This window comes from Amborella trichopoda, chromosome 5 (genome assembly GCF_054954075.1).
Source record: "Amborella trichopoda isolate Santa Cruz 75 chromosome 5, AtrichopodaSantaCruz75HAP2 v2.0, whole genome shotgun sequence".
Classification (NCBI taxonomy): domain Eukaryota; kingdom Viridiplantae; phylum Streptophyta; class Magnoliopsida; order Amborellales; family Amborellaceae; genus Amborella; species Amborella trichopoda.
This window is the reverse complement of record NC_142340.1, coordinates 23,714,448-23,786,536: the sequence shown is the minus strand read 5'-3', so window position 1 is coordinate 23,786,536 and position 72,089 is coordinate 23,714,448. Positions and strand designations below refer to the sequence as shown.

General features: G+C 34.4%; 1 protein-coding gene and 1 pseudogene across 6 annotated transcripts; one reads left to right on the top strand and one right to left on the bottom strand.

Annotated features, from left to right (window-relative positions):
• Positions 1 to 35,301: 35,301 nt before the first annotated feature.
• On the bottom strand, positions 35,302 to 45,375 carry LOC18444770 (DNA-binding protein S1FA). Of its 6 annotated transcripts, none has more exons than XR_016055274.1 (3): positions 45,316 to 45,375; positions 40,226 to 40,293; positions 35,302 to 35,873 (listed from the first exon to the last, which is right to left on the bottom strand). XR_016055274.1 is itself a non-coding variant. In XM_020673907.2 (3 exons), exon 3 carries the CDS (start codon positions 35,679 to 35,681, stop codon positions 35,481 to 35,483), a length of 201 nt encoding a protein of 66 aa, XP_020529566.1. In that variant the 5' UTR covers positions 35,682 to 35,687; positions 40,226 to 40,293; positions 45,266 to 45,375; the 3' UTR covers positions 35,302 to 35,480. The 6 variants fall into 6 exon arrangements, 4 of the variants coding, with proteins under 4 accessions (XP_020529566.1, XP_088722504.1, XP_088722503.1 ...); XM_020673907.2 differs by having other exon boundaries at positions 35,302 to 35,687; positions 45,266 to 45,375; XM_088866378.1 differs by having other exon boundaries at positions 35,302 to 35,687; positions 45,287 to 45,375.
• Positions 45,376 to 49,662: 4,287 nt separating this feature from the next.
• On the top strand, positions 49,663 to 51,196 carry LOC110008160 (dicarboxylate transporter 1, chloroplastic pseudogene; annotated as a pseudogene).
• Positions 51,197 to 72,089: the final 20,893 nt, after the last annotated feature.

Below are 72,089 nucleotides of genomic sequence, written 5' to 3'. Positions count from 1 at the left end.
ATATTTCTTGATTTTCTTAATTCTATTGTTTAATATCAATTGAACCTTGTTATTTTGTTTCTTGTTTTTTTTTTCTGGGGAGGCGTTTGTTGGATGAAAGAGGACATTTTTCATGTTGTTTTCATCTAACCAACTCTTCTGACCCTCTTTCAAGCCGTCCCCTCCTCTTCTAATACCCTGTCTCTTTGTTGGTTTATTACCTCAAATCTTGAAAATTTGTTTCTCTCTCCAGATATGACTCCTTTGGTTGAAATACTCACTCTAGATACATCTAGATACAAACTCCCTTGATTTACAGACAGACTTTAAAATTTTAGGTAAAATATTAACTGCTTCACTTATATGTGAAAAGTACAAAGGTCGGTCAACCATCTTTTTTTTATTTTTTCAAAAATTGCCTTTCAGTCAAATTGATTTTTTATTTTTTAATTATTTTTTTTAGTTTTTCCCTTAGTAGGGCAGTGCCATGAAGTTTGTGGCTCTGTCCTAGTAACGAAAAACTAAAAAAAATAAAAAATTAAATATCGGGTTGACCAAAGGGTAATCTTGAAAAAAAGAAAACAAGGGTTGATCGACCTTCTTTGTAATTTTTACCTATAAGTGGAGCATTTCGTATTTTACGTAAAATTTTAAGGTCCGTACATAAATAACTTTAAAATAAATATAAAACTTCTTGCTCAAAAAGATCAGGAATCCCAACTTGTTTATATATACTCACCTTAAGAAGGAGGACTCTTACATACCCTTGATCATCTCTTACTTGACGAGGACTCTTACGTACCCTTGATCATCTCTTACGTGACGAGGACTCTTACATACCCTTAATTTCTTTCTCTCTACAAATTATTATCAAAACCACCAAATCTCCTTTCTTAATACAAGAAACAAAAAACCATCAAAATCCCCTCTCTAACTTTCTAACATCCCCTACGTTCTTTGGTTATAATTCTGACGATAAAATAAGATAACACTAATAATTTATGATTGTAATAAAAGAAAAGAAAAGAAAATAAAAGGTTTAAAAAGAAGATAAAAGGCTCTGATTGAAAAAAAAAGGCCAAAAGATAAGGTTAAAAAAAAAGAGAAGATAATTTCATTTCCAATTTCAACCCCAAATCCACTTCGTATAACTCCCATTCCATTTCACCTGTATACACACCAATTATCCTATAAATTCGAGATAAAAGAACGAAGCACGATTTTATTTTTTTTGACAAATAGAACGAATCACGATTTTATCCCCATAATACACTGTAATTAATGCGGAACAATTTGGACGGAGGTTCGAAGCCTGCAAACCTTTCCGAAACACTATTGTCCGATTTGAATCTTCTAAAATCCACCACCATCGATAAACAACACAAAAAAAGAACAAAATAGTAGAGAAAATATCGAAATTGTCAATATTCTTGATGCCGATGTGGCATCACGTTATTGGACCCACCCATACGAACGTATAAAATATTCGGGTCCTTTATCCCCAATTCAATTGGATTCTTTCTCTCAATCTCAACCTTCTCTCTATATCGCTAAACTCTCTCTCTCTCTCTAAACAGTATATTTTTCTTTAAGTCGACAGATGAACTATTTAATAATTTACCCATATATTTTGATTTAAGTTTGAAATACTCATCAAAAGAAACATGATCATGAATTAGAATTGTTGCAAATGTATAAAATGCTAAATTGCATATCTCTCATGTGTAATTTACTAAATTTTTACTCTTTTTATAACATTAATTTTTTAAAACATTATATAAACCACAAGGATTGTTTGACCATTTTGATTTTTCCTATACTTTCAAACATTTTTCACAAAAAATAAAAGAAAAACAAAAAAACAAAAACAAAAACAAAAAGGCATACACACTTTGCTCTTGATTATCCATGGAAACCCATATATTCTCGTGAACAAAAAGCCAAATTTCTTCACAAAAAGAATCTACATCATAACAATTGGAAGTCCAAAGTACTCCAAAAGAAAAGAAAAAGAGGCTCGGGGCAGGCGTTTCAGTCCGGGCAAATAGTAGAAAAGATGAGCAGGCGCTTCAGCCATAGCAGGGAAAGGGCAGCCATGGTCTAAAACTTTTGTCCTAAGGCAATAGTGAAGGGCCTCTGCTTTCGTTAAAGAAAATGAGGCTGCGGCCTGCTTCGAAGTCTCAATGTCAAAGGCGCCCCCCTCTCTGTTGATGCTCGCATTCAAGGCCTCCTTGGCCCTCAAGAAATTATCTGCCCTCTCCCTCTCTATCATCACTATCAAATTATTGGCATAAGGATGATGAGGAGGAGAGAGAATGGTGGTGGAGTGGTATGTTGATGGTGAGGCAAAAGAATAAGGAGGAGGAGGGGAGAGAGTGGTGGTGGGGTTTGAGTTGGGGTGGTATGTTGATGGTGAGGCGTAATAATGAGGTGGAGGAGGAGAGAGAATGGTGGTAGGGTTTAAGTTGGGGTGGTATGTTGATGGTGAGGCGCATTCATAGCCGCCATCGATGCTATCGGCTGCACTGTCGTCTTTGGCACGGCCAAGCATCAAAGTGGCGCCGTTAGCCTGTTGGTGAAAGTAAGATTTGAGGGCCAAGGGTACAGGATCCTGGCACTTTCATACATGCTTGCACGGACCCAAACTGCATGAGCTGCTGCACATCTGCAAGGGCGAGAATTAATGACAAGTCTTGCACCAGAGTTAATAACAAGTGTTGCATTTTGTGGCGTTTTATGCGAAGGAGATTTTATGAGAGAGAGAGAGATTAAGGTCCACAAACAAGTTTCTGTGCTTTGACATAAGGAAAGAATTAAAGGATTATGCTTTTTCTTCTGTGTACATGACATCAATGTGATTGGAACGAAGAATAAGTTGCAAGAAATCCTCGGGGGAGAAGAAAACCCATAATTCCAAAATAAAGTTCAATGTCCGAAATTCATAATTGACTAGAAATTTGAAGCTAAAATCCTCCGAAATAACCTTTCCATAGTCTGATCTCATGCTGAACGCATGTCATCCCTCAAAGCCATAGATAGAGAGAGAAAGAGAGATGGTTATGCGATCGATGATGAATTCTAAAATCTCAATATATACTAACACAACCCCTACGATACGATGTAGGAGGATCCCATTAAGACTCCAACTCTTTTGGGGACTTCTAATTGGTAAAGAATTTTAGCCACATCGAGAGATTTAAGTAAAAATCTGAAATGGGTTTCTAATTTGAAACAGTAGTTTGAACGGCCCAGATTTCGGTAGGACGTTCGTGTAAGAGAACTCACCATCTTTGCATATCTTCATACTAAGATAATGTTGTTCCAAATCAGGGGCGAAAATTTAGGCAGAGCCAACGAGTTTTCAGAGGGAATAACTAGAAAACCTATCATATTCATTGTGTAATTAAGATATATAATTTGATTTCGCACTGAAAGGGCGTGGGAAAGCGAGAGAGAGATTCCAATAATTTCGCACTGAAAAAGCGTGGGAAAACTTATCATATTCATTAGTGACCAACAAGCCTCCTTTATATAGAATTTTATGATATAGAAGTTAAAATTATTTTTTCAACAATATCTCGTGTTTTAAAAATATTTTATCATCCAAATTTCATATCACAAATTTTAAAATGCCTCACAAAAATTATACCAGTTTTTTACAAAAAAACCAATTTCCAAATTTCTCATAGCAATTTCTTTTGGTAATGGCTTTTTTTACAAAGTATATGAAAAATGAGAGTATTGTTTCATGGTTGCTTATTACTTAGAAAATTTTGAATTTTTGGATGAATTATTATGCTTTTAAAAATTAGTTGAAATAAAATTCTAAATTTTTAAATATACAAATTATCTTGATCAAATCTTAATTTTAAATGGAGGAACGAAATAAATAGAGATGAAATGCAAATTTAAAGATGGATCCTTATGGTACTGAGATTTTCTTGATTATTTATGAGATTGCTGCTTACAACTTTTAAAATCTTTATTACATATGATTTTCATACATATCCTATCTTATCAATTCTATCTGAAAATATCAAACAAATAAATCCAACTCCTCCCTCTCTTTCTCATATTTCAAATTAAAAGTCACGTGGTATCAAGAAAGCACGGAAATACCCGTAGGATCAAGAATATGAGAGAGATCGAAATACGCTGCGATTAATAGGCAGAGAGAAATCCAAATTGTCCAATATTCTTGATGCTGATGTGTCATCACATTATTCGACCTACCCTTATAAAATCTTTAGGTTCTTTCTCTCCAATTCAACAGGATTCTTTCTCTAAATCTCCATCTCTCTTTCAAAACTTAGAGTCCTTGGGTCCTCTTCTCCGTGTCCAAAGTTTAATGGTCTTCTTGTTGGCTTCATAGACTTTTGTTCAAGGTAAGTTTGCTTTCTTCCTCTTCTCCTTATTTCTTTGGGTTTTTATTTGTTGCAATTTGTTTTTGTACTTTGGGGTTTTAAGGAGCAACTTGCAAGGGCTTTTGTATTTTAAAAGCTATTTAAACAAAAAATGAATCGAAAACACACAAAACAAAAACCAAAATCTAGGCCTTTTTTTTTTTTTTTTTTTGGCTTTTTACTTTTATTTTTCAATTTTGATTTAAAAAGAGAAAAGAAAAACAGAGATTCCAAAAAAAGAAAAAACAGAGAAAAAATAAAAAAAGGAAGAAGAAGAAACATAGAATAAATTTTCTGCTTTGTGAATTTTCTATTTTTTCAATTGTTTGAATAAATTGTGGTGGTTTACTTGTTTTCTCCCTAATTATGATTATGTTCATGAAGAGCATTTTAATTTTATATTATGAGATTTTTGTTACAAATTTTGAGTTATTGTATTGCCAATGATTATTTCGTTATTTTTTCATATTTTCCTCAAAATTTAAATGTTTTATATTTTTGTAGGATTATCTATTCTCCCTTTTTCTTTATTTAATAATTTTCTTAGTTATTTTATTAATTATTTAGGTTCTCTTGTTTTTCTCTCCCTGGTTTTTTGTGGGTCCTTCGATAGAAGTGAATGTTCTCACTATATGAATATTAATCTCTTTGACTATTTCCCATTTGGTGTTTTTCATATATATTTTTAACTTTCTTGCTCCGTATTCATGTCTAATTGTTGTTCTTCATTGATAATTCTTAAGTTTCTTGCTCCGTATTCATGTCTAACTCTCCCTTTCTTTGCGTAGGTCGCAGTGAGATAACTAAGAGCCAACTATTCTGCAATCCACTCATGGAAGTACGACGCGATGCCCTAAAGTTAAAAAGAAGTAGGGAACCTAAAAGAAGTAGGGAGCTTTCTTAAAAAGAAGAAAAGATACAAAACATGGTAGTAAAGATTTTTATAGCTCCATGAAATCGTTACTTCCCTCCAGTAATGATATGAGACAATTTGAGTAGGATGCGGTCACGAAAGAGTTCCTAAGCACTATAAGCTCTTTTCTTCTAGGCCAAGAAGAACGTGAATCGCGACTGAGCACAGATAAGTTAGAATTGACCACAGATGACTTAGAATGGCTTGTTACTTCCTTCCCAAATCCAGATGAACTTACAAGGGAAGTGGAGGAGATGCAACAAAGTGTAGGAAGCCTCTTCGAGAAGATTACTCCTATTGAATGCAATCACTCCCCCTCGAAGAAGCTCTCTATCCATACTCAGTGAAACCCGCGGCCAAATTCTCTTAATGGAGATTTAGAGTTACAAGCATTGACAACCATTGATATGCAATGGAATGAGTAACCCCAGACCTTTTCCTTGAAGACATTGGAATGCGGGATGATGTGATTGGGCGTCGAAGAAAATTGCTTTAGTATTCGGTTTTTATGAATTCATGTAGAAATGAGTCCCTTTCAAAAATCTATTTTTAAGATTGATTTTTTTATTTAATTTTTAAAGACGTAATTTCTAATATGGATATCTTGAATATGAAAATAAATAAATTTAAAAAATTAAAATTGATAATTTTATAAAGAAAACATGTAGACTGTTAGTTTCTACTATTTTCAGACGGACTGCCCATTTGCATCCATTTTTAAAATGGATGCTTTATACCTCAAGGGACATAAATGTAGAAATGCATCCCTGACTCATGAAAAAAATTTCCATTGCCCTTATGATATACATTCCTCTTATTATAATAAGACATCTGTCTGCTAGATGATGTGATTGGGCTGCAAAGGCAATTGCTCTTACGATATACATTCTTTTTATTATAATAAAATTACGTACTAATACAAGAGTAATTTGGGAATTTATACAATGAGACTATTACTTTTGATATAAGGAGGTCACAATTACTATAATTATCCGATATGAAATCTGATAGCTTAAGTGTGTCACAAAATTTGAGAAAACTTCTTTTAAACTTTGAGTTTGATCAATAGATACCCAAGTTCACATTCAATGGTCAAGATTAATCGTAACCACTTTTACCAAGGTAAATGGACTCATTGTATACTCTCCTAAGTAATAATTAGTAAACAGATATATAATTCGTTTGTGGGAGTATAAAACACATGCCGGCCAAATAGCTACATGGCGCATTTACTTAATCAAAATTTTAGCCCTGTTGGGGGTTCAAATTGCATTAGAGGATATCCGTCACTTGTTTTTACTTACCTTAAAAAACAACAAACGATCGACCTAAAAATCACCGGTCGATTTTTTCAATAAGAAAAGGTTTTGAGTTAAAAAGAACTTATATATCACCGATGTTTTTCCTACAATCTTGAAACATTATTTTTTCAGGCATACAATGAGTACGATTTGAATTTTCTTCTTTTCCTTTTGCATTTATTTTGTTTTGAAGCAAGTCACTACGTCTTGAAGTCGTCTAACGTACATTTTCACGGTATGTTTAAATTATATACAATCATGTGCCTACGACGTGTCTGTCTATGTTATCATGTTGAACAATCGACACATGTTGACAAATGATACTTAACCCCTTGTGGAGTGTTAAGGTTACACCGCAAGAAGGTTGATGCCTTAAACAAACAAAGCAATGTGTAGATTCAAATGGTGTAAAAAGGATGTTGTTTCCATGCTGGGCTGAGTTGGGCTCCCGAATCCAAAAAGTTTTAAAATTTTAAAAAATACAAATAATTTTTAAAAACTAGAAAGAATATGTCTACAAAAAAATAAAACTAAATGCGTCTAAATGAGGTGAAAAAAGTAGTTAAAAAGTGGACTTTCAAAAAATAAATCAGTGACGGGGGATTTTAAAAAAATTCTAAAACGAAGGAAATAAGCACAAATTAGAATTCATGGGCTTAAACACTTTACAATCGTTGTCAAAATGATTAAAAATATACAAAAACATTTTAAAAATAAATTTCCTATTTTTAAATTTTTTATACCTTTTCTTAAATTTTTTTAAGGCCCCCAAATTGGACCACCCGACTCAAGAATACTCAGACATGCCATGATGGCGAGTCCGAGTTGGCTCACCCGAGTAATCAAACACTGCTCTATAACTCTTATTTTGATTTTGAAATGATGAGCATCTAAGGTTCATTACACACTTGTCCTTTTTTTTCCTCACCAATTCATGCATTATTAAATATTTTTTCCCTAATCCCTTGTATGATTACTCCATATGCAATAAAACTTAAAAGTGAATTACATAGGCACCCAAAATCTTTACCTAGCAAAAGAAATGGGGTAATTTTGGTTGAAAATTATGCAGAAGGTCGGATCACTTGCATTTTTTTTCACAATTGCCCCTCGGTCTAAAGATGCCATCTTCATACCGCATTTTTTTTTTTTTTTTTAAGTTTTTTTATTAATATGGTAGTGCTCCAAACTTTAGGGGGAGTGCCCAAGCGATCCGAGTAATCAAGCACTGCTTCATCTCTCTGATTTTGAAATGATCAATTAGAGGGGTTTTCAATTTTAAATCGACCTTTTCCGATTGATTTTTTGTTGCATCTGTGATTCTACATTTTAAGGATATATATATATATATATAGAAAATGGTTTGTTAGGTATGAAGCCCCATCAAAATAAGTAAAAGCCTCACATAATGACTCATTGAAATACGGTTCAGCTTGCATGAAATACTGTTCAGCCCGTATTTCTGCATTATGCGGTCCCAAGGTATAAAGCATCATTCTTAAAGATGGATGCAAATAGGTGGTCCATCTAGAAACAATTGAAACTAATGGTCCAAATGTTTTCTAATTTTAAAATAAATTTTTCATATTCATGATCTCCATGTTAGAGATTAGATGTCCTTAAAACTTAAGTCCAAAAATCTATCTCAAAAATAGAATTTTAAGAGGCGACTCATTTCTGTATGGACTCGTTTTTAAGAGGCGACTTATTTATATAAACAAATAAGGCCTAGCCTCTATGAAAACCAAATAAAGCCTCACTTAAATCATCGTCTAGAAAGTACTTTCGATCATGAAAATCTCGATGATGTCTCTAAAATCAATTTCCAACACCAACAATAAATTTCAAAACTCAAAGAATCATATAGATCTTTTGGATCTTTGAACACTTATTTTTACGGTGAAATGGACGGTCTAGATAATTTATTGCAATATAAACTAGTTTTAAGAGTTTGAAATCCTAACTTTTTAACAGCCATAATGTTCTAGTTGAGATGATCGATGTAAAGGTTTTCCAGTGCTTGAACTACAATTTTCTATGAGTCATTAGGTGAGGCTTTACTTATTTTGATGGGGCTTCATCCCTATCAAACCATTTTCCATATATATATATATATATATATATATATATATATATATATATATATATATATAACAATCAAATTAGAGCCCACCTCTAAAATTTCACTAGAAGTTGTTATTTTGATGCCCAAATATCGTCAAATTGATCATCTTGACATCAAGAAGCATGGACATGACAAAAAAATGGATTTCAAGTTTTAGAAATAGCGCATCTTATATCACATTTTTGGACTATCAATTTTCAAGATCCAAAAATCTTCTTCGATTTCCTCAATCTACACTATTTTTTAAGCTTTTAAATTTGATAATTAAAGATGTTAAGGCTATCCTAAAGATTTTCAGTATTGAAACCACATTTATCGACATTATATAAGGTTTCAAGCTTAAAATGTATAATTACAGATGCACCTCAAAATTCCATCGGAAAAGGTAGTTTTAAAATTGAAAAACCCTCTAATTGATCATTTCGACAATGAAATGTATAAATATGAAAAAGAAAAAAAATGTTTGAGTCCATGTTTAGATGTGTAAAGTCGACAATGAGATATATATATTTTAAGTCCATGTTTAGATGTATAAACACTATCAGACATCTATGACCGTATGATAAACTTTGAACAGTGATAAAGCTATAGGTGAAGTACTGTTGAACTTCACCTATAGGCGTTTTGTAGTGTTTTCCTATATATATATATATATATATATATTCAAGATTGCAATATATAAAAACTTATTATGAACTATTTCAAGCATGTTTAGTCAATGTTTAGTTAAATGACACCTAGTAGTTATATTCTACATACGATGTGGAGTTTTATGCTATTAATTCAAACCTTGAGGCATTGGTGCCATTAATGTTTAATTAAATAACACCTGCCAATTATATTCAACATATGATGTGGAGTTTTATGCTATTAATTCCGACCATGAGGCATTGGTGCCATTATCATATCAAAGGGAGTTTATTTTTTTTCTCAGATCATGAAGAACTGAATTGCATTAATATTAAATATAAAATAAATCAGTGACAAGCTCAATAGGTAGCAGGAGTTCACCTTTGTGGTAGATGATGTCGATTCAAGGAGATATGAGCTTAGTGTTGCAATTGAGCTTGTAGGCATTTGCTTATTTAAGATGGAGTTCTCTACAAAGGAAATTGTCTTTGTATACCTGCAAGTTCTCTTAGTGAGACCCTTATCGCAAAGCTTCATAGAGGTGGTTGGTCGAGAAAAAAACAATCGTATTGGTGGACTCTAAGTATATTTTTCCAAATTTAAAGAGGGATGTTACACAGTTTGTTGATAGGTGACAAACTTGTTAGCTGGCTAAGGGGCAACGTTGGAATACTGGTTTTATGCTCCACTCCCTATTTCTAATGCACATTGGGACGATGTTAGCATCGATTTTGTGATCTGCCTTCTGTGGAATCAATGAGTTATGGATTCCATATTATTTGTGGTAGTGGAAAAATTTTCCAAGTTGGTTCATTTTATAACTTGCAAAAACCTTGGATGCCACACATGTTAATATGTACTTTCAAGAAGTGGTGAGGTTGCATAATGTTCTGAAGACAATAACTTCATAGCAGAATACCAAAGTTTCTCATCCATTTTTCTGGGATCTTTGTAGAAGAAATTTGACAATCAATTACAATTCAGTAGTGCTTATTACCCCCATCCAAATGGGCAAACTAGAATGGTAAATCATATTTTTGGCAATCTTCTCAGTAAGTATTGTAAGGGAAAAGAAGAAACAGTGGAATCCAGTATTTCCTTAAGTTTGCCTACAGCAGTGCTCATAGTAGATCAACTAGTAAGAATCCGTTCGACGTGGTATATGCGAATAACCCTACCCAGGCATTTGGCTTGGGTCCTATGCAAACTAATGGGGAGGGTCATGCTAGTGTTAAGGAGTTGGTTAAGAAAATGAAAGGAGTGCATGAGTAGGTATATGCTAATCTAGAAACTAATACAACCAAATATAGAAGTATAGAAGTTTTTTGCGATAGGGGAAGCATACAAAGCTTGCCCTTAGGTTTCAGTATCATAAATCTATGTGATGACGTTTATTTTTGTCTCTTAACATAAAATTTAAAGATTAAAAAATAGTGCAAATTGAGCAGTTTTATGAACACTTGAAAATCCTGAAAACTGATGGTTTAGATAACATTATAGGACGAACAATTTTCAAGACTTGAAATCTAGTTTTTCTCTTGTCCATATATATCGAGGTCGATATGATCGAATTGAGGGTTTTTTAGCATTGAAACAACCTAGTCTAACCAATTTTTTACGTGCACCTGAATTTGATTTTTTAAGGTCTCACCCTTATATAAAATTTTTACATTCATTAACGAAAAAAGTTCATACATTCATAAATGGAAAATATTTATAGAGCAACCGTAAACTGTAGAATTAAGCGCACTTCAAAAATTCGTAATAAAAAAAACCTGTTTTGATATTGAAAAACCTTTTGATAGATCATATCGACATCAAGATATAAGAATATGAGAAAGGAAAAAAATTTGAGTTTGAAAAATAGTGCATCTTGCAAAAAAATTATTTGGACCATCCATTTTCAAGATTTTTATTTGTTTATAGATCTACTTGATATGAACCATATTTGGACTTCAAAACATTACAATTATAGATGAAAATTGATCCTCGGGCCTTCCAAAGAAATTTTTACATCAAAATTACATACTCCGATAAAATTTGGGGTTGCACCTTGTCTCGATTTTTAAGGTTGCAACCTTATGCAAACCACACCCTTTATAAATAGTCTAGTACTAGTTTTAACTTTTTTATTTTTAAATTACTAAACAATTCATTTTTCAAATAATATGTTCATTATGTTTTCCATTTCAAATATTTTTGTGCTTTAGTTTCCAACTTAACAATATTTTGTCCATTCTTTTTTCCTTTTCCTATGTTTAGACTTTTTTTTCCTATTATAATCTTTAAAAGAACATTGATTCATTGTTTTTCCTTCTTCTTTTTTTTTTTTTTAAAAAAAAATGATTTTACTAGGTTTTTATTTCATTAGTGACTACCTAACCTATTTTCTATAGAGTTTTATTATATATAAGATAAAAGCAACTACATGACAGGAACTTAATATCGTAAAAAGCAAAGCTTTCTTTTTTGGGGTTTCGCAAGACATTAATTCTTTGATTTTGAAGGTACTTGGCTTTGGTGAAGGGTCTTTTCTAGTCCGTTACCTAGGGTTACCATTGTTTCATAGACATTTGAAGTACAATCAATATCACGCTTTGGTTGGTAAAGTTATTACAGAGGCGCTTCCTATGGGCAGGCGTGGCAGAAAAGAAGAAAATTCATCTTTTTAAATTGAATACCATTTCCCTACCTCAGGCAGAAGGGGGACTAGGAGTCCGTGATATAGGGGATTTTAATAATGCTGTGATGATGAAATTATCATGGAGAATATCGGCAAATCCTTCATCTTTATATGCTCGATTCTTTAAGCATCGTTATTTCAATAACTCTTCCATATGAGAGACTGAATACAAAAGATACTCATCTTATGCTTGGAAGGGTATTCGGATTGGACTAACTCATCTGAAAGATAATGTCAGATGGGTTAATGGACATGGTCGGCCAATAGATTTTTGGGAAGACCTGTGGTTATCAAGAAAGTCGATAAGGGAATCTTATGGTTTGACTGCTCATCTGAACCTTGAGATTGCTATGCCAAAGGTTTTTTATCATATTGGTGATGTTCATCGATCTTGGGTATTACCCTTGTCGGTATCAAGTTATTTGACACAGATATGGAAGGAGGTTGAAACTATTATTCTTCCACTACAACAACACAAAGATTTTCTTGTGTCAATTCATTCTGCGAGCATTTTGTTCTCAATTAAAGGAGCTTGGGAATTTAGTCGTAACAAGAGAACCACCCAAATGTTTTTCAAATCCCTGTGGTCAGCAAAATGTCATCCCCAAGCTAAATGGTTTTTATAATTGGCCCTTCATCATCGGTTACCTTCTATTTCTCTCTTGCAGCAGCGTGGGATTGCTATAGCTTCTCCTGTATGTCCCTTTTGCAAAAATAGTGATGACAATCCATGTCATCTTTTATTTCTTTGTGATTTCTCGCATGCTATATGAAAGCAAGTTGCATGGTGGTATGGTAAGTGCTTCATCTTAAGCACTTTTATTCCTACTATGTCGAGAAACTGGGTAGCATTCAGATTCAAATCATATAGATTCTTCAATATTTGGACTTCTTTATTCTTTACAACTATACAGTTCTTATGGGTGGAATGCAATCGAAGAGTTTCCAAGATAGGTTGAATAGATGGGAGCACTTGGTCACACAGATCATTACTCATGTTAGGGAGTTAGTTGATGTTAAATCCTGGACTTTTCCTTTATCAGAAAAGGCAATAATTGATAACTTAAAGTTCAAATGGCTTCTACTGAAGGATAAAACTATTATTTCAGTGACATGGACGTTTCCTAGCGCTAATCATTTCAAGCTAAACGATGATGGGGCTTCATTACATAACTCAGACCAAGCAGCGAGAGTCGGGTTATTTGGAATTCTGATGGTATTTTTATTGTAGCATTTGCCAGACCCTTTGGAATCGCTTCTAATAATTATGCGGAATTCTTCGCTCTTGAAGAAGTTTTGATCCTAATTGGTAAGCTTCAGTGCTACCCTATTTAGATTGAGAGTGACTCAACATTGCTCATTAATGTTATGTATGAATGCTCCCGACCACCATGGGGGTTATATACAGTTGTAGTAAATTGTCGACAACGCCTTTCTAATTGGGGGTAGTCCGTCTGCCACATTTTTTTATGAGGCTAATATGGTGGCTTATATTCTTGCAGAGAGGGCTACATCTCGTCTAGCAGCTACTGTTTGGCATTCTCGTCCGCTAGATTTTATTTGCCTTGCTTTAACTCATGATTTAGCACAGGTACCCCTTTCTATAGTTGTAAAGTAATGAGCTGTAAACTTTTTATTTTTTATTTATCAAAGAAAAACGGGTAGGGGACCTTCTCTCCCCACTAACTTACCCAAAACCAAAAAAAACAAGAGAGATAAACTTATTTTTTTTAAAATATTTCATGTTTTAAAAATATTCTATCGTCCAAATTTCTTGTCATAAATTACTTCAAAAAAATTATACCATTTTTTTTTTACAGAAAACCAATTCACAAACTTTTCATAATAATTTTATTTTTTTATTTCAAAATATATGATTTCTTATTATAATATTTAAAAGAGTTTTTTTTTTTTTTGCTAATTTACTGTTTTTTAATATTTTATCATCCAAATTTCTTGTCATACATTTTTAAAAACTTCAGAAAACATTATACCAACTTTTTTACTACAGAAACCCAATTTCCAAACATTTCAAAACAATTTCATTTTGTGAATCATCTTCAAATGAAATTTTTTTTTTTTTGCTCTTTTACAGCTTTTTTTAAATATTTTATCATCCAAATTTCTTGTCATAAATTTATAAATACTTCAAAAAACATTGTACCAATTATGTTTTTCTTACATAAACTCATTTTCCAAACTTTTCATAAAAATATGATTTTGTGAATAATCTTTAAGAGAACCTTTTTTTTTTTTTTTGGCTATTTTACTTCTTTTTAAAATATTTTTCATCCAAATTTCTTGTCATTAATTTTTAAATACTTCAAAAAAATATTATACCATTTTTTATTTTATTTTTATTTTTTTACAGAAAACCAATTTCCAAAATTTTCATAAAAATTTATTTTTTTGTTTTACAAAACATATAAATCATGAGAGTATAGTTTTTTTTGTTTTTTTCATTATTAATTGAATAATTTTGTATTGTTTAATGAATTTTCATGCTTCTATCAATCAGCTGTAATAAAATCGGATATATTTTTATATAAAAATTATTGATTATGATTTATCAAATATTAATTTAATGCGAAGAATATTAGAAATAGAGATGCAGTAGGATGTTCGTTACTGTTCCGTGATCGTTTGTTTTGAAATCTTAATTCTTTATCTTATAGATTTCTTCTTACAACTTCTAAAATCTTTATTACAAGATTTTTGTATATATCGTATCCTATAAATCCTCTCTCTTGGGAAAAATAATTACAAGAATAAATCGTCAAAAAAAACCCTAAAAAGATCTATCTATAACTCTCTCTCTAGATACTCTCTCTCTTAATACTCTCTCTCATTGGAAATATAAGGAAAAGTACACACAAATACGTGTATATAATGACCCTGCCACGTCAATCCATCATATTGCTAAAAACATAGAGAGAAGAGGAGAGAGAGTGGAAATCCATTGCTCCAAAGGATGTTTTATAGGTATGTTTAGTTTGTTAAAGACTTAAAAATAATATCAGTTTTTTTCTTTGTATGTTTTTTTCATGCGTGTATGTCTCTTTCTCTTTGTGTTTTTTTTTTGCTTTTACCATTAACGCATTAAGAAGTTCTTGTATTCTCTCTCTCCGCTCCCCCACCACCTCCTCTATCTTTCCTCTTCTTCTTGAATTTATTTGTGTGTATCATATTTTATTGATTTATTTCTCTATTTCTTTTTTATTCACTATCAATTAAACCTTGTTATTTTGCTCTTTTTTTGAGTAATTTTATTGGAAGAACGAGAACATTTTTCATGGTGATTCCATCTCAGCTTTATTTTATTTTATGGAGTTAGTTGAGCATTCTTATTATGGATATCATAATTTGTGTTTCTTGTTTAAAAAAATAAGTGGAAAGAAAATATCTCTCGCTTTTTGCTTTCATTTCAGTTCTTGAGAGAGAGAAAGGCCTCTAAGGAGGGGTAATCCTATCCCATCCCTGTCAAAACCCTCAGCTTCTCAACCTTGAAAAATAATCAAAAAATAGGAAAATAAGAGAGAAAGTACCAAAAAATTGGACATTGTGTTTTGCCTAAAGGACCAAATTCACAATTGGGTCCTGCATGAGTAGCCAATAAGCGTTAATCTCCCATTCACCTGAGATACAGGATTTCCTACTGAAGCTCTGTCTCTTCAGATTCTCTCTCATTTCAAATAAAAACACACGTAGCATCAACAAACGCTACAAATACGAATATTGAATTACAAAGACAGTAGGATCAAGAAACCAAGACACGTAGCATAAAAAACGTATAAATACGGATATTGAATTATAACGCTAGTAGGATCAAGAAACCATAGAAATGGTATTTTTTTATCGTTAGAAGTTAAGATAGCTTATATAAATACAGGTTATTACCCTGCATTTCACTAAAAAAATCATCCGTTGTTTAAAATTTGGTTAAAGAAAGATAGAAAGAAGATACAAAGAGAGAGGAACTCGATTGCTCCAAATAATTCTTTTATAGGTTTATTTAGATTTTCAAGTATATTTCATTTTTCTTCTTCTTTTTGTATGTTTCCTTCATACTTTCATTGTATATGAGAGAGCTATCTTCTTCTCCTCTTTGTTTTCTTTTTTTCTTTTAATTTCTATGTAATGTGTGTGTTACATTTCTTGATTTTCTTAATTCTTGAAAATTTTGTTTCTCTATTCAGATACGACTCCCTTGGTTGAAATACTCACTCTAGATACATCTAGATACAACTCAGTTGATTGACGGACATACTTTAAAATTTTAGGTAAAATATGAAATGCTTCACTTATATGTGAAAATTACAAAGGTCGGTCAACCATCTTTTTTTTTTTTTTTTCAAAAATTGCCCCTCGGTCAAACTGATTTTTTATTTTAGTTTTTTCATTAGTAGGGCAGAGTGCCTTGAAGTATGGGAAAAAACTAAAAAAAAAAATTAAAAATCCAATTGACCAAAGGGCAATTTTGGAAAAAAATAAGAAAACAAGGGTTGAACGACCTTCTTTGTAATCTTTTCATATAAGTGGAGCATTTCCTATTTTACATAAAATTTTAAGGTCCGTACATAAGTAACTCTAAGGTAAATATAAAACTTCCTGCTCAAAAAGATCAGGAATCCCAACTTGTCTATATGTACTCACGTTAAGAAGGAGGAGACCTATAGCTGTATACATTCACATTAGGATTCCTACATACCCTTGATCATCTCTTTCTAGATGAGAACTCTTACATACCCTTGAGCATTTCTTTCTCTCTACAAATTATTATCAAAACCAACAAATCTCCTATCTTAATACAAGAAAAAAAAAACCATCAAAATCCCCTCTCTAACTCTTTAACATCCCCTAGGTTTAAATTTTTAAGATAAGATACAATAACACTAATCATATCCCAAGAAGTTATGATTGTAAAAATAGAAAATAAAAGGAAATAAAAGGTTTAAAAAAAAAATAAGAGGCCCTAATTGAAAAAAAAGAAAAGAAAAAGATAAGGTTAAAAAAAAAGAGAAGATAATTTCATTTCCAATTTCAACCTAAAATCCACTTCCTATAACTCCAATTCCATTTCACTTGTATACACACTAATTATCGTATAAATTCGAGATAAAAGAACCCATCACAATTTTATCCCCATAATACACTATAATTAATGCGGAAGGATTTGGACGGAGGTTCGAAGCCACCTTGCAAACCTTTCTGAAACCCTATTGTCCGATCTGAATCTTCTAAAATCCACCACCATCGATAAACAACACAAAAAAGAGATCGAAATAGCAGAGAAAAAATCAAAATTGTCAATATTCTTGATACTGATATGGCATCACGTTATTGGGACCCACCCATAAGAACGTATAAAATCTTGGGGTTCTTTCTCCCTAATTCAAAAGGATTCTTTCTCTGAATCTCTACCTTTTCTATATCGCTAAACTATCTCTCTCTCTCACTAAACTTATAAGATCTCTACCTTCTCTCTGTCTTTCAAAACTTGGTTAGAGAAAGATAGGAGACGGGAGAGAGAGAGAGAGAAGAGGTCCATTGCTCCAAGGAGTGTTTTACAGGTGTGTTTAGATTGTGAAACATATTTCGCTCTTTTTGCTTTGTATTTTTCATCAGGGTTTTTTGTCATTTTATCTATTTATTTATATGTAACCAACCATTGGATTAGAACACAAAAAATGTTCAATTAGGACACAGGAGCAGTATATATAATTAGACACGCTCTTTCTCATAGACCCATCGCTTTGTTTCATTTTAATTTTATCAACATCTTCCAAAACAGAGCTTAAATATTTTTATCTTTTTTTTTAGTTTTTTTCTTTTTTTTTAGTTTTTTTCTTTTTCTCAAATTTCAACAAGATTGCAGAGCCGTCATGTGACCCTATCTACTCTTTTCCCATTTATTTTATTAATTCTTCTTTATATTCTTTAAAATTTATTTTTCTTATTCTCAGGGACCAAAATTCATCAGCCCTTCCTATAATTAATTGTTAATATGAGAAAAACTAGTTCATTGTTTTTCATTCTCTGTTTGTGTATTCCTGTTTCCCATCCATTTTTGTTGGTTTATCTTTTGATGAGAGAGAGAAAGAGATAATTTAGTGTTTTTTATCATGCAGTTTCTTGTTTTTATGTTATCTTACCGTTCGCAGTTTGGCGCACTGCTCTACTAACGAAAAACTTAAAGAAAATTAAAATGTGGTTCAAGGATGGAATTCTCGGATTGAGAGGTAATTTTGACAAAAAAAAAACAAATGGATTGACCGACTTTCCTTGTAATTTCCACCTATAATCAAATCATTAAGTATTTTAGGTAATTATTTTGGGTCTGTACATAATTTACTCTATTTTATTTTCCAACTTAACAATATTTTGCTCGTTCTTTTTTTGTTCTCTAATTTTTTTAATATTTTCTTACTGTAGTTTTCGTAAGAACATCGAATTTTTTTTGTTTGTGATTTTTGTTGCCTTTTTATTTCATTAGTGACCAACTAGCCTATTTTATATAAAATTTTATGATATAGAAGTTGAAATTATTTTTTCAACAATATCTTATGTTTTAAAAATATTTTATCATCAATTTTTAAATGCTTCACAATTATACCGATTTTTTACAAAACCAATTTCCAAATTTCTCATAGCAATTTCCTTTTGTAATGGCTTTTTTTACAAAGTATATGAAGAATAAGAATATCGTTTCTTGGTTGCTTATTACTTAGATAACTTTGAATTTTTTGATGAATTATTATGCTTCTAAAAATTAGTTGTAATAAAATTCTAAATTTTTAAATATACAAATTATATTTGATCAAATCTTAATTTTAAAGGAAGGAAGGAAAGTCACATTTTGGTGAAATGGAAATTTAAAGATAATCCTTATGGTGCTGAGATTTACATGATTATTTATGAGTTAGATTGCTGCTTAAAACTTTTAAAATCTTTATTACATATGATTTTCATACTTATCCTTTCTTATCAATTCTATCTGAAAATATCGCACAAATAACCCCAACTCTTCCTCCCTCAAGAACTTCGTTCTCTCTCTCTCAGACACACACATTTCAAATTAAAAGTCACGTGGCATCAAAAAAGCACGGAATACACTGCGATCAATAGGCAGAGAGAAATCCAATATTCTTGATGCTGTTGTGGCATCACATTATTGAACCCACCCTTCGGAACGTATAAAATCTTTATGTTTTTTCTCTCCAATTCAACAGGATTGTTTCTCTCAATCTCTACCTTCTCTCTCTTTCGAAACTTAGAGTCCTCGGGTCCTCTTCTCTGTGTCCAAAAGTTCAAGGTTCATCGTCTTCTTGTTGGCTTCAAAAGCATTTTGTTCAAGGTAAGTTTGCTTTCTTCCTCTTCTCCTTAGTTCTTAGGTTTTTTATTTGTTGCAATTTGTTTTTATACTCTAGGTTTTAAGGCGCAACTTGCAAGGGCTTTCGTATTTTAAAAGCTATTAAAACAAAAAAATGAATCGAAAACACACAAAACAAAAAACAAAATCTAGACCTTTTTTTTATGGCTCTTTTACTTTTATTTTTCAATGATTTAAAAAAAGAAGAGAAAAAAAAAAAAAAAAAAAAAAAAAGAGAAAGGAAAAGGAAGAAGAAGAAACATAGAATAGATTTTCTGCTTTGTGAATTTTCTATTCTTTCAATTGTTTGTATAAATTATGGTGGTTTACTTATTTTCTCCCTAGTTATGATTGTGGTTCATGAGTAGTGGTTTAATTTTATATTATGAGATTTTTGTTTTGTATTTTCTTTACAAATTTTGAGTTATTGTATTGCCAATGATTATTTCGTTATTTTTTCATATTTTCCAAAAAAAATTATATTTTTTTATATTTTTGAAGGATTTTCTATTCATCCTTTTTCTTTATTTAATAATTTTCTTAGTTATTTTATAAATTATTTAGATTCTCTGGTTTTTCTCCACTACTTTTTGTGGGTTATTCGAAAGAAGTGAATGTTTTCACAATATGAATATCAATCTCTTTGATTTATTTCCCATTTGGTGTTTTTCATATATATTTTTTAACTTTCTTGCTCCGTATTCATGTCTAATTGCTATTTTTCATTGATAATTCTTAAGTTTAAACATTTGGATAGCTCGATGAAATCATTACTTCCCTCCAGTATTGATGTGAAACAATTTGAGTCTGATGCGGCCACGAAAGAGTTCCTAAGCACTGTAAGCTCCTTTCTTCTCGGTCAAGAAGACCGTGAATCGCGACCGAATGCAGATGAATTAGAATTGACTACAGATGACTTAGAATGGCTTGCTACATGCTTGCCAAATCCAGATGAACTCATAAATGAAGTGGAGGAGTTCAAACCAAGTGTAGGAATCCTCTTCAAGCGGATTACTCCAATTGGATGCAATCGCTCCCCTTCGAAGAAGCTCTCTATCCTTATTCGGTAAAGCCCTTGGCCAAATTCTCTTAATGGATATCGTCCTCTCTCCCCTCAACCACAATCTCGATGGCTATCTCCATGATTCTCTTAGTCAATTTCTAGAGTGGGATACAACTGACGTCTGTGATCCCATCAACGAAGTTCTACTATTGTATATATTTTGTTGATGGATAATCTTGATCCTAGCCACCACATATTTTGCTGATGGACGATCTTGATCCTGAGCTCGATTATTTTCTGAACTCCTGTACTTAGCCTTTGCTTTTGCTTTAAGTTTATTGTATCCAACAACATTCAATTAATTTAATTTAATTATCAGAGTGCTGCGCAATTTTTTTTAAATGGATGTTCTCTATGATTTCCTAATCGTTGAAGGCACTTTTTCAAATAATACTGAGCGCAGTGAAATTTTGGATCAAAGATTCTTGAATGGTTAAATTATTTTACTACGCTGGCTCTTTTGATTCGGATTTTCAGGCTCCTTCAGCGATGAGAAATTGTGTGGAAATTGGATGTGTGTTTGTATATAGAGATAGTTTTTTGTATATAGAGATAGTTTTTTGTGCTTTCCATTTCATATCTAACAGAGGCTACTTTTATTTATCATATCTATTTGTATCTTATGGGAAAGAGCTTGTAGGGTTTGATACTTGTGCTTGTTTCATAGTTTGGTGTTTTTAGGCCAGTTTCGGTTTGTTATTTAGGACAGATTTAGTGTAGATTAGGGTCTTACTTGTGCTTGTGTCCCAGTGTTTTTGTTTCTTTTTTTTGCTTTTTGTTGATTGTAATACATTAAACACCTTAACATATTTTTTGTTCTGGTAAAAATGAGTTTGTTGTTCTTTTGTGCGTCTCTCTCTCCTATTTCTTTAAGTTGAGGCTGCTATTGTCTCTCTCCATTAAATCATCAATGATGTATGTGCAGGATCTTTCAATATGAATGTGCTCTCTCTCTCAATCTCTCTCTCCATGAGTTCTAAATTCTTCGGTAATTGAACCAAAATGTTTTATTCTCTCTCTGAGGGAAAAGTTTTGATGGGCTGAAACCCAGCCTCACCAAATTTGCACTTCCGTCACTCCATTTTTTAAAAATTGTGTATATTGTAACACATTATCTAAATCGTTCATTTTTTCAAAAAAAAATAAACATTTATGGATCTACAAGATTTGTGACTTTTTTTAGCTTCAAATTTTACCATCGGTGTTGGAAATTGATTTTAGAGCCATCATAGAGATTATCGATGTCTAAAGTGCTGTTCGGTGAGTATTCGCGGTAAGGTTTTACTTTAATTTTATAGCAATACTTACGCCACATCTTGTATACATGTGAAAATAAGGGGCAATTTGGAATCTCGCTCAAGGCATGAGTTAAAATTGAGCCCTATTTTCAAATAATAGGAGGTGTGATTTCGACTTATGCTCTTGATGAATCAGTTAGCCATTAAGACACTTGTCACTATTTTAAGATTTCATGAACACTTGTTGAAACCTTGGGGGTCCATTTTTTACGTGCGTCTATGGGGCGCAACTTGAAATACTGCCATGTTTTTCACCGCATTTTTCAATAGCACTGTTCTAAAACTCTATAAATAGCCCCCTCATGGATTTTACCTACCTTGTGGAGACTATGTGTATTGTAGCCAAAGCTTCAAGAGTTTTGTTTTTATCAATTTATTTACTTAAAAAAAAAAAGAACATCAAAGCTTCAAGAAAAACTGGATACATGTGTGCTGTAGTCAAACCTTCAAGACTTGCTCCCTCTTGTTGACTTGGGGCTAAATAAATTTTAGTAATTCAATTTTCGTATATGAAAAGGGGACTCAAAACCAGCAAAGGGAAAAAGCCACTTGTATGACATGACAGTTTTAAAAATATGAGTCAATTGCAGGAAAAGAAAGAAGAAGTGATTTTCAGTTCTCCATTGGTTTAGATTCAATCTTGATCTCCATTGGTTTAGATTCAATCTTGATCAGAATTGTGATTTGAGGCATTGATTCACCTTCAAAATCAATTTTTTGTTTCTTTTTCCTTTTTAAATAATGTCAAAATTAAACAACGGTGATATGAGAGTTCAAGCTCCCACAAACCCCCTTTGATCATGTGTTTAACCCTAGGCACCATGAAAATTTCCCATATATTAAATTGTAAAAAGAGTACACATATACTCCCATGGGTCTATGCTTATGCACCCTCACTCAAAATACCTATTTGGGAGGATTTATTTTTTTTGACTTTGGTAACCACCTAAGAATCACAATATCACTATTTTCAAAAGAAGGAAACTGAATTTTAAGGTGTTCCATACTTATATATCGCCTTTAAAAAAAGGAAAAAGTTTATATAAGGATGCTACCTTATAATGTAGAACTATGGATGCCCTTAAAAATCCATCGGATGTATGACTATGAAAAATAATGTTGAAAAATAATGAAAAATAGTTTTAATGTTGAAAAACTCTTAGATTGATCATCTCGAGATCGGGATGTATGACTATAAAAAATAAAAAGATTTTAAGTCTCAGAAATAGTGTATTTTACAACATACTATCTACACCGTCCACTTTCAAGATTTCCATATGTTTATAGATCTAGTTGATTTTAACCATTTTTTAAATTTAAAATTTTAGAATTAGATATAAAAATATATTTTGAGATAATCCTAAGAACATTTTACATCAAAATTATATACCATGATAAAATTTGAAGATGCACCTTACTTCTACACCTACTTATGCATCCGTATGCAAACTGCACCCTTAAAAAAATTAGATGGTCTTTGTTCAATCTTGAGATGTTATTCCTTTTTAATACATAGAGAGTTCAATTCATAAATTTCTTTTAATGAAATTATTGTATGGGTTGAAGAGGTCGCATCCCAAAAATTTGGGATCTTAAAATTACTCGTAGATTGGGTTTTACATGAGGGAGTAAATAGGTAATATACAGCAACGATAGTATAAAATATTTTGGCTTCCATATCATATGATCATGTTCCTTATAAATCATGACAATTCCTTGACTATACGATATTACCATCTCATCAACATGTAAACCAGGATGGAGGAAAGTGGGACACGCAATACATGCCACCATTGCTTGTCCCCGATTTCCATCACCATCCAATTGATGGATCTGATGGTGATTAGCCATACAATCACAGTTGCTACGGCTCTATGTTTTAGGAAAAGGCATTCGTGAATCACCAATGTGCATCTTTATTTTTGGCAAGGCAATCTTATCAGTAAGTATTGTAAGGGAAAGGAAGAAATAGTGGAATCTAGTATTGCCTCAAGTTTGCCTACAACAATACTCATAGCAGGTCAACTAGTAAGAATCCGTTCAAGGTGGTATATGAGAATAACCCTACCCACGCATTTGGCTTGGCTCCTATCCAGACTAATGGGGAGGGTCATGATAGTGTTAAGGAGTTAAGCAGATGAAAGGAGTGCATGAGTAGGTATATGCTAATCTATAAACTAAAACAACTAAATGTACAAGTATAGAAGTTTATGCAGCAGGGGAAGCATACAAAGCTTGCCCTTATTTGTAATGCTATGCAATTTATATAGGGTGTGATTAGCATAAGGCTGAGGCCCTAACCAATCAAAATAAAGCTCAACTTCAAATAATCTCGAAATATGTTCTTTCAGTATCAGAAATCTATGTGATGACGTTTATTTTTGTATCTTAACAAAAAATTTAAAGATTAAAAAATAGTGCAAATTGAGCAGTTTTATGAACACTTGAAAATCTTGAAAATTGATGGTTAGATAACATTATATGTGGAACTATTTTCAAGACTTGAAATCTAGTTTTTCTCTTGTCCATATATATCGAGGTCGACGTGATCGAATTGAGGGTTTTTTAGCACTGAAACAACCTAGTCTAACCAATTTTTAAGGTTCGCCTGAATTTGATTTTTTAAGGTCTCACCCTTGTATAAATTGTTTACATTCATTAACGAAAAAAGTTTATACATTCATAAATGGAAAATATTTATATAACAACCATAAACTGTAAAATTAAGGCACACTTCAAAAATCCATAATAAAAAAAACCTGTTTTGATATTGGAAAACCTTTTGATTGATCATATCAACATCAAGATATAAGAATATGAGAAAGGAAAAAATTTTGAGTTTGAAAAATAGTGCAACAAATTATTTGGACCATCCATTTTCAAGATTTTTATTTGTTTATAGATCTACTTGATCTGAACCATATTTGGACTTTAAAATGTTACAATTATAGATGAAAATTGATCCTTGGGCCTTCTTAAGAATTTTTTACATCAAAATTACATAATCTGATAAAATTTGGAGTTGCACCTTGGCTTGATTTTTAAGGCTGCAACCTTATGCAAACCACACCCTTCATAAAATAGTCTAGTACTAGTTTTAACTTTTTTTATTTTTAAATTACTAAATACTTCATTTTTCAAATAATATGTTCATTATATTTTCCATTTCAAATATTTTTGTACTTTACTTTCCAGCTTAACAATATTTTGTCCATTCTTTTTTCCTTTCCCACTTTTTTAAACTTTCTATTCTTATTATAATCTTTAAAAGAACATTGATTTGTTTTTCTTTTTTTTTTAATGATATTACAGCTTTTTTATTTCATTAATGGCTAGCTAACCTATTTTCTATAGAGTTTATTAATATATAAGATAAAAGCAACTACATGACAGGAACTTAATATCGCAAAAAGCAAAGCCTTCTTTTTTGGGGTTTCGCAGGGTATTAAATCTCGGTGAAAGGTCTTTTCCAGTCCGTTACTTAAGGTTACCATGACATTTGAAGTACAATCAATATCATGCTTTAGTTAGTAAAGTTATTACAGAGGAGCTTCCTATGGGTAGGCGTGGCGGAAAAGAAGGGAATTCATCATGTTAAATTGAGTACAATTTCCCTACCTCAAGCAAAAGGGGGATTAGGAGTCCGTGACATAGGGGATTTTATTAATGCAATGATGACGAAATTAGCATGGAAAATATTGGCAGAACCTTCATCTTTATATGCTCGATTCTTTAAGCGTCGCTATTTCAGGAACTCTTCCATATGAGAGACTGAATACAAAAGATATTCATCTTATGCTTGGAAGGTTATTCGGACTGGATCATCTGAATGATAATGTCAGATGGGTTATTGGAGACGGTAGGCTAGTAGATTTTTGGACAGACCTATAGTTATCAGAAAAGTCGATATGGGAATCTTATGGTATGATTATTCATCAGAACCTTGAGGTTGCTACGCTGAAGGTTTCTGATCATATTGGCAATGTTCCTCGATCTTGGGTATTACCCTTGCCGGTATCAAGTTCTTTGACACAGATATGGAAGGAGGTTAAAACTATTATTCGTCCACTACAAACACAAGGATTTTCTTGAGTCAATTCATTCTATGAGCGGTTTGTTCTCAATTAAAGGAGCTTGGGAGTTTATTCGTAACAAAGGAACCACCCAAATGTTTTTCAAATCCTTGTGGTCAGCAAAATGTCATCCTCGAGCTAAATGGTTTTCATGGTTGGCCCTTCATCTCGGTTACCTTCTATTTCTTGCTATAGCTCCTCCTATATGTCCCTTTTGCAAAAATAGTGATGACAATCCATGTAATCTTTTATTACTTTGTGATTTCTCGCATGCAATATGAAGGCCGGTTGCATGGAGGTATGGTAAGCACTTCATCTTAGGCACTTCTATTCCTATTATGTTGAGAAACTGGTTAGCATTCGGATTCAAATCAAATAGATTCTTCAATATTTGGACTTCTTTATTTTTCACAACTAATACGGTTCTTATGGGCAGAACGCAATCGAAGAGTTTCTAGGATAGGTTGACTAGAAGGGAACAATTGGTCATACATATCATTTCTCATGTTAGGGAGTTAGCTGATGTTAAATCCTTGACTTTTCCTATGTCGGAAAAGGCGACAATTGATAACTTAAACTTCAAATGGCTTCTGTAGAGGGATAAAACGATTACTCCAGTGGCATGGACATTTCCTAGCCCTAATCATTTCAAGCTAAATATTGATGGAGCTTCATTACATAACTCAGACTAAGTGGGGGGGGGGCGTGGTGTTATTAGGAATTTTGACGGTATTTTTACTGTAGCACTTGCCAAACCCTTTGGAATCGCTTCTAGTAATTATGCGGAATTCTTCGCTCTTGAAGAAGTTTTGATCCTAGTTGGTAAGTTTCAGTGCTACCCTATTCAGATTGAGAGTGACTCAACATTGCTCATTAATGTTGTGTATGAATGCTGCCGACCACCATGGGGTTATATATAGTTGCATTAAATTGTCGACAACGCCTTTCTAATTGTGGGTGATCCGTCTCCCACTTTTTTTCATAAGGCTAATATGGTGGCTGATATTCTTGCAAAGAGGGCTACATCTAGTCTAGAAGCTACTGTTTGGCATTCTCGACTGCCGGATTTTATTTGCCTTGCTCATGATTTGGCACAGGTACCCGTTTCTAGGGTTTGTAAAGTAATGAGCTGCCAACTTTTTATTTTTTATTTATCAATGAAAAATGGATAGGGGGCCTTCTCCCCCACTAACTTATCTAAAACCAAAAAATAAAAAATAAAAAAGAGAGATAAAATTATTTTTTAAAAATATTTCGTGTTTTAAAAATATTCTATCATCCATATTTCTTGTCATAAACTTTTAAATACCTCAAAAAAAATTATACCTTTTTTTTTTTTTTTTTACAAAAAACCAATTTGCAAACTTTTCATAATAATTTCATTTTTTTTATTTACAAAATATATTATTTCTTATTATAATATTTAAAAGCATTTCAAGAAATCTTAAGAAACGGATTTTCAGTTTCAACGTAATGGAATAAGACTCATCAACTATTTATTTCATGCTAATATTATCATTTAGCATTTCTTCAACAAATATTCACCCAAAAACATTTCAAGAAGCCTTAAAAATAAGGATTTTCAATTTCAAGAATCCTAAAAAATAGGTTGTTCAATGGAATGGGACACGGATCTCTAGGTAAGATAAGGCCAATAAGGTGACAGAAAAGAATACAAATGGCCAATTAAGTGGTTCAAAATTTCAATAAGTGCCCCTTAAAAGTTGGACCAATTAATGGACCAATTATTTTTTGACAAATTAAATTAAGGGTGCGATTTGTATAGAGCCTAGTCTCTGTGATAGCTTTAAAATATTTTTTTACCTTTATTTATACAGTTTAAAGCTTGAAAAATAGTGTAGATCGATAGATCTATGAAAACTTGATATCTTGAAAATTGACGGTCCAAAAATATGTTACAAAATACACCAGTTTGAAAACTTGAAATCTATTTTTTTTCTCATGTCCATGCATTTTGATATTGAAATGAACAATTTGAGATCGATAGATCTATGAAAACTTGAAATCTTGAAAATTGACGGTCCAAAAATACGTTACAAAATACACCATTTTGAAAACTTGAAATCAAATTTTTTCTCTTGTCCATGAATCTTGACGTTGAGATGAACAATTTGAGGATATTTGGGTATCAAAACAACCTCTGCTAGTGAAATTTTTGAGGTCGGCTTTAATTTGATGGTTTAGAGCCTTGGCTCTATATAAATTTTTCCCTAAAATTAATCAACTAGTTTGTAATACTTTTCTGGTCCTATTTAGTAATCCGGATCCTATTTTGTGGATGTCATCTTGTTGGTAATACTCCAAATTTTGTGATGTCATTGTTTAACTTAGCTACTAATTCTCAAATAAAAATAAATAAAAATAAAAAAATTTGTATTTTATACAAATTTTTTGTCCGGGACTGATCCCAAGCAAAGGCTCCTCACCTAGCCCAAAGATTATTTGGGCATAGCGCGCGCGACCCGAGGCTGGATCAAAGGCCATAAAATGCTGCTTGAACGCGGTCAAATGCCAGGCACATCGTGGAGGCCCATGGACCATTGTGTAGGCATCAATAGGAAGTAGGGGCACCCCTTTAAGGCCACTTTATTGGCTAGTTCGTTTTTTTATCCGTCAACTCATTAGGTTGTCTTACCCAGATTGCTCTCTATCCATTTTATGCACAGAGTCCCCATTTTTGAGGATTCTTGAAATGTTAAATGAAAATATTACAAAATCTTAAAAATTCATGATAACGTTTTCCTTACTGGAGCTCATTTTAATTTTAGTACTAAAATTAATGCCCATTTTGCATATCAATATTTTTTAAAGATAAATGAACGATTACCTTTGAATGTAGGCAAGAGATAAGTCCATTATTTGAAAGTTTAAAAAATTATAAATTATATTTCAGTTCTAGTATTTTTTATTATTGGAAATTAATTTTTCTTTTCAATTGGCATACCGTATCTTTTTTTAAATTATAGTTAGGGGCAGTTAAATAAATCCAAAACCACTTTAAATATATAATTTTCACTGGAATATGGAAATGTAAAAAAACAATCCACAAAATCAGGTAGTTTACGTAATAATCCTAGGTATCTAATCTCCACCTCCAACTTCACAGGGACTCCTATTGATTAGAGGATAGATATCCCATTAATCAGATAATGGCATATAAATTTTTATTGATTCTTATCTGCTGAAACAAAATCATCATATAAATTGTTGATAAGATTTACTAGCTGAATAGTTCGTTCCGAATATTGTGTCATGATATAAATCTTCTTGTAAGAGGAGGGAGATTCCTGAAACCTTTGGTAGAGAGAAAGAAGACGTTTCAGATTCTGTAGAGAGAAGTAAGCAGCAAGGTATGTCATATTTCTGCTTGTTCTCTTTAATTATTTTCGGCAATTTTTTTTACTGTATTTTTTACTTGTTTCATGTTAAAGATGTCATGAATTTGTTTCCCTATTTCTCAAATTCATATGAGTAGTCTCTGAGATGAATGTTTGTTCCAGAATTTGCTATTTATCCACCACCGTCCATAAACAACACAAAAAAGAGATCAAAATAGCAGAGAAAAAATCCAAATTATCAATGTTCTTGATACTGATGCGGCATCACGTTATTAGGACGCACCCATAGGAAAATATAAAATGTTCGGTTCTTTCTCCCTAATTCAATAGGATTCTTTCTCTCAATCTCTACCTTCTCTCTATATCGTTAAACTCTCTCTCTCACTAAACTTTTTGCTTTGAAAAATCCATAACTAACCAATTTCATATTTATGAGCTCCTAAACCAAACGGGCATAAACCAAACGGGCATAAACAATTTATGAATGGGAAGGAAACGAGAAAAGAAACAGAACAGGGGCTTCTAATAAGAATGGCTAAAATATGTTAGAGGGAGAGGCCCCTGAAAATACCATGTCAAATTCAAATATGGCTATGATGAATGAAGTAAGTTTATATAAGGTTGCAATCTTAAACTGTAGGATTAAGGTGCACTTCAAAACTCTATCGGAAAAGATTATTTTGATGTCGCAAAACCCTCAAATTTATCATCTCGACATCGAGATCTATAATACGAAATAAAAAAGATTTTAAATCCCACCAATAGTGCATCTGGCAATATATTATCTAGACCATCCATTTTCAAGATTTTCATGTGTTCATAGATCTACTTGATTCGAACCATTTTTAAAGTAAAATTTTATGATTAAAAATAAAAATAGAATCTCTAGACATCCTAAGAATTTTTATACTAAATTCCATCTTATGATAAAATTTGAACATACACCTTACTTTTGATTGTTTAAGATTGTAACCTCATGCAAACCATACCCATGATAAATCGCTTTCCTCTCATCACACGAGACGCCCCAAATAAGACATACTAGCTTTAAAGAGAGAGAGAGAGAGAGAGAGAGAGAGAGAGAGAGAGGGTCCCTGCAAGACGTATCTCCTTAAGGTGAGAGATAAAATTCAAATCTTAAAAGGGGTTAGTTTGTATAGAACCTAGGCTCTAAACAATCAAATTAGAGCCTACCTTCAAATAGTATCAAGAAATGTGATTTTAATATTAAAAATCTTTGTGATAGCCTTAAAATATGTGTTCATATTTATTTAGAATGCTTAAAGCTTCAAAAATAGTGTAGATCGACAGATTTATGAAAAGTTGAAAATCTTGAAAATTGACAGTCCAAAAATACGCTATAAAATACACTATTTTCAAAACTTGAAATCCATTTTTTCACATGTCCATGCATCTTAATGTCAAAATGATCAATTTGAAGATATTTGGACATCAAAAGAACCTCTTCTAGTGAAATTTTTGAGGTAGGCTCAAATTTGATTTATTTAAAAATAGAATAGGTGGGATGTACCGCTACCCATTGTTCTCAAATCCGGCAAAATGAGAAAGAACCAAAAGAAAACAAAAAAATGAATATATAGCAAATAATAAATATAAATTGTATTAGATGAGTAGTTTGAATAGTCTAGTTGGCTAGACTTGTTAAGCATAAAGTGAGAGATCAAAAAATTATATATCCAGCTAATACATATATATTATAGGGAAGCTAATACATATATATCACAGGTAGCCCTCCCTGAGGTCAAAATGTATTCATTTATATTATAGGGAAGCTAATACATATATATCACGCGTAGCCCCTCTTTGTGGTCAAAATATATTCATTTATGAGATTTTAGATGTGGCACCAATAGGCAATAAGATGCGAGAAAGCAGACTTAGGTAGGCTGACTATGTGCAGTTGATCCAATAAAATACTTATTAGGAGGTGCGAGTTGCTTCAAGTGAAAGGCTAAAAAATGGCAAGGGATAAGCTCAAAAAGACATAGTTAGAAGTAGTGAAAAAAAATATGGAGACTTATGGTATCACTGAAAGTATGACCCTTAATAGAACATAATGGCATACCAAGATTTATGTAGTCAACTCTAATTAGTTAGGAAAAAGATCTGACAATGATGGGGACTTAGAGCTATAGTAAACGACCGATAGCCTAGATTGAATCTAAGTCGATTTAACGGTCGCGAGTGTATTTTTCCTTTGAATTTTAATCTTCTTTCCACGAATCCAAATTAAATAAAATTTGGAGCGTCCACTTCTTATTAATATGTACCTAATAAAAATATTAAAAAATAATTCATAAAAAATAAAATTGACAAAAATGGCTCTGAAATTTTTAAAATTTTTTTTATTTAGTTATTTTTATGAATTATTTTTAATATTTTATTAAAAAATAAATTATAAAAATAATTATTTTTAATATTTTATTTTATTATAGCCAATCCCAATTAATTGAAAAAATATTAAAATGATGAAGATGAATTTTTTAATATTTTATTAGGTACGCATATTTTTCACTAGTAGACACTTCAAATTTCAAGTGATTTAGATTAGCTAAAAAAAATTAAAATTAAAAAATAAAACACAATTGTGATCATTAAATTAGCTCAATTCATCCAGAGCCATTAGGCTTATACTATTGCATCAGCTAAGACTCACATGACATTTTTCCCATATCATAATAAATAGTTTTATCTTTCAAAAAGTAGGAAGTTCTTGTGGTCAAGACTCGTAGGAAGTCTTAATCGTAATGTAGGAAGTTATTAAAACTTTCAAAAAGTTATGTACATAGTCTATATATGTTATTGACGTTAAAAAATCATGTGTGAATTAGGTAACCAAATAAGCAACATAGTAACTGTAGCTTTAAACAATCAAAGTAAAGTGCACCTTTAAATAATATTACGAAATGTTGTTTGAATACAACAAATTTTTGTGATCACATTAAAATACATTTATCTTTAATTATAAAATTTAAAACTTCAAAAATAGTGTAGATCGCACAGATCTATGAAAACTTGAAAATATTGAAAATTAACGGTCTAAAAATGCAATTTTTCAAAACTTGAAATCCATTTTTTTTTCTCATGTCCGTAGATCTTGATGTCAAGATGATCAATTGGAGGATATTTAAGCATCCTTTTCTAGTGAAATTTTTGAGAGGTGGGCTATAATTTGATTGTTTAGAACCTCGGTTCTATATAAACTTTTTCCTATAAATTGAAAGGGGATTGTGTGTGTGCGCGTGAATGCATACATGCAAGCAGACGTCGAACTTGAACGCGCTAGGAGAGTTCAAATCTCCCACATTTGGCCAGCTACGCTTACGCTATAGCCACCCAAGAGGCTAAAACTAGGTTGTGTTATTGGGGCAACAGAGTAGCTCCTCTCCAGTCCCACGTTGACTACAGTAAAAGGGATAGGGGCAAAGTTCTTAAAAAGGGAATGAATCCGTTTTACTATGTTTGTATTGTAATTGATTTATGTTTGCATTGTATTGTAATCTTAGGTCTAAAAGAATATTGATATATTTTGAAATCACCCGATCTGGATTAAGAAGTGATGCGACCAATTCCCACTATATATCCAGAACCGACCAGTTGCCACTAAGAATGAGATGATTCAATAGGAATGGTGGGACCAGTCTAGTTCCCACTATATATCTAAAACGGATTGGTTGCCACTAAGAATCAGATGATTCACTAGAAAACCAATTGGTAGGCGATGAAGGAAAAAGTTTATATGAGGTTACAACCTTAAAATGTAGAAGTAAAGATGCGCCTAAATCATCTATCAAAAAATGTTGTTTTAATGTTGAAAACCCTCTTAATTGATGATCTCAACATGGAGATATATATATATGGAAAAAAAAAAAAAAAAAATTGAGTTCCAGAGATAGCGTTCATGTTGCAACACATTATCTTGACCGTCCATTTTCAAGATTTTCATATGTTGATAGATCTACTTGATTTTAACCAGTTTTGGAGTTTAAAATTTTATAATGAGAGATGAAAATAGATTTTAAGATAATCCTAAGAACATTTTACATCAAAATTACATGATATGATAAAATTTGGAGTTGTGCATTAATTGGATTGTTTAAGGTTGCAACCTTATAAGAACCACACCCTTTTATAACTTCTATATCTTTTTCTCAATTTTGGAATTTAATAATTTTCTTTTTTTTTTTGGGTCATAATATTTAAATTTTTATTTTTAAAATAATTTTAATTACCAGGGGCCCCACGCATCCACGTGGAGGGGCCCAATCCATTAGGCGCGATGAAGCCTAAAAGGTAAAGTCAAGAGGTGGTTATTTATGGAAGTGGTGCCCTCATTCTTCCCCTATATCCCACGTGGGGGAGAAGATTTAGCCCCTTGTTTATATTATCAGCAATTGAATTCTTTAAACAATGGGAGATATGAGCAATTGAACCATTTATATTTTTTAAAATATTGGCTTATAATATAAATAAAATCTTGTATAAAGTTTATATCATAAACCTTTGTTTAAAGGTATCATAAACCATTCAATCGCTCATTTGCAAATTTATATCGTAAAAGAAATCTTCATAAAGTTTACATCACAAACAGTTCGATCACTCATTGGACCGTCGTTTATATCATAAACCAACGTTTCTGCATTCTCAACAAGATGAGTGGAGAACCATTCATTAAAAACATCAAAAAAAAGAGAGGCATTCACGAAGAGGTGTGGTTTGTATAGAGCCTAGGCTCTAAACCATCAAATTAGAGCCTACCTTCAAATAGTAGCATTCACGAAGAGGTGTGGTTTGTATAGAGCCTAGGCTCTAAACCAGCCTAAGCTCTAAACCATCAAATTAGAGCCTACCTTCAAATAGTGTTAGTTTCAATATTGAAAATCTTTAGGATATCCTTAAAATATATTTTTATATTTATTTATAAAGTTTAAAATCTTCAAAAATAGTGTAGATCAACAGATCTATGAAAACTTGAAAATATTGAAAATTAACGGTCCAAAAATGCATTACAAAATACACTTAAAACTTGAAATGCATTTTTGCTCATATCTATGCATCTTAATGTCGAGATGATTCATTTAAAGATATTTAGGCATCAAAACAACCTCTTCTAGTGAAATTTTTGAGGTAGGCACAAATTTGATTGTTTAGAACCTCGGCTCTATATAAACTTTTCCCTTCACAAAAACCTCATTGCCACAAAAATAGTATAAAAAATTACAATTAGTATCGAAAATAAAAAATCTCTCCCACGTTTCTTCACTAAAAATCATAAAATAAATTAAAATTAGTGTTTCAAAATTATTATAAAAAATCAATATCAAAATTTAATATCAATAGCCACTCAAACAAGAAACGACATCTCAATATTCACGTATTTTCATAATATATTGAAAGTCCATAATGCATTACCCTTTTAAAAAAAAATAAAAAATTGAAAACAAATATTTATAATGATTCTTAACATTTTTTTGAAGCTTTTTTACGATCAGAACAACCCGATCTGACTGATCGAACGATTCAGACCACCTATCAACCGATCCAAACTAGTTTTCGAGATGGTGAGGTTCAAGTTACCGATCCGTCTTTTATTGTAGTGGTTAAGGTGAACCCTACAATTAGAATATAGGGAGCCCACAAATATGGACTGGGAAGGGCTCATGCTAGCCACCCTTGGGCCTTCACCTGGCTCAAAACTAAATAGGATCCTGGGCCCAGCATGCGGGCCTTACACACAGGCACCAAGGCAGGCTTTCAGGCCCACTGGCCATGTCGGCCTCTTGGCAGACCTAGATGCACCTATAAATGCAGTACATCCCTATGCATGTTTTGAACAAACATACCTCCAACAGTAAATATTTAATATGATGCACATAAGAACCACATGATCCAGCACATTGGTCGGGCTATGCACGCTCAGGTATGCATGTGTAAAAGCAATGATTTTGCATGTATCCATACTATGTATTTTGAAAGCTCTTCATGAGAGCATCACCTCTCTTCCCTGTTATGTTCTCAAAATTATCGAAGTAGGGAAGGTAATAACCGGGGTATGTGAGAGAGAGAAAAAGAGGGGTCAAAATCTAACGACAATGCTACATGTATACATAATCATAAGCAGTCAGGTTCACCATCCTGTAAACAGTACTTACATGAACGAAAGATGCATATAATCGTTGCTCATCGTTCTAAACATGCACATTTGACCACAACACACACACACACAGATCCTAATGATTAAATTGAATTATGGTGAACATAACCTACTCTCCGGGTGCAGACACCCCTTGCTTGAGTCTCTCCCTCTTCATCTTCTTCTTAGAAACTGGCTTCTTCTTCTTGTGAGGCAGATTTTTCTGGGCATATATATAGAGCGCATAATTTCCAACGAGGAAAGTGAGAATTAGTCCCACCACAACCACTAAAACAATCACCCCTGGGTTGAGTCCTTTTGAATCACTCATTTTTCCCTATTTTCATCACAACAAATGCGAGCTTCATCATATACATCAAAAAGGCAGCAGCCAACTTTCAGTTCACATTTGAAGACGCGAAAATATAAGGAAAGTAACCCAGCTTAAGGTCCGTATTAGAAACACAAGATATCTGGAGCTAGATTGCGCAAGGTTGATGGACCCACATACCAGGCCATTCTTCTGCTTTGCCCAAAAGAAATTATATTGTAACCAGTGTTAAAAATTACAAACTGGTGGTCAAATCAATCACTTAATGGTCCCAAGTCAAACTGCCATATCAGCAGTCAATTTTTTTATAAAAAAAAAGATGAAATAAAGAGAAAAAAGGGTAAAAAATTACAGAAATAAACATAAAATCAAATATTCAAATAATTAATTCCATATTATAAGGGGTATAAATTGAAGTCAAAATTGAAAAATATAAATAAAAAATACACTTTGGAAGGGCAGCCTTAATAACTCGTGAGGGTCTTTGTAAGTGGTTGGTCGTGCCCTTTGGATTTCCAATGAAACAAGCATATTTATGTTGAACCAAGTGTTACAACCATCCATTGAGAAATTTCCGGTTGCATACTTCGATGATATTCTGATATAGCGTATCAGTCGAAATGATAATTTAGTACACTAGCAAGTACTAGAGATCTTGATGGAGAACAAGTTGTATGTCAACCTTAAGAAGTGTAACTTGACATGAAGTTTGATTAGTCTAGGCTACATTGTGTGGGCAAAAGGGATTAAGGTCAATTCAACTACGGTGGAAACTGTCAAGAGCTGGCCGACCCTGAGTTAAATTGGGGATGTGTGCAGTTTTCAGGGTCTTCATTTTTATTGGAGATTTAACCGAAATTATCTCCCCAATCACTAATTACATAAAAAATGGGCATTTATAAGGACTCCTGCAGCAGAGGAGAGAGCTTCGAACTGTAAAGGCCAAAATGACAAGTGCATCAGTCATCGGATTTTAAGGTCTTTAAGGTGGAGTGTGGTGCGCCCCATGTTAGGATAGGAGCTTTGTTGACTTAGGAGGGGTATCATCTGGCATTCTTTAGTGAAAAATTGAATGATGCTCGACCCTGTTGCAGGACATGAAAGAATTTTATGTGATGATTCAAGCTCTATGGCACTAGAGGCATTATTTGGTTCAAGCTCTATTGTGTTGGAATATGTGAGGTACATTTTGGCCTACAATGAGGTGCAACATGAAGCTATGTCGGGAACATTGTCGAGTTTGTCAAGTTTTCAAAGGTCAGCCTCAAAATAACTGCTTCTACTCTCCACTTCCCATCTCATATGCTCCTTGGAAAGATGTTAGGATGGACTTCGTATTGGGTTTGCCTGGAACCACTAGGAGGTATTATTTCGTGTTATTGTGAACCAATTTTCGAAAATGGACCATTTTATTCCCTATCAAAAGACCTAGAATGCATCTCATGTCGCAGATCTTTTCTTAAAAGAAGTTCGTCTTCATGGTGTACATAAGTTGATCACCTCCGATTGGGATAACAGATTTCTGAGTCATTTATGGAGAACACTGTGATCAAAACAAAAACGAACTCTACAATTCAGCAGTGCATGTCATCATGAAACTGATAACAGACTAAGGTAGTAAAATGCAGTTTGGGAAATTTGTTGAGATGTCCTACGAGTGAGGCTGAACCAATGGGATATAAGTCTTCCTCAGGCAGAATTTGCTTATAATAGCTCGGTTAATTGATTGAGTGAAAAGTCTTCAAGAAGTGTACAGTCACTCCATTCCACACGTATCAGACCGTGTTTCATTACCTTGTGTGGTGGAGGAGTACCAAAGCCGACGACTATGGCTAACACCTCAAGTACAGAAGGAAGTCCTCGACAAGCTAAGAGCCAATTACGCCCCAAGTATCAGTGCTCGAGATCATTAACTGTAGGGGACTTTCTCATGGTACATTTGAGGAGTGAGACGTATCAAATCAGTACCTATCGCAAGTTACTTCAGTGAATGTTTGGGTCATACAGGATTCTCAAGAAATTAGATGATAATGCTTATCGCCTTGTTTCCTAGACGTTCATGAGTACTTCCACATATCATTGATCTTTGATATTGCTGATCTCTACGAGTTTCGAGGTGATCCGCCACTGGTACACTTGGATGCTGGTTCCCTAGAGTAAAAATTGCAGAGCTACCGAGAGGTCCTCAGAACGAGATCGAGGATGTGGTTAATGTTTGGAACACTGATACACCTCGTGGTTCATACAGAAGATACTTAGTTGATTGGTTCCTAGGAAAGATCACCCACTGACTCATTATTTTGTGGATTAGTGAGCATAAGTTATCGAGGAGGTGAGAGGATCTTTATCCGAGTACTCAATAGGTTCAAGTTCCTCCCCACCCAGGGAGAATTGATGAGGGAATCACGGCCTTCTATAGGACCAGTTTAATTTGAATTATATTTAGGTTTTAGTTTTTTATTTGTAATTTAAGAGTGAAACTAGGGTTATTTGGGCTTTATTTTAGTTTTGTTAGGGTATTATGTCTTTTGGGTGTTGTAGAGAATTTAGAGGCAATTTGGTTGTTTTATTATTTCATTTTAGTTAGAGGTCCAGCCCCTAAAGGTGTTCTATTTTGAAAATTTTACAAAACAAAAACCCTAGAAAGGCTTTCTTGAGCCCTCTGATTGAAGGTCATAAAGAAGGCTCGGTAGCACCTCCTAAGGTCCCTCCTTTCCAAGGTACTCTTCAACTTTTTGTTCTCTTCATTCCATATATATCTTTTTCATTTTCTTTTTCTTTCCTTTCCTTCTATGAAGTTCCCTTTCCTGCCTTTCCATTTCTTACTTCTTTTCGTCCCTTTCTTTCTATTCTTACTTTTTTTTCCCCTTTCTTTCCATTCGAACTTTTTTCTTTCCTTTCTTTTTTATCTTACTTCTTTTCTTTCCTTTCTTCCTTCTTTTCATTCCTTGAATCCTTTAGTATTCTTCCTAATTTCTTATTTTTCTCTTTCTCCCTTATTTTTCCCATTTACTTCAATCTTTAAATTTTTGTTTTATCATAACCCTACTAACTAGCAAATAGCCCCAATTAAAAAGAAAAACCACTGAAACCCTAAAATAAACCATAGGTTGTCTCTACAATTAACCCCAGATTAAATCCCTTGAAACCCTAACCTAAATTTTGTGTCAAAAATCAAACACTAATTTCTTACACCTCATTAATTTCAAAACCCTAGAACTAGTTGTGGTGACCTTCTGGAATTGATCCGAAGTACTTCTCCACCCACTTCTTTCAGGCTGTAAGCTAGCTTTAAATTTGATGGAGATCGATTTTTCATTTGGGGTGATTTTGTTTAAGGACAGATTTCAAAAGATTATGGAGTTGAAATCTCATCTCCTAGACTTAAATCAAATTCCTAAAATTGCTTGATTTCATCTCACATTCCTCTATCTCCTTTTATTTGATCTAAGCTGTATTGTTTCTCTTTCTGTGAAACAATAAGGAGACACTATTACATACATTCATCCTGGATGGGTCACATAAAGTGTAGGAAACATCAAACCGGAATGGTATACCAGACATGGTGCCGGAGGCAATTAATGAAAAAATAGATTTTAAAGAACCAATTTGTTCCCAGGGGTATTTTTGAAATTTACCAAAAAAGATGGAAAAATGCCAAACCATTTTCAAATCTTTTCCAAAATGATAAAAAATATTTAAAAATACATTCCAAACAAAATCCCTTATTTTTTGGGATTTTATATAATTTTTTTAAATACCTGGCTGGTTCACCAAAACCAGAACCAACCAGTGGTTGGTTCCGATTTAACCGGGCTCAGCAAGGGGGTTAGAATTTGAACCGCCCAATTTTTCCCACACTGGTCACATAAGAGAAAAAGTTTTGATTTCTACTTTAATTCTCTAGCTTTATTTCGATTTATTTTTTATCCAATATTAAAAGCACTCAGTCCTAGTATAGATAAGGGTATTTTCATCCCTTTAAACAGCTTTTGATTTGATTCCTAATTAGCCCATCAAATCTAATTCACGACAACAAATAGAATATGATGGGGACTAAGAAAGGAAGGATTGTTAATCCTTCCAATAGTCCTTTGATCCTAGTCGCAAGGATTTAAAGACCTAGCAACCTTTGTTTTGATGCTAAGAATTTTGTTTCCTTACTCTCTTTTGTATTAATGAAACAAAGAATTGAAGTTTATTATTGATTTGATCTGGTTGATAAATCAAATAAATCAAATCAACTGAAAATGGTACATTTATGAATAAGTGAATAAACATGTATTATGGATTCGTACCACACTTTAACATACAAATTCGAGCTTGAGTTAACACGTCTCAACTAAAACATGCAACCAAAAGTAAAGTTTCAAAGAAGCGTACCAGTCAATTATATACAGTTGCAACTTGTATATATCAATTATAACGTTGAAGGGCACAATTTCCTTAATTGGTGCATGTGACTCCATTAGAATGTCTATTTTAGAAATGTTGTTCAACAATTATTTATTTAAGATAATTCATGTAAGGAGATAAGTTAGTACCTAACACCCTGATGGGCGTCTTCTTGAGATCCACGTAATCCACCTGCCGCTTTGTGAATGTTTAAGGTCTGTCATAAATGGCAAAACCAAAGTATAATTTGAGATGAGAAAAATAAGAGCCTAGCAAAAACAATATGCAAATTCAGTATTTATTTGTGTAGCCATACAAGGGAGCTAGTCATCTACAAGTGAAATTATGTCTAGACAAGTAGTCATGTGTTAAAATAATGCCTAAAAAATTCTATAGCCGTTAGGCAAAGGCATTGGTCATAAGAGTAGAACGAATATACATTCTTTTGATAAGTAAATTTTTCAAGAAGTATGAGGACAATTCACTCATGCTATTAAAAGAAAAAGAATTATGTACTCAGGACAAAAAAATTGTCCACCGTAATGAGAAACCAAAGAAGAGGAGGTACGAAAAGGGTCCAATTCAAAAAGACTAAAATAATGCAATAAAATCCGAGAGGATTAAAAGCACACAGAACAAATAAAAAATAGAACTGAGGTGGTTGACATTGCAGTTCCAGGTCCTGCTGCCTAACAAGAAATAGCGAGAGGACAAAAGAGACCTCGGTACATGCTAAAGAAAAACAATTACCAATAAGCATGTCAAAATTTGCACCTGCTAGTACAAATGTCCAGAATTACCATAGCATTTTAAAGCGGCATTTGCAAGCAATTGAAATTCAAATGTATTGTTGATCAAACAGTTAAATAGTTTTGAAAGTTATTGTTGATCAAGGCACGTCTTTATGAGTTACCAATGCTACATAAAATGGATATAGCTAATTGTGGTACCAACTACACCCTTAGCTATAATACAAATGACGAGGGACCTGATTTGGGTGCTGGCAGACATGGCTCGCTAGTGGGAGGTGCTAGTGGAGGAGGTGGCTGGCTAGTGGAACAGCCAATTGCATCATTGATTGCAGTAGTTAATGCATCTCATTGATGGCCAGGAGCTAATGTGGGGCAGGCACAGGCCCATTTTTAGTGGGGCCATGATCCTCCTTACATAGGAATTGAAACAGATTTTGGTCAGGGATCAAGGTCGCTCTTAGTTAGGGATCAAGATCCCTTTCAATGGGGGACCAAGCAGGTGTAATTGTTTATAAGTATACCAACATCTACATAGAATTCGTTTGTAAATCTTTCTAATTATACCAATGTCCAAATAGAATTTGATTGTTTCCTTTATAAATTTAGCAATGGAGGTAGCAACTACACTCTCAGCTATAAATGAAAATACTTTACACCCAAATAGCATAATGTGTTTTCTGGGTTGATAATTTACCCAATTGGATTAAGCTAGAAACAATTACAAGTAGTTACAAACTAATATACTTCCTGACAAAGCAATAATTGAAAATAGGTCTCACATATCTCTTGAACCAAGCCAACATTTTGAAGGCATAACACACAAAACTTAGAAAGCCATACAAACTAGTTAAACTTTACAAACAATTATGTACAACCATAACAATCCAATTTGACTACTCTACATATATTCATTTAACCCATGAAATAGATTTTCTTTGCTATGTTTTTTTTTTAAATTGTTAACTGAAAACCTATTTTAAGGTTTGATCCAAAGTTTTTGTTTTCTTTGCCATGTTTGTACCAACATGTCTTCTTTGGGCTTTCATCATAGTGGTATTATATTAATGGGATCACCTTATAATACTAAAGGAGCAATCTACATGCCATAGAAACAAACATTAGGCCCAAAGATTGACTGCCAAAACAAGTGATGATTTGCAATTATCCTCTTGATGAAAGAGCAAATATCTCATTAGTTTCACAATCAAAATGGGGAGATTGCAACTTAGATTCAGTGTCAGACAGTTTTTGCTGTACAAAGACAAAGGTCACCGAGCCACCCTTGGCCATGAGTAGGTAAAAGAAAACCATGCCAAAACCTGCATCACCCAACACTTCGAACTTGAGTTTGATGAGCTTCTGAAGGCAAAATTTCCAGTAAATCCAAGGCTGGATAACAGTATCAATGAGGAGAATAGCCATATACATCAGGCGCTTAGGCTGGAAATCCCCCCTTGGAATCTCAGAGATGGAGCCCAAGCGGACCTCATTGAAATCTCAGAGATGGAGAAGCGGACCTCATTGAAATCTCAGAGATGCAGCCCAAGCGGACCTCATTGAAATCTCAGAGATGGAGCCTAATTGAAAGGGATCTCAATCCTAGCATTATTTAAAAAATTAAAAAAAAAATAAAAATAAAAATAAGAAAAAACAAAAGAATCCCTAACTAAAACGGGTCTCAATCCCTTTGGGAAGGGGGATCATGACCTCACAGCAAATGGACTTATGCAAGTCTCACAATTAGCCCCTGCCATCCATCAGATGCATCAACTCCTATAGGCGACGACACAGCTGCCCCTTCCACTAGCCACCGAATTCACTAGCCCCTCTTCTACTAGCTAGCCACGCCTACCGACACCTCAATCAGGCCCCTTGTCATTTGTGGCACAAAGACTATAAGCTGCTCTATTGCGGTCCATTGGGAAGAGAGATAAATTAAAAAAAATCTGCTCAAGGGATGAGAAAGAAGTAGATAGGCTGCTTGGTTGGGGTCGTCAACTTCTTAGTAGATATATCAAATGTAGCTCCCAAATTGCTCCCTGAGCAGCTCCCAAGGTAGGGAGCTGTGGCAATGAGTTGATCCCAGCCTCCCACTCCCAATAACTATACTATAACCCCAGGAATGTCCACATTCCTAAAAGCCCAAAAAATTCCAACCACCATCCAGATGGTGATAGTAGTCTTGATCGCCTCCTTGAGAGCTAAGGATGCCTTTCACAAAGCCCAAATCATCACAAGAATCCAACGTCCATAAGATATATGCTTTTGTAGGCAATGGAACCACAAAGTTGCATATGCTACTATGTCATTAACCAAACCATGCATAAAGTGTCCCATACTCCCATGTGAAAGACCATACCTCTCTGGCCACCTCATGATGAAGCAAAAAGAAATTCATTATCTTTGTATTGCCCAAATGAAGTACAAAGTGGAGATTTGAAGTACAAGATACTAAATGTGGTTTGCTGTAAGTTGTTTGTTCATAGCCTTCAAATATATCACTCAAGTTTTGTGTAAATGACCGTATATCTTCAAATGCTCTATGAGCATTTCAATTGAAAAATTTTCTAATGATGAAGGATTTCTAGGGCTATATTGATGGCTAAACAGATTAAACCCATTGTAGACAACAAACAGTTGGGTTTGTGGTAGACAATAATGCTAAAAAAATAATGGGGATTGAAGTCAGTAGACATTACTATTGAAACCGAACTTACCCAATTTATGATCTCTAGGGATGTGGGATTGCAGGGATGTACTAGTAAGAGCAAGCTCTTCTCATTTCAATCGCTTTAGGAGGAAAAAGACACAAAATGAAGTAATCCTATGGTATTACTTTGCTTCATGTAAGATGGAGAAATTTTGACATCCTACGGAACTCATATCCAAGGAAGCCATTAATCACCATAGGAAAGTGACAAATAAACAACAAACCTTATCCCCTCCACTTTTTCATGGATTGTGCCCAGAGCATGAACACATTCTGGCAAAGCTCCCCAATTTGGAAGAAACCCTTTAAGAATTTCAAGCATGACTGCATGTATCACCCATACCTAACCTTGAAGCTATGGCACCACAAACCCCTATGATGGCTTGAAAATATTTATCCCCACTAATTATAAAATTTGAAGATCCAAAAATACTGTAAATAATGGAGACATGTGAACAACTGAAAATGAACACTCTGGATAGTGTGAAAATACACTATTTTTAAGGCTCCCAACCTTTCCACGCAAGATTGGAGGCACAGCACCATGCTAACCTTTTTCCATTACTTTTTTATTGAAAATAGTAATTTAAAAGCGAAAACAAAAAAAAATTGATTAAAAAGGACTGTAACTCATTACCATTCACATAAGAGTTTTCCTAACCTTGAAACGGAAAAGAATTAATGAATCAAGAGAGAATGCAAGAGAAGAGATTCATGGAAGTAATTCTAGAATTACTTTAGTGTGTTGCAAGGGTTCTAGGGGGCAAAGAAATCAGTGCAGCATGCATAAAGAGTTACCAGTCAAATATGTATTTATCTTGGTGTTGATCATACCATGTACAAAAAGCATTTTGGTATAACAGCATTCAGGTTTCCTTTCTTCACTGGATACTCTTGTCTTTTACAATCTTTCTTCTTCTTTTTTTGACGTATAACAGATCATAACTAACAACTAAATGTATGGTGCGTACATCATCTTACACTATATCAAAACCCTCCAAACTTGATTAAATACGCAAAGGATTGCTTAAATAACAAAATAAAACAAAACCAAACCAATTGATGATCCAACATTTTTGGTATAACAGCATTCAGGTATTCCTTTCTTCACTGGATACTCTTGTCTTTTACAATCTTTCTTTTTTTAATGTAGAACAGATCTTAACTAACAATGAAATGTAGCTGCATACATCATCTTACATTATATCAAAACCTTCCTAACTGGATTAAAAACGCAAAGGATTCATTAAATAACAAAATAAAAAATAAAAAAAAAAGACCTAAACCAATTAATGATTCACACAAACATGGAACTTAGAAGATGGAAAGTCTAGTGAAACTAAAAAAAAATTAAAGAAAGAATCCAAGATCTAGTCATGCATATTTAGATCTACTAGCAAGTTTATTGCATAAACAATAGAATCCACAAATTATACATAGAGAGATCAGAACAAAATGGAGCGGGAGGATTGCACACGAGGGGAGCTAACAGAGAGAGTACCAAGAAAGATAGAATTAATGTTAGAGGGAAGACACAGACAGAGAATGGGAAAGACCAGGAGAGAGAGACCAGTAAATGAAATACAGAATAAACTAGATCGCTAGGGATAGATAGAGAAACTGAACAATCGAGAAATGATCTAAAGAGAGGTAAGGAATGGGCACAGTGATTGTACTGGGAGAGAAAGAAGATATTATCATGCGTGTGAAGAGAGAACAGAGATTACACAGAGAGAGAAAGAGAGAACCAAGTTTCAGGTAAGGACCGTAGAATCACCTCTGCAATTTTGGTTGTTTTAGGGCACCCAGAAACCTCGTTTAAGAGAAAGATTGAAGCTCATTTGAGAGACAGAGAAGAGAGAGAGGCCGCAATCTCGCTCCTGTATTTTGATGTTGCTCGCCGGTTTTAGATTTGGATGCAGCTTAAATGAGACCTAGGCCTTACGAAAAGGTTTAAGGCTGCATTTGAAAACCCACCCCAAAGTTTTAGTCCGCCGTAAAAAATTGTCGGGGCCGAGTGAATCGGTGTGATCATCGAATTTAAACTTTAAAGTAAGGGTGCCACACATACCCTATATTTAAGGCTTAGTGTGCTTTTCTAATTTCAGATCTACAATTTCATCGAGATATCAATTGGAGCATTTTTTTAGAATTGAAATTTCTAGCTAGCAATACTTACAGGGTGGCTTTGCGTTTTGTACGAGAGCCGGGACTTGTACTAACCCTTTTCTAAAGGAGATTAACGCAAATGTGCTACAATATACCTCATAACTGTGGAAAATATGTAATGAGGAGTGTTGTCATCGACTCATCATCCAATTCATACTTGGACAATGATGATGAGAGGGGGACTTGTTGGAGCAATACCAAAAAGGTGAGGTTTATATAAGGGAAAAGTTTATATAGAGCCTGAGCTCTAAACAATCAAATTAGAGCCTATCTCAAAAATTTCACTAGAAGAGGTTACGTTGATGCCCAAATATCATCAAATTGATCATCTCGACAGCAAGATGCATAGACATGAGAAAAAAATGGATTTCAAGTTTTGAAAATAGTGCATCTTGTAATGCATTTTTTGACCGTCAATTTTCAAGATTTTCAAGTTTTTATAGATCTACTTGATATACATTATTTTTTAAGTTTTAAATTTCATAATTAAAATTGAAAATATATTTGAAGGCTATTACAAAAATTTCCGGTTTTAAAACCGTATTTCTCGATACCATTTGAAAGTGGGCTCCAATTTGATTGTTTTGATCCTCGGCTCTATACAAACTACACCCTTATATAAAAGGTGCCCTCCTTGTTAGTATTTTTTTATTTTATAAAAATATTTGTGCGTATTTCAAAATAACACTAGATTTGTGTGGTTTTCTAAGTTTTTAATTTACAGAGAGAAAGAAGTGGATTTTAGTCCCAATTGAAAAAAAGAGTATGGATTGAGTGGCATTTAGGTTTGGACATTATCATACTTTATGTTTTTATAACAAAGTGAGAGTGATAGTGTATGTGTAGAGCACGAAAAGCGTGCATAGCACATTTTACGCTTGATGGTAGCTTGATAGCTTTTTGCAAGTTGATGGTGGTTTTTTATGGTCCAATAGTTACATTATGTTGTATAACACTATGAAATTGTTTATTTACAGTCACTTAGAACTCTATAAAAAGAGATTGTTTTCCATTCTCTATCTGCCATTTTCAATATAGTGCTCATCCCTCTCTCTCTACATGTTTTTATCTCTTTCTCTCTCTAAAATCTAAAGTTATGGTTCTGTACAATGGGTTTCTGGTTCAGTTGCATGGTTCAATTGCATAAAGCTTTGAAGCATCAAAAGATACCTTCTACTTTCTTGTAACTAGACAATGAATTGTTCTTTCTTATGCACATCTTTTACATTATTGATAGGGGACACATATGGTCTTAAGAAAGAACTTTGTAGGGGCGAAACAATAAGGGATTTCGACTAATTGATTATTATTCTTGCCTCTTTTTCATCAAACCCATTTTGCAGCAATTCAAGACAATATTGTTGGGTTTATGTGGTCATTAAAGGCTTTATGAGAGCTTGTATTAAAATATTTGATATAGTGGAACATCAACTCAATAGAACTATGGTCCTGCTAAACCGAGATTAGGCAAATGTTATTTGCCGATACTCAGACTTGGCTTGATGTGTTTGACCAATCAAATTAGAAAACCTATGTTACATGGGCATGAAATAAAAACCAAAGAGGATTTTATAGGTTATCCCTTGATGACGTCAGAGTTGCCCGAGTGCGTAAGCCAAGGGACTATATGACCCTTGTATGTGATGGTTGACCTTTAGACACCATAAGCAATGCTTCATCACTGAACCATCACACGATATGTGCATATGATAGCCATATCGGAAAAGCAAACAACTACTAAAGGTGAAGCATGCACATGTTTGAGAGATTACCGTTATGCACCATAGAGCAGTGGTTATATTAGGTCTGTGTGATCTTGGACTCGTCTCTAGGGAAGGATATATAATCCATAGACTGGGATAATGTTCTCTTGCCTATTGGCTGATTTTGGTAATTCAATCATAAACTTCTGCAGTGATATATGGGTCATAAGAACTGCTGGGTCTGTTTGATAAAATAAATGTGGATTATAGTTCACAGTAGAAGATGGAGTTCTTAAGCGAAATTATAATTTCTAGACCTAGACAGATCTGATTCCCAACAAAATTATTTAGTTTTAATTATTTTGATATTAATTATTTTTTGATTAATTATTTCAATTTTTATGAGTCTCTAGATATTTTATTTTTATAAAATTGATTTACAAATTACAAAATATTGATTTAGAATATTTAGAGAGAAATAAAGTTCAATTTTATTTTTAAAATCCATCATAGATCTACTTGGGATATGTGTGTAGGGCCCACTTGGAGCCTCATGAGTATCACACCACCCATTGTTCCCATGTCTATTGGCTAACATTGGTAACTCAATCATGAACCTCTGCAGTGATCTGTGGGTTATGGGAATTGTTAGGTCAGTTTGAGAAACACAAATGTGGATTATAGTCCACAATAGATGATGAAGTTCTTCAGTGATATTATAATTTCTAGATCTAGATGGATCTAATTCCCATTTAAATTATTTGGCTTTAATTATTTTGATGTTAATTGATTTTTAGATAAATTATTTGAATTTTTATAAGTTTCTAGATATTTTATTTTTACAAATTAAAAGATATTGATTTAAAATATTCAGAGAAATAAATTTTATTTCCACATTATAAAAATCAATTTCGTTTTTAAAAAAATATTATATTTAATATGGGGGTCCATCATCCACTTGGCATATGCATATGAGGCCCTCTTAGAGCCTCATGAACATCACACCATCCATTGTGGGGATATATTTTATCTATATCTTGGTAATTAAACAAGGTATGTAATATGGAACTTAATAAGTAAGAAGTTTTAGATATTCAACAGATATGCATTATGGAATTTTTAGATACATAAGAAGATTAGATATTTAAAAAGGATATGTATAAATAAAGAGACTTATACAAAAATAATATCTATTTAATATTTTTCATACCTTTAATATTTGATGGAATAATATTTAGAAAACTGAATGATAAGGTTCTAGCACTTTCTTTTGAATCATGATGACTGATCTAAAGAATAAATGGCTCAGATCTCTCACCCCGCATGTCTCTTATGATCAATGGTCTTGATCTAATATACATAAGAATGGTTATCCCTAAGGAAACCCAAACCCCTGGAAGCTCTATAAATAGGGCCTCTCCCATCTCAAATCTCTACACAACTCTCTCTCTTCTCTCTCTCTCTCTCTACCTCTCTCTACAATACATGCTATGCTGGAAATATGGCCTATCAAGTCCTTTTATCTCGAAAATTTATTTTTCAATAATGGTACAAAAGTCATATTGTATAGTATATGTGAAATTCCATGTGGTTGGCATGAGGCACTGCCATATACTAGGGTCCGTTTTGAAGCTTTTACAGGAGGTTGCACTGGAGGGAAATCCCAGTGTCACTGGAGGGAAAACCCAGTGATGTGTTTAGATTCTTTGTAAGAATTATTATTTTTTATATTATAGATAGACAAAATTATTTAATTTATAAATATCTTTTATCAAGTTGTAGGAATTTTTGGATGACATCCTATTATGAGAGTCATTAGTACACTAATGACCGATTTAGCTCATTGTATAGGATTAACAGTTTAGTGACAACTTGTTAATCCTAATTGGTTGTACTGAAGAAAACTAATGCAGGAGTTATACTTGGATCTTAACTCTTATAGACCATGAATGTGAGAGTTATAAAATATAGTTCTCTATAAAAATAGCTTAACCCCTCAAGTAGAGATAGAGAAGAATATAAAAGAGGTGAAGGAGATTCACCAAGAAAACTCTCAAGGTAGCCTGCCACCAGATAGCTTGGTCTATGGGATTTGGTATAGAACCTTAAGTCCCTCGTGTGATTTAAGGACAAATCCGAGTAAGTTGTGTATCGATTTCAATTTTATTTATTTAGTATTTTTTTCATTAGGACTAACAATCGTATCAAAGCAAGGTTTTCCATCACTGGTTGACTTCAACAAAGGCCTATAACGTGGGCTTGCCATCCCATCACGTGTTGGTGTTTCAAGAAATGCATGGCAAATTATCGCTATTGTTCTCGGTACAATTGTCGGCATAATCACGCAGCCATTGCCTTTTGGCATTGTGGCCCTTTTGGAGCTTGAAGCCACTGTTCTCACCAAAAATCTGACTTTCACTACTGCTTTCTTAGCCTTTGGTGATCGAATTCCATGGTTAATTGCTTTGGCTTTCTTCTTTGCCAGAGGATTCATCAAAACGAGGTTGGGAAACATAGTAGCTTACCAATTTGTCTCTCGTTTTTTTTTTTTTTTTAGAAATTCATCTCTAGGATACAGTTTGGTTTTTTAGCGAAACTCTTTTAGCTCCTGCTATCCCCTCTGTCTCAGCTAGAGCAAGTGGTATATTCTTTCTCTGTGTAGCTTATGGTTCCAATGTAGGATATGGAACTGAGAAAAAGCTTAGTTCATGGCTTATGATCACTTGTTTCCAAAACCTCCTGTATTTCTTCCGCTATGTTCTTAACTGCCATGGCTGCTAATCCATTAAGCTTGAAGCTCGCTGGTGCAGTTTTAAGGCAACCAATTAGATGGACTGCTTGGGTAGTGAGTGTCATTGTTCCCGATTTGCTTTCATTGGTTGTCATGCCATTAATACTGCATTTGGTCTATCCACTTGAGGTGAAAAGTAGCCTGATGCATCGAGGCTTGCAAGGGAAAACTTGCAGAAGATGGGGCCCATGAGCAAGAATGAGCTCATTATGAGCGCCACCCTCCTTATTACGATATGAATTTCATTTTTCTTTGTCATGTATTTGGGTTTCAATATTGTGGATATTTTGATTGGGAAAACATGAGAATTCGAGGTTGGTAATACGTAATTTTGTATCATTATTTAATGTTGAAAAAGAAAAAGAAATCCATTATGTCGTCTATAGAGGTCCTTTGGTTATTTCCCTCATGTATGAGTAGTGACGGATGCCGATAATATAAATCAAGTGTCGACACAACAATCCTTCCAGCCTATCATCTTTACATGCCTTCAGAATATTTTATGACCTGGATTTTTGAAGAATATTATGATGATTAATTTACCCAAATTTCAACTATAAAGCATTTGTGGTAAGTTTTTTTTATTGCCTTAAATTAGACTTTGGTAGGTTTCAATTATAAAGCATTTGTGGTAAGTTCTTTATTGCCTTAAATTAAATTTTGGCAGGTTTCAATTATAAAGCATTTGTGGTAAGTTCTTTATTGCCTTAAATTAGAATTTGGCAGTTTCAATTATAAGGCATTTGTGGTAAGTTCTTTATTGCCTACATTAGATTTTGGCAGGTTTCAATTATAAAGCATTTATGGTAAGTTCTTTATTGCCTTAAATTAGAATTTGACAGTTTTTAATTATAAAGCATTTGTGGTAAGTTCTTTATTGCCTTAAATTAAAATTTGGCTGGTTTCAATTGTAAAGCTTTTGTGGTAAGTTCTCTATTGCCTTAAATTAAAAATTTGTAGACATTCTATTTTATCTTAATAGCATGAAATGAATATCAATGTGTAGTCCTATTTTGAAATTTTTAAGTTACTCTTTATCTCTCTCTACCTAAGGATATGCAAGTCTCTATCTCTCACTCTTCATTATTTAAAAAAATTAAAATAAATAAATTATAGAAAAGGGTTGGAAGATATTCCTATTTATTTCCAACACGGCCTCTAGCAATTATTATGATGAGACATATATTGGTTATCAATTTTATTTAAAGAGATACTTGATTTGAAAATTTTCATGGTGATCAATGATTATGAATATTTCAAGTTCAACAATATATGTATATTTGTGCTAGGATTTTTTTTATTTTATTATTATTTTTTTTTACTTTCTACAAACATTAGGAATATTTTGTTGGGATTTTATTATTTTTAACCAAGTTGTGACACACTTTTCGGTATTTTTTTGCTTAGTATTCTTTCGTTTATTTAGAAAACTAAATTTGTACCCATGAGGATGTTATGCTGAGCTATTATTTTTCAATGAGATGTAATTATCATTGACTTATCATATTTTGTGTAGGTCCAAATGACATTAAAATATTTAATGATGTATCATGTTAGATTGAATTATCATATTGGTGATAGTTGTTCATGAGATAGTGGGAGTAAATCATCATTTATCAAATTAGAATTGAATTTGTTAGCTCTATAATTATCAATGCACATTAAGAAAGTGAGAGAAATTATTGATCTAGCATGTTAGACTATGTTGGACTAATTTTAATTTTTATGATGATAACCACATATTGAGAATAGTGAGAGCCATTATTGAATAGTTTGATAACGTCATTGATTTGAAACCTATTGAATATGTCAAAAGGAAATGAAATTATATTTCTTTCTTTTATTATTGTTAAGGTTGAGACGACTTAAAGATTTCTTTATATATATAATAATACCAACAACTTTATCAAATTATTATTGTTTTTTATTATTTTGACCTATGATCTGAATATGACCTTTGAACTTAAAAACCAGTTGTGAACGACATATTTAAGAAACAAGCGAAAGCAATAGGCCTCTTTCTCTTGGCTAAAAGATAGATGTAAAGAAGCTTCAACGTGTTGGTGAATAATTGGTAAGGTATATGAGAAATCCCATGTAGGTAGCATGAGGCGGTTGTAACACTTCAAAGACCCAGTAGTCTTTTTTAGCTGATGATACCCCTTTCCTTTTATATATTTGGATCATGAATCCTCTCACATCTTTTCTTTATTACTATATTTCAGTAAAATATATGTGTCCTTATAGAGAGTAGGATGAAGACTGAAATGGTTTGGAGTAAAGCTTTGGAGGGAAAGAAGGTAGATGGTGTGGGTGGGAGTTTTGATGCTTCTGCGGATCTTTTCTCTTCTGTGGTGGTGGTTGATCGGGTAGCTTGAGAGCAGCCTGATATCAAAACATGGTTCTTTCTATCTGGATCGTTCTCGCCTCCCATTGCCGATTTCTTTGGGCTTTCAGAATGGACCCAGAGGTGCTAGAATTTATCCCACCGGCCTGATGTTAAGATTATTGGCTCTAACAAAGTTGTTTTTAAGCTTCCCTCGAAAGAGGAAGTCGAGAGAGCCCTTTCTCATAGATTTTGTAGAGTCAGATGTAGTCTTCTGTCATTAGACAACTAGAAGGCAGTTGATCATGCTTCCTTTATGTAGACACAATTAGTTTGGGTGATACTATGGGGTCTTATGTTGTCTGCCTGAAATTTGGCTATTATTAAAAAGATAGCAGGTCAGTTTGGGTTGTTTCGGCATCTGGACTGGGACTCCTTTCTGAGCCCCATCTGTCGGTTCATGCGTGTCAAAATCAGCAAATGTTATTGTGTCGCTCTACCTAAGAAAATCCTTCTAAGCATTAAAGAGGAGTTCTTTGAGGTCCTAGTCTCTGATGATACTGTTTTGAGTCCCCTGACGAAGGTTGCGACTATTTCTACAATGGAGGCCAAGACGAATGGGTTGAAGGAGAGGCTTGAGAAGATGATTGAACGTGGTTCGCCATAAGTCGTGATAGAGAAAGTCCGGGAGGTGGAGAAATTTCGGGAGAAATGGAAAATTCCAATTTCAAAATTCACTAACTCCCAAAGTCATTAAACGCTGGATTCTGACTGGTAGATTCCCGGAGTCATAAGAGGGTTTCTCGGAACGTTTTCTTCTTCAGCCGACGGTTTCCACGCTGGGTAGGAGTTTGGGTAAGGAGCAAGCTAAAGCACCCTTTTTGGGTAAATTGCAACAGTGGGTGCAGAACGCCCCAGTTTCTGCTAATTCTAATAATAGTATTTCGGTAGGAGCACCCCATCTTTCTCTTAAAAAAGATGCACAAATCAATGATCTAACAGTGGAAGTGAGTCCCAAAGTGGGTGATATTAATACCATATTTTTTGAGAAAGATTGCCTTGTAAATGTGGCGATAGACTCCCTTTCCTTTGATGGAAATTTTTTTTTACTTAAAGAACTTTTATTCTTTGTCCTGTCTTTGGAAAGAACTGGAGTTGAAAAGGCAGTTGTTGTTTGTTCTGGTAAGCCTGGTTATCTTATTGTGCCGGCTTGCTCAGAAGAAGATCTTGAGGAGGTGTTTTCATCAACGCTTTCATCTCTGTTGTTGGCGATTTGGTGGAAGCTAATGATGCATCCTCTTCCTTTTAGACTAGCGGCAACTAAGGGTGTGGGGAAGAAGTCTAGAGCTCGCTTCGACCCCTTGTTGATTGACCCTCTCGCTATTATGGCTGTAAAAGATGATGAAATTGCTACAAATCTTATGCCCCTTGCAGAAGAACATTCTGTGAGTGATGATTCAATGTATGGGGACATGGTTGTCTCAGAATTTGCGGTGGCTATCCCCCTGAATGTCTTACCTTAGGAATTGAATCAGCCTTTATTCATGAATGTCGAGGAGTCCCCCTTGGTGGAAAAGTTGTTGGATGATATGGGTATGGATGATGAGCCCTTAAGTGTAGTGATGGAAGAGATAAAGGTGCGTCTTCGAGTGAGGATTGCTGTGATCAATGAAAAGGGGGCAGTAAAAAACAATGCTAATGAGGCTAATCTGGACCTGGTTGTTGTTTCTAAGACCCCTGCGAAAGACATTATAAGAGAGAAGAAGAGCATGGTTGTTGTGAAGGGCAGTCTCTCTTCAGCAAGACTTCAAGCCCGAGGTATTATCAAAGGTGGCTCGTCGATGGCTGTGATTGCTTTTCGTGATCCTACTGTAGTGGAGGTGGACTCTTCTTCAAATTCTTCTTCTAGTGATGATGTGCGGGATGTTGCACTGATGATGGAGGATCTATACTTTGGATTTGGTTCTGATAGACCAGGTTCATCCTCTAACCCTCCCCTTTATGCTTTATGATGAATGTGTTATCTTAGAATGTAAGGGGTTTAGGGCACCCTAGCAGCAAAATGAATGTTTTTTTTCCTAGTTTTTAAGTATAAACCAGTGATTTTGGTTTTGCAAGAAACAAAACTCCCTAGCCCTAATGTTTCAAGGGTTCGAGAGATTAGGGGTTCTGGCTCTATTGACTTTTGTGGTATTGATGCGTGTGGTGCTTCTGGTAGATTATGGGGGTCCTCTGGGATCCTGTGGTTCTCCAAAATTTTGAAACTGTTAAAAGGGATAACTTTTTATTGTTGGGCTTTTGTGGTCCAAAAGTAGGTTTTCAGTAGGGTTTCGTGAATGTGTATGGACCCTCGGTCTTGAATTTAAAAGAAGCTTTTCTCTCTGATTTGAACTCTGTCATTCAATCTTTTTTTTTTCCTATGGTGTGTTGTGGGGATTTTAACTTCATTCGCGAGCTAGATGAATGCTTAGTTGATACGCCTATTAACAACTCTATGAGACTATTTAATAGGTTTATTGAGAACAATTCCTTTGTGGAACCCCCTATTACTGGTTCAAAATTTACTTGGTCTAACAACAATGTCAATAATTTGTCTATGTCCAAATTAGATCGATTCCTATTATCGTTGGAGTGGCTAGAAGAATTCATTTATCTATTGTTAAGGCTCTGCCCAGATTGTCATCTGATCATTGTCCTATACGTGTTTGTTAAAAGGGAGGCCAAAACCTTTCAGGTTAGATGTAGGACGGTTGGAGGAATATGAGGTAGCCGATTTGAGTATAGGGACATGGGTAAACACTGTAGTGGAAGGAACTTTGGATTTTCAATTGTACAGTAAGCTGCTAAATATCAAACACAAACTGATTGCATGGAAGCGAGACAATAAATTTGACAGTAAGGCCAACATTGATGGGATATTATCTGATATTGAATTATTAGATCATAGTACCCAATTGTTTGGAGCGCTTTCTGAGAAATGTTTTCTAGATCGATGCTTGAAACTTAAAGAAGTGGAGGAATTGCGTAGATCAGAGAAAGTATATTGGAAGCAAAGATCCATAACTAAGTGGTTGAAAGAAGGGGATCTTAATACAAATTTTTTTCACACGATTGTAAGTGCGAAAAGAAGACAAAATGACTTTTATCGATTATCCATTCATGAGATTGATCTTGAAAATGATGCTACCATTGAAGGTGCAGTGATTAATCATTTCAAAAAGGCTTTTTCTAAAGAAATACGAGTAACCCCTTCTTTAAATAGAGTCCCTTTCCGGTAGAGATGAAGAATCTGTTTGAAAGAGAGCTTACTAGTGAGGAGTTACAAAAAGCAGGGTTTGCATTGCCTGAGGATAAGGCGTCATGACCTGACGGTTTTCCTTTAGCTTTCTTCTATAGATTTTGGAATTTGGTTAAAGGAGAATTACTGGAGTTGGTTAAAAGTTTTATGTTAAGGGGGAAAATTTTTAAAGGGGTAAATTCTACTTTTCTGGCTTTGATTCCTAAGAAGTCTGTGATCTCTGACATTTCATATATGAGACCGATTAGCTTACTTACCAGCCTTTACAAGATTATTGCAATTTTTTTTGCAGAAAGGCTGAAAGTAGTTCTTCGCGTTCTCATCTCTAGTACTCAGTCAACATTTATCCAAGATTGCCAAATGACTGACAGTGTGTTGGTAGCTCAAGAATGTATCCACTCTAGAGTTTTGAGTAAGAAGCCGTGTATTTTGTTTACGCTGGATATGGAAAAAGCTTATGATCTAGTGGAATGGGGAATTCTTATAAAAATTCTCAAGGTTATGGGGTTTGGTGATAGATGGAGAAGCTGGATTTATAGGCGTCTTTCTTCTACTCAATTCTCAGTCTTATTTAAGGGAAGCCCCATTGGCTTCTTCAGTGCTTCTAGAGGTTTGAATCAAAGGGACCCCCTATCTCCTTTTTTATTCACTATTTACATTGAATCCTTTAGTTTGATGTTATGTAGGGTGGAAAGTTTGGGTCATTTTGCAGGATTTAATAATTTTTATTTGTATTGTTATCTCCCATCTTCAATTTGTTGATGATACTTTAATTTTCTGTGATGCAGAGCCCTCCCAGGTTTCAAATATTTCTAGATTCTTGCAAATTTGTGAATTTACACTTGGCCTGAAAGTTAACTTTCACAAATCGCCCATGGTTGGTATTAGCTCAGAGGACATGATAGTGGATTTAGCAAATAGGATGGGGTATAAGGTTGGATCGTTCCCTCTCAGTTATCTTGGTCTAGGCTCTCCATTGCAATCTGGGATATTGTGCTTGAAAGAGTGCAAGTTAAGTTAGCTCTCTGGAAGCACATGTATCTGTCTTTAGGTGGAAGGGTGACATTATTATGATTTTCTTAGCTAATCTTCTGGTGTATCAGAAGTCTTTGATTAATATGCCCTCTTCTGTAAAAAAATTAGAAAAAATGAAGCGGGATTTTCTATAGGGTTCTAGTATTGAATAGAGAAAATTTCAATTGTTGAGATGGGATAGAGTTTGTACTCCGAAGAGAGAAGGGGATCTAGGCATTAGGAATATTAGAGTAGTAAATCAAGCTTTGATGTGTAAATGGTGGTGGTGTAGTCTTCATTTGCAAGATCATCTTTGGTTTAAAGTTCTTTTGGCTAAGTATGAGATAGATAAATTTGATGTATGGCTTGCCGGGGGGTGTTGGCCATTTTTAACTGTATGCCTATGGTTTCGGGTTACTTCAAATAGAATATAGGTTGTGGTAGGCGAGTTTCTTTTTGGCATCACAAATGGATTGGTGAATACCCTTTGACGTTAGTCTTTCCAGAATTATTTACGAGGGTAACTCGGCCTAATTTGAAAGTTAGTGAGGCTGTAGAGAGAAGGGGTCATCTTATGTCTTAGAATATTTTTCTGGCTTACAGTCACTTGAACAATGTGTTGCTTTTCCAATGGTGTGCATTGATGGAATTGCTAAATAAAATTTATATCTCATAGAGTGCAGAGGATGAAATGATATGGGAAATTGAGAGTGATGGAGTTTTCTCTGTTAAGTCATGCTATAACCTTTTATTTCATAATCGGTGGAGAAGGCCTTGCACTCATATTGCCCAAATTTGGAAATGGCCCATTCCGCATAAAGTTCAAGTTTTTATATGGCTGGCAACGATGAATAAAGTATTGACTATTGATAATTTGATCAAAAGGGGGAAAGTCTTGCCGCATGTTTGTTTGTTGTGTAAAGCTGATGGGGATCTGGTGCACACCTTTTTATTCAATGTTCATTCACTGTGAGAATTTGGTATTGGATTTTTGGGGTTTTAGGAATTAATGTGGTGCTTCCCCAATCTATGGAGGGGGTAGTCTCACAATTTGACCTTGCACATCTGCCTAAAATAGGGAGAAGTATTTGGAAAATTTCGAAAGGTGTTATCCTTTGGGAGGTATGGAAGGAAAGAAACAAAAGGACTTTTATAGGGACTTTTATGTCTTTGAAAGAATAATACATATCATCAAACTCTCTATTTGGTCTTGGTTGTCTGTGATAAAGGAGGTTGGGATATCTCCAAAGTCGATATTATGGCTCATCTTAGAATCTCTTCCTCCTTGGTAGTGTTAAAGTTAGACCAAGAAGCATTTGGATTGCACCATCGAATGATTGTTTGAAGCTGAACTTTGATGGTAGTTCGATGAGAACCTTGGTTCAGCCGTGATTGGTAGGGTTTTGCGAGATTGCTCCAGTAACATTCTTTTTTCTTATGTTGGTCCAATAGGCGTTCAAACAGCCAATTATGCTTAATTGAGTGCTCTACTTTATGGGGTGAAAATCTTCATTGATAGGAATCTTGGTAATAACTATTGGATTGAAGGGGATTCTTTGAATGTTATTAAATGGTGCAATAAGGAGTAGAAAATTCCTTGAGAGTTGCGCCCTATTTGGTTGCAGGTTATGGATTTGGTAGATTCTCTCTTAGTTTCCTTCACCCATGTTTATTGTGAAGCGAATGATGTGGTCGATGCCTTGGCTTAGGGTGGTGCTTTTTTACTTTCTATTGTTATTTTTAATAATGTAATTTCTTTTTTTTTAATTATTAATAAAATTTAGGAATATTTGTAAAACAAAATGATAGCATGAGGCAATGGCATATACAAAACCATTGAGGCAAAAAGTCCAAGTGTGGTGTTTGACCATATTGGCAGGGTATATATGATATCCCATGCAAGTAGCATAAGGCAATGCCATATACAAGGTTATTGAGGCCAGAAAATCTAAGTGTGGTGTATGACTACATAGGTACGGTATATGAGAAATCTCATTCAAATAGCATGATGTAATGAATATACAAAACCATTGAGGCCAAGAAATCCAAGTGTGGTGTTTGATCACATTGACAAGGTATATGGAAATCCCATGTAGAAAGCACGAGGCAATGCCATGTACAAGAAATTAAATGGCCTTCAGGTCAAGTGGGGGATGTTAGAAATATGGCATATCAGGCGTTTTTATCCTGGGAATTTATTTTTCAATAATGGTACAAAAGCCATATTGTATAGTATATGTAAAATCTCATGTGGTTGACATGAGGCAATACCATATACTAAGATCCATTTTGGAGCTTTTATAGAATATTGCACTAGAGGGAAAACCCAGTGTCATTGGAGGGAAAACCCAGTGATGTGCTTAGATTCTTTGTAAGAATTATTATTTTTTATATTATAGATGTACAAAATTATTTAATTTCTAAATATCTTTTATCAAGTTGTAGGAATGCTTGGATGACATCTTATTATGAGAGTCATTAGTGCACTAATGACAAGTTTAGATCATTGCATAGGATTAACAGTTTAGTGACAACTTGTTAATCATATTTGATTGTACTTAAAGAAATTAAGGCAAGAGTTATACTTGGATATCAACTCCTATAGACCATGAATATAAGAGTTATAAAATATAGTTCTCTATAAAAAGAGGTTAACCCCTCAAGTAGAGATAGAGAAGAATAGAAAAGAGGTGAAGGAGATTCACCAATAAGACTCTCAGGGTAGCTTGTCACTGGATGGCTTGGTCTATAGGATTTGGTATGGAATCTTAGGTCTCTCGGGTAATTTAATGACATATCCGAGTAAGTTATTTATTGATTTCAATTTTATTTTTTTATTATTATTTCCATTGGGACTAACATGCCACCCCCTTGGGTTTCTTATCTCTCTCTCTCTCTCTCTCTCATCTTAAGATCTCATCTCTCTTCCCTCTAAAGAGATAGGGGGACACCCCACTTAAGAGATCAAAGAGGGAGCAGTCGCCACTCACGCGGTCTAAGGCACTGAGGCCTTGATCCATATTGTTCCATTCTCTTAGATTTAGTTAAAAATTGTAGCCAAAGCTTTCCCATATTTCGCATATCTGAGATAGATCATTGATTATGTGCGTGATTGGAGGAAAAGACCTGGTGTGCGGTGTTTTAAGTTCGATTGAGGTAATCTTCTGACATTTTTACTGTTGTGCTTTGCAGTCTATCTATTTCTTGTAATTTCTTACTCCCATAGCATTATGTTATTTTGCTTATTGAATAAAAGAAATTTATAGTTAGTGTCAGCAAGTGAGAACCACTTTTGGTTATTTATTTGCTTACTTTCAGTTGAATTTATTATAATTGGACCATTGTAAGTATTCTAGTCGATGTGAAAAATAAAAATTTAAAATTATATACACTGTGTTAGATTACCTTGTCTAACTTTTAGATATTTCATTGTTGAAAACAAGGAGACATCCATGACTTTTTTGAGTCATAAACCACAATTTCACAAGACTCGAGCACTTTAATGTAATGAAATTTAAGAACTGGTAAGAAAATGTTCTCTTTTTGTTGACTACTCTCAAAGTGAGTTGTATAGTCACTGAATCTATGTCGGAATTGTTGCCACCAAACTTAAATTCCACCAAAGAGTAAAATTAGGCTTATAAAAAGTGGATGGAAGACAAACACATTTGCAAAGGCCACATTCTGAATACATTGGCAGAACATATACATGACATGCATGCATTAGTTCCAATTGCGAGCGAGTTATATAAGCTTCGTGAAACCAAATATCTTATAGAAGAATCCAGTAACAAAAATTTTCTCATTTTTAATTTTCTAAACTATAAAATCATTGAAAACAAGTCAATTCTTCCTTAAGTATACAACTTGTAATCAATGAACTTAAAGATTGTGGTATTCAATTAAATGGATCTTTCTAAGGAGGTGTTATAATTCACAAGCTACCCCCATCTAAGTATAAAAAAGAATCGAATCACAAGAAACTTGACCTTGATTTGGTACAAGAAAATCAAGACAAACCTTGTTGAGAAAAAAAATCAAATGCTCAAAATAACAACAGGACTTTCTTTCTAAAAGTCAAGAATGACAATTTTAAGGACCGAAAATCTAACACCAACAAAAAATAAAAGAAAAAGTTCATGTTTTGTATGTGGAAAACGGGACATCACTCAAGAGAATACTGATACAAAAAGGGCATAAAAATCCTAGAAACCAAATGAATATGAACCATAATAATTACTTTTTGGCAATAATTATTGAAGTAAACATGATCAATAAAGATAATTGATGGTGTGGTTGATACCAATACTACCATTTATATATCTAATAATAGAGATCTATTTAAGACCTTTGATCCAGTGGGTGATGGAAATTCAGTTAAAATTAGCACTCAAGATATGACCAAAATTCTTTGAAAGGGTACGATGGAAATAAAGTTTAATTTGAGCAAGGTTCTTAACTTAGAAAATGTGTACTGCATACCAAATTTGAGAAGAAACCTTGTGTCCATATATTTTTTCAACCAGGAAGGGCTTTAAAATGGTCATTGGGCTTAACAAACTTATTTTTATAAAAAATGGTGTATTTGTTAGCAAGGGTTACTCTTGCAAAGAGATGTTTAAGTATGATTTGTTTTAATGGAATAAATTAGTCTTTTTCTTATATTGTGACTTCTTGTAATATGTGATATGGTAGTTTAGGACATGTTTATTTGGTTTTTATTAAATCTTTGGTTAAGTTAAGAGTGATTTTTAATTATTAAAAAATTTTAATGAAAAATGTGAAGTATGTGCTCTAGCCAAAATAACTAAAAAACTACTTCCTACAGCAGAAATAAATACTGAATTGTTAGGACTCATACATAATTCTATATGTAATTTAAATAATGTTCTTATTAGAGGTGGGAAAATAAATTTCATTACATTTATTGATAATTTTTTTGATATACCTCTTTTATTTGTTTATATATAACGATAAAGCTTTTGATTTAAAGTTTTCAAAGCAGAAGTGAAAAATCAACTTAGTAAGAAAATTAAAATATTAAAAAGTGATAGGGGTGGAGAGTATTTATTAACTGATTTCAATGAATTTTGTGAAAATCATGATATTATTTATCAATTGACTACTCCTTGCACCCCTCAATAAAATGGGCTAGTAGAAGGGAAAAATAGAACTTTGGTAGGGATCAAAGTTCTATAAACTTGCTAAGGTGCGTAGCCACTGTAGCAGACTAAGCTAAGGCACAGAAAAGTTAAGCTAATGTGCGTAGCCACTATAGCTGACTAAGCTCAGGGAAGCAAAGCCTTGCTAAGCTAAGCAAGCAAATACATGCTGATGGTGAGTGTAATACAGTTAGTCGATTGAGAGTAGATTTCTGGTTCGATAGTGTCGAGAAGGCATTAACCACTGGAGACCGACTTTTTATAGTTAAATCTCTTTATGGACTTAAACAAGTGCCAAAATAACGGCATAAGAAATTTGACAATATGTTGATGTCAAATAGATTTAAGAGAAGTGATGTTAATAAGTGTAGATATAGTCAACAAATAATTTTTTATGTGTCATAATATGTTTATATGTAGAGGATATATGCTAATTTTTAGCACTAATATGAAAATTATGAGGAAACTAAGAGATTTCTCTCATCTAACTTTGATATAAAGGACTTGGAGAGGCTAATGTGATACTTGGTATCAAAATAATTAGATAAAAACGAGTTAATATCAACTAAATCTCACTACATAATAAAATACTCTATAAGTTTAAGGATACTGATAGTAAGCCAATCTCTGCCTGATAGATCCTCATATTATTTTTTTAAAAAATTAGGGGAGATGTATATCTCAAATTGAATATGTCAGGGTCATTAGTAGTTTAATGTATGTAATGAGCAGCTTGGGGCCTAACATTGCATATATAGTGGGCAAACTTAGTAGATATATAAATTGTCCTAGTATAGAGCATTGGGATGTAATTTCTCAAATATTGAGATACTTATAAGAAACTATCAACTATATCATATACAATGGGGGTTATCCAGGAGTGTTGGAAGGATATATTGTTATTAATTGGGACAAATAAATTTAGATTATTTATCAATATCTAGATGGATTTTTACATTAGCAGGTGGTGTGATATCATGGGGGTTAAATAAATAAGTGTATATTTCACACTTTACTATGGAGTCTTAAGTTATTGCTTTAAACTCTATAGGTAAAGAGGGAAAATGGTTAAATTTTTATTATACGACATTCTGTCAAAGCCAATACTTGCAATTATAATATATTGCGATAATCAAGCTATTATTAAGAGAGTCTGTAATGACGTGTATAATGGAAAGTCTACATATATTATATAAAGGCCTAACTCCATTAAAATTTTAATTAGAGATTGAGTGATTAATGTAGAATATGTAAGATCAAAGGAAATTTTGGCTGATCCTTTAACAAAAGGTCATGCAAGGGATGCCATTAGCAAGATGTTAAAAGGAATGGGGCCAGATCCTGTAAAGTAATCCACAGTGGGAACGCCACCAACCGACGAACAATGGACAAGTCTAATGATGACCTATATATTAGTAGGTTGAGTTATACTCTAAATATTACCTATCGTCTGTTTATAAGTCATAGTGTTTTATATACATGCCCATTCTTGATAGATACACCTATATAAGTATGATAGTGAAGCCGCTTCTTATCAGATGGGATCGTCTCTACAACACATATGAAATCGGAATTTAAGCACAAACCTAAAATGTGCTAGTGTAGGGCAATTTTCAGAGTATGGTGCGTAGTTAGGCAACCGTTACTCAGGAAATGCACAAACACTCCACCTTGCTTAGGTGATTACCCTTAAATAGAGCGTTTTAATTATTTATAAATAAAATATTCCAAGGGGTCATGGGATAGTTTGTTAATTACATTTACACCTCAACCAATTAAGGATAAAAAAAAACCTCAGTTTAATCGATTACAGATGGCAACAGTTGGAAAGAAAATGATACAATGTACTTCATTCTCATATGAAAGGCCTTCAGTCTTGCTGCATCTGCTTGTATGCCTGAATGTTTACTTTATACATGTCTCTGTGTAAGCCTATCTAGGCATTGTCTTAACGCTTTGAAGCATCCAAGCTTTTAGTCTATGCGTTGAAGCTTTGTCTTCTTTTTTTATGTTCTGGAGACAGGTAATCTTTTTATAGACTTGCACCGAACGGTTATCTTGACGTGCATAGGAAGTTAGTAATGCTCGCAGTGGAACTTATGGTAAGATTGTGTGATGACATTGTTGTATGGTATTTTTCACGTACTTGTATTCCGATACAAATAAAAGAGGAGGCAGTCGCGAGCTATCCCAGTAGGTACCAAGAATGCCTATGGACTACAGAAGCCCGTTAGTAAATAAGCCTAATTTTGGAGAGATTTGAAATGGTATTATCTTGGCTCCCAAAAACCATGAGAGGGTGGCATTTGATGCCCCAAAGGTGCACAACAAATCACACCTCGATTAGATAAAGATACAACAGAACAAGACGAAGTCTCAATCACAATGATGCTTTCTAATTTGTGCAAAATACCTCATAACTAGTGCCATATTGTTAAGGTATCTAATGGCTATCAGACCACCACAGACAGACTCAAAAGACCCAAAAACTCCAAAATACCAAGTTTCTACTCAATCGGACCCTTCTAGATCTGACTTTCCTAAAATGGGTAGACCTTACACTATTCATGAGGAGCCACTATGGACCAGTTTCCATTTATGAAACCTGTGATTTCTAAAAATGGGGTTTCTTGCAAAGGCCCTATCTTCCTCGTTTGAAGCCAATCGATCTCAAACTTTAGTATGTCATTCTTCTCATCGAGACAAACATTTCAACATATGGAATGACCTGAGACAAGAAATATTAGAGAGAAGTTCGACCAAAAAGCACAAAATGCATAATTTTGTGAGAAAGACGTCATCTGACTCAAATGGATGTTTCTCAGAGCCCCAAGATCGGATGACCACCTAGAAAATGGATCCATTGCGACCATGAATCAAAGGGCTTCGATTTGAGGTAATATTTGCTCAAGATCAAGGCTGGGAACGCGTTGTAGCAACTCTCTAAAAAAGGCATAGTTTTCCGATCACCGAAAAACAATTTTCCTGTGAACTCCATAAACCATAAAGTGACCTATCGTGGTCTAAATTGAGGGATTTTCATTGTAAATTGATCGCATCTACATCCTCTTCGATTTGTGATAAAGAAGAAGACCAAAGATGCAATGGAACGAGCTAAATCTACGGAGAAAGAATTTAAGTTTGTAGGTTTGGTGGGAATTTTTGAAACCATAAGTAAAACTGTTTCAAGACGCAAACCACATATCAAAATGATCACCTCATAACGATCTATGTTTCTACGACGTTAGATCAACTGAAACATCACCGAATCATGCGAAAACAGGGTTCGAAGCATATGGAAGAGAAAGAGCCCCTTTTTTAGGGACTATTTTATGATTTTCATACTCTATGAGGGCCAAAATTGGTCATTTTTACCCGCTTTCGGAATTTACTTTTTATTCATTTAATTTTTATTTTTTAAGCTATTATGTTAGTTCTTGAGTGTGCACCCTTGTTTAAGGGGCACCTTTATATAAGCTAATAGCTTATAGTTTGTAATAAGTTGGCAATTTTAGTGAGAAATGAATTGAATTGTGCCCAACCTAATAGAAGAGAGAACTTTTATTTTTGAGATAATACATTTGGACCATACTCCCTAGCCTATCAAAACCATACACCCCTATACCTTAGGCCATACTCCCAAGTCTACCCAAACCATATACCCCTACACCCTAGATCATACTCCCTAGTCTACCTAAACCATACACCCCTACACCCTAGACTATACTCCCTAGCCTATCCAAACCATACAACCTACACCCTAGACCATACTCCCTAGCCTATTCAAACCATAAACCCCTACACCCTAGACCAGTGGTTTAAAAAACAGATCGGTACCCCGGATCGAGCACCCCAAAAACCCATCCGAATCAGTGAATCGAAATTTTGGATCGGGAATCGAGCTGAATCGGCAATTTTTGTCTCAAAAAATCTTTAAAAAGGCACTATAAATCTCTAAAAGTAGTGTTATTTAATTTCTAAAAGAATTTAGGAGTGGTGCATTATGTATTTTTATTACTTTGTAAAAATAGGTGAATACTGAGACATTGTTTTCTATCTGGATGTTTGTATAATTAAAATAAATAAATTAACAAATAAAATATAAGACTTGGTTATCATTGTAACTAGTATAATTATTAATTATAATATTATAATAAATGTGATTCAAAAAATAAGGGTATGACCCTCACAAATAAATAAATCCAACATATAATAATTAGTGTGGATAGAAATATAGAATTTAGAAATATAAATTTACAATAATATTTTAATAAAATTAACAAATAAATAAATAAATTCATACTTGCAATGTGAGGTAATTGATAAAGCAACTTAAAAATAAATTATTAAGTGGTACAAGTTAGTGTTATTTTTCTCTCTTAAAATATCCCATAAACTAATATTTTTTAACTATAAAATAGTAATTTAATAATAAAAATGACCATAAATAGTATAAGTTAGTGTCATTGGTGGAAAACCCTATTCCAATAAAAAAAACCCAAATTATTACAACCTAACTAACTATAATCCAAAATTCTAACTAACTATAATATTATATACTGAAATTGAAGTCGTTGGTTTACATTTTATAATTAGTTTGCTATACAAATAATAATAAATCTAAAATATCTTATAAGATAATCTAATTTAAAATATATTATTGACAACTGTAAGAAAAAATAGTACATTACATAATTTATAATACAAATAAATCAATAAATAAAATACAAGATTTGGTTATCAATATTGAAGTTATTAGAATGCGTACCAATTTTTGAAATAACACTTTAATTTTTCAAAAATCTATTTTTTTAGGTTTCTAGAAAAAATTTTAGTGGAAGAGATTGTTAGTAGAGACAGAGAGATTTGTTAGTAGAGAGAGAGAGATTCTAGAATAAAATACTTGTTGTATTACCTTTTATTTATTTTTTAACAATAAATACTTGTTGTATCACTTTTTATTTTTCATTTTATATTTTTTTGACAAGAAAAATAAGTTTATTTATTTTTTAACAATAAATACTTGTATTACCTTTTATTTTTCATTTTATATTTTTTGACAAGAAAAATAAGAAGACGGTGTTGCCTAGGTTCAAACTAGAAACCTTTTGTGTACAAGAGGGACGCGATAACCAATACACCACATCAACACTTGTTGTCTTACTTTTTATAATAAAAGAGTGTATCGTATTACATTTTCAAACCTAAGTACCATGCTCAAATCCCACATCGAAAAAATGAAAAAAGTTTGACATGATCAAGCATGAGGCCGACAAAGGCACACGCGGTGATACTTGTACAATGCCATAAGTACCCCTTTTTTTAAAAAAATTACAAAAATCGCCCAACTCGCCAGATGCCTTTTTTTAAAAAAAATTACAAAAATCGCCCAACTCTCCCGATGCCTTTTTTTTAAAAAAATTACAAAAATCGCCCGATGCCTTTCTAAACACGGGCGGTTTCCTGTTTTGAGCTAGAATCGACACGGGGTGGCTGATTCCCATATTGAATCGCTTGAGTTTGTTCTGACTTAGCGATTTTTAAACCATTGCCTTAGACCATACTCCCTAGCCTATACAAACCATACACCCCTACACCCTAGACCATTCACCCTAGCCTATCCAAACCATATACCCCTACACCCTAAACCATTTCCTCTAGCCCACCAAGCCTTATACCTTGGACCTCCTGCAAGGCTTATCGGGCTTCAACCTAGGAGCCGATCCCTAGTGCTCCCCTTTCTTAGGTACTCGTCATTCTCTTTCTTTGTCTCTATCTCTCTCTCTTTCTATTTCTATCTCTCTCTCTAGCTCCCCCTTTCTCTCTCTCCCCTCCACTCGGACCGATGGCTATGCTGCTAGCCCATATATATATATATATATATATATATATATATATATATAGGAAAAAGCTCCTAAATGCCGGTTCGCGTAGGGCTTTGACATGGGCCCAACGGCAGGGATAAGTCCTGCCTTTTTAAATGGTGATGAGCATGTCCCACACCTTTTACTTTAACCCATATTGTCGTAGACCTCTCTCTCTCTCTCTACTAGATGTAGCTCACAGCCCCCTCTCTCTCTACTAGATGCAACTCAGCTTGCAGCCCTCTCTCTCTACTGGACGATGCTCAGCTCGCAGCTCTCCCTCTCTCTCTACTTGACGCAGCTCGCAGCCCTCCTTCTCTCTCTACTTGACGCAAATCACACCCCTCTCTCTCTACTGGATGCATCTCGTAGCCCTCCCTCTCTCTCTACTGGATGTAGCTTGTAACCCTCTCTCTCTACTGGACGCAGCTCGTAGTCTTCTCTCTCTTTATTAGTCGCATGCCTCTCTCTCTCTCACAAATCACTCTCTTTTTTAATTGGGGTTTTTTCAATTGATTTAACAAAAAGAAGAACCGGGATTTCACAACAATTGCAACTTCTACTGAGACAACATTTGGATATGAAAATTGGGGTTCTTATATTGATTCATGTTTTTTTATTCCATTCTAAGAATTGGGGTTGATTTATTTTGAGCCGTTATCATGTGAAATTGAAATTGCAAAGGAAGATGCAGACCTTTCATTGTCGTGTATTGATAAAGCAGATGTTAAAAACCCATTGGCTGTTGTTGAGTATGTTGAGGATATATACAGTTTCTATCACATAACAGAGGTCTCTCACTCCCGTGAAGCTCTCTCACTGCCCCCAAATCCAAATCTCTCTCTCTGCCCCGAAATCCATCTGCTTTTGAAGAGAGAGGAACCAGAGTCTATGGAGAGACTGAAAAAATCCATAGAGAAGTCTCCCCAATTTTTTAATTCAAAATCTGTTGGTCTAAAATCTGTGAAACAAATATTGTCAATTCAATGATCAACACCTTTGTTTGGACAACTCCGATACAATATTGAGAGAGAGAGAGAGAGAGAGAGAGAGAGAGGATTTGGGACATAGGCATCACCATTTAAAAATGCAGGACTTATCCCTACGCGAACGAACATTTAGGAGCATTTATATATATATATACACACACACTCACACATACACACACACATACACACACACACACACATATCTATATATATATATATATCTCCCCCTTCACTCGGACCGATGGTTAGGTTGTCGGTCCATCTCTCTCCCTGTCTCTTTCACTCTCTCTCCCTCCACTCGGACCGACGGTTAGGCCACCGACCCACTTCTCTCTCTCTTTCTCTTTCCCCCTCCCTCTCTCTCTCTCTTTTCCTTTTTCTTCTCTTCTTCCTCTCTCTTTTCCTTTTCTTTCTTTCACTTCTCATCTTCCTTCTCTTTCTCCTCTCTCTTCTTCTTCTCTCTCTCTTCTGTTGCCATCTCTTCTCACACTCCCCCTCATTATTCTCCTTTTTTGTTTCTCTTCTTCCTTCCTCCTTGAGGAGATTTGCACTTACATTTAAACCCGGCTGGTTCTTGGAGTGGAGCATACCTCTTGACAAGTCTCCTAAGGGCTTTGCTTCTTTTTCTTCTTCATCTCTTACTCTCTTTCTTCTTCTTCCTTCTCTTTTCATTCTAACTTTCTTCTCTTAATCTAATCTTGACTTACTCGCCCATCCTTGCTCTCTTAGGAGGCTTGCGCTTGAGGTTAAACCTGATTGGTTCCTAGAGTGGATTAGGCCTCTTGACATGTCTCCCACTAGTGTCTAGTGCCTTTATTTTTCCGTTGGTATTATATCCTAGGGTAGGTGACACCGGAAGGCTCGCAAATTTGATTGAGCGATTGCCCCTTTGCTAACCCCCTCTCTTCCTCTCTTACCTCCCCTTCTTTCTATCCTTTCTCTCTCTCTCTCTCTCTCTCTCTAAACCTAACCCTCCCTTAGCCCCTCACTCTTTTAGGAGGCTTGCGCTTGAGGTTAAAATCAATTGGTTCTCGGAGTAGATCATACTCTTGACAAGTCTCTGAGGTATCTAGGTCTAGTGCCTAGTGGCTTTATTCCACCGTCGGCATTATCTCTTAGTGGAGGTGACGCCAGAAGTCTTGCGAATTTAATCGAGCGGTGCGCCCTCTATCTCCACCCTCAAATCCTTGAACCAAATCCCCTCAAGCCCACTCAAACATATCATCACAAACCCTCACTCTCAAACTCTCTCTCAAATCTCTCGAGGTGAACAAAGGGTCACGAACCCCAAGTCATTCAATGTGCACATGCAAAGGTGAAGTGAAAGCATAAGGGAGTAGGATTCAAACCGAGCTGAGAGGCCAGGGGCCTTCTACATGATCTAAGAGGGCTCATATGCTGGGGTGTGTCCTAACACCACCACGTAAGGTAACCCTTACCTCACACTACTTTTTTTGTTGGTCTGAACTGCATACACACTGCACCGCCCAACCCTTATCGTAGCGCCCATTGGGGTCACCCTCACGCGCACATGTATGTGAACCCCAGGGGGCACTGTACATGGTTTTCTTCTTCCTTCTTTGTCAAAGAGAAGAAAGCACCGCAACTTTTGAGAAAGGGTCTCTCGCCCGCCGCGAGGAGGGATGATCTGAAACTGGTGATTCCACTGGGGACATGCCACCCCAAGGTTGGTCATATTCTTTTACAAACTCACTTTGCACCTAACACACACTTGATAATGAACTTGGAGTCACTAAAATCCTATGTCCGGGTCGAGGATTTCATGCTACCCACACTCAAGAGTTTGTCCTTTAATAGTCAGGTTTTTCAACCTGCACCTCCCACTTTCCTCCTGCTAGACGATCAAACTGCTCACGCCCTGGCTCTGGCCCGACTTGGGTTGAGAAGGGACCCCCGGGTCCTTGACCCCTCATCTCTATGGACCAACGACCAAGCTGTTGTCTCCAAGTGCATTGGTGGCCCAAAGGCCACCACTCTCCATGTGCCCATTGCCATTGGCGGCTCACCCGCCAGTCTTCATTCTAAGGGCAGCCCAAAGGCCACCCCTCTTCACTCACTCTTTGCTATTGGCAACCTAGCTTCCATTGCCTCTATGGGTAGTCCATGGTCCACCCCCCATAAGCACCACATGTGTGCCGGTGCCCTGCCCATCGGTGCCACTCACACACCTCATACCGGTGGCTATGCTCTTGGCCCCTCACATATGGGTGGCCCAAGGCCACCCCCCACACTCATGAACCTAGCTGCTGATCCATTCACCTTCACTTATACCGGCAGCTATGCTGCTAATCCCTCACATAAGGGCGGCCCTCCCCACCCCCACTCGCCCATTCACATGGACCAGTGGCCTAACAGCCAGTCCCACACTTTGGGGCAGGCCAAAAGCTACCTTGACTTACTCTCACTCATTGGGCCTCTTAAGACCTGGACGCACACCCAAGGGTCCCCAAGGCCACTCAACATACACAACATTCCACTGGTGGTCCGCTCATCAAACTTTCCACTTAAGGCAGCCCAAAGGTCGTGTCCCATCAAGCACAATGCCAATGACGTGCCCGTTGGTCACACCCATAGTCACACATCATGAATGGTGGCCTCAAGGCCGCCCCATCATGTGCACTACACTTTGAGGCAAATACCTCTAAAGCTGAACCCTCCCAACCACCTCGAGTTGGGCATAAAGCTGCCCCTACCACACTATTACATTGTACACACACACACACACGTGCCTGCCCTAGTTCTGAGGGAAAAAGCCAACGACATAAGCCTACCCATCTTCGTAACCCTTCCACTTAACCGTCCTCCACCCCCGCTTTCAAGCTAAGGGTGTCTAGTCCTGGGTCAGCGTTTATGTACCCTCCCGTCTTGTCTATACTTGGGAGTCCATCCCCAAGAGTGGCAACAATGGGGCATGGGATAACACATGAAAGTATTGCAATGGATCGAGATGGTTGTCAGGGTGCTGGATTTTTGCCAGCCCTAAACCAAGGGAAGGAAAATAGAGGTATGAAGATGCTGAATCGTACGAGCATTCACACTCGAGATCCGGATGTTCCCGTGCGTACAATGGGATTACCTAATGTTATATGTCATTTTTGACATACTTGGATTCCCTAATAACATAAGGAGAGAGCCAGTGACAACATGGTCTTGTTGGTACCCAAGATACCACCAGACCATGGGAACGCTGCAAAATAAGCCTAAAAATTGGAAA

Bases quoted from the DNA above. Each gene is read 5' to 3' on its own strand.
- LOC18444770 (XM_020673907.2), bottom strand. From the start codon at position 35,681: ATGAGTGATTCAAAAGGACTCAACCCAGGGGTGATTGTTTTAGTGGTT.